Consider the following 72,089-nt stretch of genomic DNA (forward strand, 5'->3'; position numbering starts at 1 on the left):
TCTGTTGTATTTCATATTCTCTGCTATGTTCGTTGTGTTAAAACAGGAGATGAAAACGATTTCACCCTTTAATCTTCACTATGTTTCGTAGTCTCTTTGTAATGTGCTATATTCAAATATGTTTTGGAAAATATACTCATAAAAGCGAACGAGTACATCCCTGCTTTATGTATTATCTGCTATGTGTTATCTGCTCTTCTATGTGTTCGTAATCTTATGTGTTATCTGCAATGTTAAAATAAGGGTTGGAAAATATGCTCATAGAAGGAAACGGGTTCACCCTTGCTATGTTACGTAGTCTTTGCTGTGTGTTATCTGCTCTTATATGTGTTCGTAATCTTATGTGTTATCTGCTATGTCAAAAAAAGGGTTGAAAAATATGCTCATAAAAGGGAACGAGTTCACCCCTAAAAAGTGCTCATAAAAGAGAACGAGTACACCCCTTAAAAAGTGCTCATAAAAGGGAACAAATTCACCCCTAAAATGGAGGCCGTAAAAGACCGTGGGTTCACGGTGTAAGGTGCTCTATTTCCCAGGGGCTCCTGCGTTGGCCAAGTATGGCCTAGGTTGGCCCAGATCGATCCATTTTCTACTACTCCTGATGTCTGAATATCAGTCTATCAGTCTGTCTATATATATATATATATATATATATATATATATATATATATATATATATAGATTGATAGATATAGATATATGTGTGTGTGTGTATATGTGTGTGTGTAACTCAAGGAAAAGGAGCGATGTAAGTGGAATGTAAGATTGAGTGGAGTTGACGCAATGTTCTCGTATGTGTGGTCCATGATTCGATTTTCCGATCATGCTTCCGTTAAGCAGTAGATTCGTTCTCACATAGCATCAAGTGTGAATACTCGTCGGTATAGCACAACGCTTTACATCAGTAACTTTAAAACAAACATTATAAGGAAAATTACATTGGCAAGATTTGTGACTGCCTTTCTTGTTGTCAGATGCATGCGCTTTGGAAAGTTGACTCCTAACATTAAAAGTCATAAAACCTAAATACAGAAAGATATGAACCTGTAATTTGTTTTTAAAATAACTTCAATCCTTTCTCAATATTTTTCTCGCTTTGCACCCCGATCTAAGCTGAAGAATAAAAAAAGTTTCTCGTTAGCCAACTATTTAGGTATTGCATTTCAATATTATATGCATTTTCTCTTATATTTTTTTATTTTAAAATTCAAGAAGGTCTTTTGAATGCCAACTCTTCTAACATTGGCATTAAATATAGTGTTAATAGCTGTGTAAGCTTCAACTTTGTATATCTTATAATTCCCAACTTATGACGTGATCCGCCTTATGCAGAGTCATTTTGAGGAATGATTAGAGTCATACTAAAGGTCTTACTACTACAGGAACCTTAAGTTAGTCGAACTCTTTAGTATGGCTCTAATCACATGTCAAAATGACTCTGCATACGGATATGTTTAACGCGACGTTAGAATTTGCCATTAGCAAGATTTCACTATTTCAATACTTGAAAATACTTCTTGATATCAGAAAAACACATTATTTGATAGAGAATACAATACAAAATCTATCTATATCTAATAAATAAAACTATTTCTAAAAATCAGGCTTAGTTTTAAGGAAAAGCATTGCCATTTACTCCTGTATTGCTATCTAAGGGTGAGACGCTCTATAGTTGCATTACGTTCAGTGGAAGGTTATGGCACAAAAGGTAATGGAAACACTAAACTCACAACAAAAGGACTTAGGAAAATATTTATTCATAAACTGTTTAATAAAAGCAGACGATCGGATTTTTTATATAATTCGGTCATATATTGAAGAAAATGACAGATATATATTAATTTCATTGTTCATGTTAGAAAACATTAAAAAATGTTAATAGTATAGCGTGGAAAATTCAAGAGCAATATGGGAATTTCTGCCTCTCGAAATGGTATTTTATGACGTCTCAGGTTGGCACTATTGAATGGCGCCCTTTTTCTTGGCAACGCATCTGTCGCATTGAAGTTAAGCGTACATTAAGCCCAAAAAGAGTAATTCAGGTACTTATGTACGCCCTGGATGTGAAACGTTACGTAAGGGACTGTCTATTGAAGGAGTCCCTGAAGTTCGAAAAATATCTTTGAAAAAATATTTAGTCCTGATAAGGTTAAGTATGGGATGTATAAGGAAACTATTTATTTTATTAATTCCATACTAATATAGGATTAGTAAAGTTTCTAAGACGTTACAGACCTTCAAGATGTAATCTTGATTTATAGACACTAATTTTAATTTTTGCTTTTTTCGGGTAAACTTCACAATGCACGCTCCAGCTGCATATCGATAAGCAGGACCGCTTTAAAAAGGGTATAGTATAGTAGAGTAGGGTAGGATAGAATAAAGATTCAGTTTTACTATACGGATCCACAGATTGTGAAATATTCGGAAAAAATTGGGGAAGTCTTTTAGTTCTCCCATTTTATGTTAAGAACAGAACCTAACGAACTACTGTGGGGCTTCAAGCCCGTTCGTACTGCTACTGCTACTCCTCCCCCTACTACTACTTACAGTATGAATCCGTATATTAAAACTGCACGCTGCACGGAATAAAAGAGAGAAAATAGGGTAGGGGCAGTGGTGCTATTCAGCCGGTTAGCTAGACCAGGTTGCTAAAATATTTCAAGGGTGCGAATTTTAGTTTACTATCTTTGTTTTTAGAAATTCTTACAGCTACAGGGTTAAACATATGGGGCCTTACGCAGATTCGTTTAGTAACGTGATTAGTGCCATACTAAAGAGTTCGACTAACATGTTTCCTGCAGTAGTCTGACCTATAGTATGACGCTAATAATGCGTCAAAACGGCTCTGCATAAGGCGGATGATCTCTCACAACAAAGTAAAAGCGTTTATTTTTTTAATCTCAAATGCCTAGGTAACAAGAATGGGAGCTAAATCATCATACCTTAAGTACAAGGGCGAAACAAACTTCAAAACACAACGAGAGCGGAATACACAATCTTTTATTTCGAATCTCTCATTAACTAATTAGAACTCACTCTGTTACCTACTTTATAACATGCTAGATACTGAATGAATAATTCCTAAAAGTATGGCGTTTCTCGTCCTTTCCTAAATGGGAAGCTCCTTAAGTATAACCATAGTTATGTATATTTGAAACGCATATATACCATTATCAACGATTGTCAATCCATTGCTGGAGTAATATCCTCCCCAATACTTTTTTATAACCATCTATCCAGGATAATTTGTTTTGGCATTACTAGAGCTGACGGTTCTACCAAATTTTCACACATTTATTGCATTTTCCGGTTTATTTTTGCAGAATATGCACTAAATAAACCTTGAACCAACTTGTGCTAGGTGGGCACTAAAGACCACGAATGTTATCTAACCGAATGAAGCCAGGAGTGCAGCAGGGCCCCCGAGCAAAAGGATGGCGTGCGTCCGTAGGGAGCAGGCGCGTCAGGGACGGGGGTCATGCGCATAAACTAGGGTAGTGCAAAAATACATAAAATGTTTGCAATAATTTTTACATTAAAAACATTTCAATGATAATAATAATTTTTACCTTCAAACTGGCTTCACTGCTTTCCCGGGTACAAATGACTAGCTGGGAGGAGAAATTCGTCTGTTCTGAATTTTTACTTCTTTTCCACATTTCGCACGTTTGATTTTACAGTTCAACATACCATGACGGTGCACAAACTTTATAATATGACGCTCTTTATCACGCAGTTCTTTGCAATAAAACTGCACGTTTGCATTACATCCATCGCAAACGTCCATTCGTAACAGAACACACTAACAGAATATTCCCGCCGTTTATTTCTACCTTCTTCGCATTCTTGTATTCCTCCGCCTTCCGCTTCAATAAATAGTTACACTTAGAATATATTCACTACCATTCAAAATGTACTTCAGTATTATATCCAATGACATTAATTACTTTTATTCACACTCTTCTTCTTTTACGAAAAATATTTCACATGTTATTTTACCTATATATATATATATATAGTCTACTCGAGTGAACCCTTTGCTTTCAAGATATTAGCATTTCGAAGTGCTGCCTAATTTTGACACAACATCTTGTAATAGAAAAATGAAATGAAATTTTTGAGATTTACTTCCCACGTTATGCCGGTTAGGTTAAAGGAGACTGTGATGATGAGAGATGAATGAAAAAAGTGGGAGGAAACGGGAGAACCCCGAGAAAACCCACGCACACGGTGTTTGTCCAGCACAAAGTTCACTTGGTGGGAGCAGGATTTGAACCCGAGACCCCTAGCACCAGAGGTGAACGCTCTACCACTGAGCCACCGCGGCCCCATCTTGTATTAGAATGCGGTGTGGGTCTGTTCTAGTGATGGGCAGTGGTAGAGCGTTCACCTCCATTCTTGGAGTTCCTGTTTCGATACCAGCTCGCGCCGTGTGGACTTTGTGGTGGACAAACACCTTTATCTTGGGTTTCCTTGGTGTTCTCCCGGCTCTTCCCACTTTCTTTACTCCACCATTTCATTCATTTCTGATCATCATCCTCTTTTTTAGCCTAACCTGTATAACCATGGGACGTAAAATTCAAAGATGTCATTTCATTTCATTTCGAATTTTTAAATAATTACCCGGACTTCTCTTACATGTGTGTGTGGCAATGTTAAGTGCAAAATTCTAAAGATAAGTCAGTATCTTGCAAATATTGTTGGGATAAATATGTATGTGCAAATGTCGAGAAAATAGTGAGACATTTGTTTCTTGGCAATAATTCCACCTAATTTCTTTATAACATTTTAAAATTTAATATGTTTATAATATCGGTAGTAGGGCCAAGTTTAGAAAATCCACTTACATATAATTTAAACTGTTTAGCGGTGTAAAAGTATGTTAGTTTTCTATACAAACGTTTTTACAATATATTTACTCACATAAAACATATTTTACATTTATGCGTACTCTCTAAGTATAATAAAATAACATAATAGCGTTCAGAGTATAGATTTTAAAGTATCATCTGGACACAACAGGAATAAATGTAGTGTAATTAGAACACGAATATTCCCAGTTAATATTTTTGAATACTATCTTTCCGGGAATTTACGCATCACTAGGTAGGAGTAGAAACGGGTTAGGTAAGTTTTGATCCATTTTCATAAAATTAATAGAGAGTAAGTTTTTGTTTCTTTGTGAGTATACAAGCTGGAGCGAAATTGCACAATGTACTTGTATTGACATATGAATAGAGAATGAAAAAGAATTATAGTATTTGATATTTTCCCACGCAGTTGACTTCTTAAACATAGGAAGAACTTTTCTGCATTTACAACGTTGGTTTTTAGGAACACAGAAGCATAAAGTATCTTAAGTATTTGGTTAATAAGTTAGTATTTTACTTGTTAAATTCTACGTTGCTTGCTCGAAATCATAGATAACTGGCGCCTTCGTTTTGGAGCCTTTGCTTTTACTTTACTCCCACTTTAAGTTAAATCAGTTGTGTTTAGCAGAAGAGGTCCAGTAGCACACACACGCACATATAAAAAGAAAGAAATAGAGCAGAATTGGATGATACAAGTACTTAGACTTAACATAATACCTAACTAAACCTAACCAAATACTAGTAAAATTAAGCAAAATATTACAGAAATGAACAGAAATTCTGTTACTTTTTGGAAAGTTATGCAAGAGCCCTACACTAACATAATGTAACATAACCTAAACTAGCCGAATGTGAACAGACATTACCGAAATTGTAACGATTTTTAGAAACAATTGTTGAACCCCTTCTTATAAGCCATTTGTAGGTTCATTTCTAATATAGCCTTGGTTTTGGTGTATCTTAAAAAGAAAGATGAAAATACAAAATAGATGCTGCTTACTTTTAGGCACAAAACATTTTGCTGAAGTTACAAATAAAACTCAATATTCTGGATATGAAGACGTTTCTACCGGGAGGAAATTCCTGCGGACGGCAGAATTAAATAGTGAAAAGTACGGCTGTATTTTATAAGGAATACAGTTTCTTTATGTTTCTAACTGTAGGATTTCTTAGGGTAAAATCATCGCTACTGCTTTACGTCGGGTAAAATAAGTGAGTAAGAAAGATTACTATTAGATATTATTTACCGCAACCGGTATATTTCTGCAAAGTGTACTGATCCTGATTTTATACTTACAAATATTGCGTTACCAGCGTCAAAATGTTGAAGGTGATTTGGGATCTTGTCTTGGTGCACAATTCATGTGTTCGGCCCACCTTATTTACACACATACACACCATCACTGACATGCCTGCTTCCTTCGATCCAGCATTTTCTCCCTGCACTTAGTCGGTTAGAAAGCAATTGTGCTTTTAGTGACAACATAGCATAGGTTAGTTACTGTTTTTGGCAGTAGTTTTTATGCTTATGTCCGTGCGCTGCACTTACGCGCAAGTCATGAAAGAATTGAAATCTTTCCACAATTATTTTTAGCAGCCACGTTAAACCTTATCTATGCGAAATGGGTTAATGTCGAGTCATCAGTGCAAATCTTTTGGAAGACCATGAAAAGGAAGTTAGTGTAAGAATTATAATTTTTTACTTAACTGCCGCAATAAACACTCAGATGAAATATTAACATGAAAGTAAGAAAACAAAGGAATAAATGCCATCAGTTTAGCGTGTTTAATTAGGAAGAATAGCGAAATTATTCGAACTATGTTAGTTCACTGTTGATGCGATATAAGGTAAGCCGACAATGGAGGATAAGATGGCAACCTTTCAATCCCAGTGCATTACTAACTAACCTAGGATTTGTATAGTGCAGTACATGAAAAAATTACAGACATGTAAAACTAAAAGTAATAAGAAGAGAGGTGTATCTAAATTGAATGTGGAAAAATTGGACAAAATTTTGGATGCTATTCCATTTTATCGTGATATAAACTTGTAAAATCCACGTCCAGTGATATAAGTATTTCCTAGTGCAGTGGAGATAGATAGTACTTAGATATCGGTTTTGTAATTTTTGATGCTCCAGGTAGATATATTTGTATTTGGCCCAGTCTCCTGCTGAAAATGTGTTTATATAATAGTTTAGTAGTGTGTTTATAATGCTGGTTCTAATATGAGAAGGTGAGGATTTATTATCGTGTTTTTTTTTTTAAATAATGCGTAGTTTGCAATACTTAATAGTTGGAAAGCAAGGTTGGCAAAAAAAAAAAAAAAAAAATGATTTTTTTTGAGTAAACCAAAAACCCGACTATCTGGTTTAAACCCGCCGTTTCTTTTCGTTTAATCCATTTTTTTTTTTGGGCGGGGTTTAAATAATTTGCTTTATAAATTTATATTACATTTGGACAGAAATAAGTTTGTTTGGCCTTGGCTTTATTATGCAGCAGCGAGCTTATGCTGGAAGGGGTCACGTAAGTTTAAAGCGAAATCGAAACCTTTTCTCGCCGTACATCCGAGAGTAATTGTACTCCATTTGAACTCGAAACCGGGACTTATTAGCCACAAATGCGGTGAGTCTTACGACTTACTAAACGAAGGACATCTGATAAAAATACGTTGTACTGATCTTTACATACTAGTTAATGCAATTGTCAAGAGTCATTTCAGAGTTACAAACAAGTAAACAGTTGCGCAAGTGAAACCATTATACAGAATTATATGTAAATCGGGAAACTCCCGCCTTAGCCATCGAGAAAATCCTGTTATCACTTTAAATGCAAAGCAATAACGGAAAATCCCGTTATTGCTTTGCATATAAAATTGTAAGGTCAATGTATTATAATCAGTACGTTAAAATTGAGGTATTAAATTACAAATTTAGTATGTACATATTATTCAATAAAATTAAAACTGAAATTCCAATCCAACCTAATGTTGGCAGCTATGTAAGTAGTCGATAAATTTTGCCATTTTCTATCAATAAATTTAAGCAAGCTTGGCTTTTTTATAGAACAACCACCATTCCGGCAAGTAAAAATAACAATTTGGTTTCCTTTTGTATATATAGGCTTTATGTAATACCGAGGTTATCAACAACACTTTCACTTAAAAGAACATTCGAACCACTACTTGGTTTACACTAGAAAGAATGGTTTTGGTTCGATTGAGAATTGAACATGGAACGTCTTGTTTAAAAGGTGAAAAGGAGATAAAAATAATGCATATGGTTCGATATGTAGAAACGTCACCATGAACTTCATACAATTTAAAGCATTTTTCGTTTTTTTTTTTTGGTTTAATTTTTTTTTGTTTGAAAAGAAAGCTGGTTTAAACCAGCCAACCCTGTTGGAAAGTACTAGTCTTGCTGAGTAATACAATGCAGATGGATACGCCTCTAGCAAAGAGCAAAGAAAGGATGAGAATATGAAATCTCTGTAATTAAAAGTTAAGAGTGCAATTCAGCAATGAGAAAAATAATTCAAGGTAAAATATATTAAAACAAAATATAAATTGTAATAAAACGCGGAGAAGAAGGTCATGTGGGTCCAAACTGGGGCTGATTGGCCTAGTTTTCCAACAATTTTATTTGGAATGACGCGTCTAAACTTGACCTCCACGTAAAAAGTTCTACTTTACTTTAGCTGTGCAGATTAAGAATATGGTCGTAACTTATTTTTTTCTAAAAGCAGAAGTTAATACCGTTAACTTCACAATAGAAGAATGGTATTTAAGAAATCATTAGTGGAGTCGGAAACTTGTAACTCGGTTCCATACGACAGTTGAGAGAAGTGAGTACATGTAGAATAGGGCTATATTGAAAATTCCTCCGGCAGGCTATTTCTACACAATGGACAAAAGCTGTATTTTTATAAATGTAGCCTTACTAGTGTGAAAAGTTACAGGTGCTATCATCATCATCATAGGTATTCTGCCTTTATTGGCAGGTCACTTGCTGCAGCTGAGAAGCTTCCATGCTCCACGGTCCTCCGCTAACCTTTTCGTCTTCACGTATGATCTTTCTGTTTTAATATCATCCATTAATTGTAGTCTCTTTCGCCCCCTCCCTCTCTTTCCCGCCACCATACCCTCTAGGACGTCCCTCGTGATACAATCTCTTCTTAGGCAATGTCCCAAACAGTTTCTCTTCCTCTTCCTAATAATATCTAAAAGTGTTCTTTTATCACCCACCATTTCTAACACTCTCTCATTCGTTTTCCGCTCTACCCAACTAATTCTTTCCATTCTTCTCCACACCCACATTTCGAAGGCTTCCAGTCGATTTTCGTCACCTTTACGTAATGTCCACGTTTCCGCCCCATACAGTACAACACTCCACACGAAGCATTTTGTGAGTCTTTTTCTCAACTCTTTATTCAAGGTCCCACAAAACAGACTTTTCTTCCTCCTAAAGGCTTCTTTCGCCATTCCTATCCTTGCTTTTATTTCACGTTCGCATTTCATGTCATTACTAAGTATACTACCCAGGTATGAAAAACTATTCACTTGTTCTATTTTCTCCGCTCCTACTTTTATATTTGACACAGACCCCTTCGTTCCAATCACCATGCTATTCCAATCACAGGTGCTATAGTGCCTCTTATATGTGGAAGCCATCTAAAATGAAGTGGACGCCTTTATATTCAAGCACATTTATAATAACACTTGTGTACCTCGACGAAAGTGATTACGGTGCTAGGGCGTTGGCATTTCTGTTAAGTAATAGCTTATTATAATCTTATAGCATTTCATTGGAGCCTCCTAATAAGGATTTTTCAATAGTAAATATTTTCTAGATACTGTCGTCTCTATCTGATTAGCAAACAACATTTTGCAATGTTTTTTAGCTCTATGTAATTTCTATTAATGATCGGATCATCTTTGGAGCTTAATTTGTACTTATCCAATGCCAGATACTAGATACTTCAAGTAAAATTTTACAAAATTAAAACCGCTAATATAACAAACTTGTGAGGTACTAGAAGCTGAGAGACATTTTTCTTAAAATGTAAATATATGTATTATCTGTCAGGAAAGTAAATGTACACCTGTTTTTTGAGTCTGGCATTCCTGCGCTCCATCCATGGAGAGTATGAGAATTAAATCAATCAAATGTTTACTGAGGGACAAGAAGAAAAGTCTAATCTGAATAAGACATTGCAGAGGGGCACAAGCTGTGAATACGAATAGTGCATAGTGTAAATAAAAGACGACACACAAGGAGAAAGCCAGAAACAGCTGCTAAACGAAAAAAAAAAGAGTAAAAATTGTCGAAGTGGGAACATAAAATACAAATACAACAAATATGCAACAACTAAGCGTTTAACGAGCAACGATCTTGGTGTAGTGGTTAAGACGCTAGATTACAAACCCAAAGAACGGCGGTTCGAATCTGCTCCAAGTAGTATATATATATATTTTTAAATAATGCATACAGCATATGAAAGGTGGTAAAAGAAAGCGTATTACCCGTTTAATATGTTAAGTAAAAACGAGTTAAAAATTTCGGTGAAATTTATTAGAGAAGTGAGACAATGTAGATGAGGAAGCAAGTATATTTTATCAGGGGTTGTATCAGAGGGTGGTGACCGGAAAAACTGGAGATTTTCCCGAATTTCGCCCATGTGAATCTCTATGATAGACAAATTTCTTCAGAAATGTGCCTATTGCAGAGAGAGAGAGAGAGAGATGCTCCTGGAACTGAGAGTGTACAGCTTCCATTCTAATCAACGAGATGACAAATAGACGCTTACATAATAAGAATGCCGAATACAAACAGCCATAAAACAGAAAACTAATAATAATTGGAAGCGTTATCACCTAAGGTTCCAAGATCCGAACAACATATCACTAATATCACGAATACCAAAATATTGTGACTTACACAACTCCCCCTCTCCCCAAATGTGTCCTGTGAAAACAAACACAAGTTTTGGGATGAGGGACCATATTGAGACTACAATATTAAACTATATAAGTAGACTTTTAGCAGATTCGTATTCAGTTATTTTTTTTTCTACAACCAGTTTTATTGATATTCGAGACAGCAAAAGCACTATATTTGTTAACGACAAAGCGAAGTTATTGCAACACTGCGTTACACAGTGAGTCATGCATATTACACTCGTGAGTTTTGCTATGCACATGCGAGCTACCGAGGCACGCTGAATAACGCCTGAAGGAAGCAGCGAGAATAGCGATACAGTAAACGGAACAAGCAATACATTACAGACATTTCAAGAGAAAAAAAGAAAGATCCCTCTTTCCACACTTCATGCTGTAGTTTTAACTTCCATTTCCCCATCAACGTTACATGCCTAGACTATTATACAGTTCCATTGCACTTAATCCAGAGCCTTTAAACAACTGTGTTCTACGAAGGAAAACGTAGAACACTACGCTGATAGATATACCATACATAGACAGTTAAGTAGTAATAGATGAATGCAATTAACCCCACATAATATCGATTGTCTAAATATACATTAGTTTCAAACAATTAGACACATAACAAACATTCACAACACCATTATAACCTATCATATGTTAATTTTACTTCACAAGTGGTAGAATGAAAACGGTAGACTGACCGTGGAATGAAAACCGTAGAAAACAGAATGATTTTTTTTAAAATTACAATTATGAACACAAGTTAGTGAAGGAAACAATGACAGTCGATAAAAGGAAGATGATCCGAGGTCGGATTTCGAGAAATAACTTTATAATGAGATGAAAACAATTTTATAAAAGGAATGGTTATGATGCGCTAGACACAACATGGTTGCCTGTTTCGTCTCGTCATGTGAAAATGTATCGTTTTAGAGAGGCGAAAAAAAGCCTGTGTTTCGTCTTTGCAGTGGCGGATCTAGCTCGGGGGCGGGGGGCCTAGGACCCCCCACTTTCAGATTGACGAAAATAATTTAAGCTATCATTTATATAGTTTTGAAAATTTATAGTAAGGTCATGATATACTTATCGTAGTCTCAATTCAGTCAGCCCCCCCAGTTTTTACCTTCTAGATACGCCGCTGGTTTCGTGGCTATCCCGGTGTCATTTCGTGTTTCCGAAACGAGATAAATTGTTATCTAGTCTCCTTTCGTCTAATTTTCTTTCGTAAATCTCATAATAATAGAAGTAAAATTGGAAGCCTTGCGGCTTCGAAATGTAACGAAGTTTACAAGTTAGAATTGATAATCGGACAGGAGAGGGCTATGGAATGCTTTCATGACATTTAAAACGCGACGAGTCCAGACAAGGACCTGTCACGTCTCGTCTAGGAAAGCGAGACGAGGCAGACGCTTTGTCTCATCTCGTCTCGGATTTAACAAAACCTATATTGTCTCGCCCATGCTGGATTGGAAACCTCTCATCAGAGATGAAGTAGATCGTGGGCCGTGGGTCAGCAGGACGTGACCCATTGCAACCCACCACCCACCGTGACCCACCATAACCTACATATCCACTACGACCCACCAACACACTCTGCTTAGTGCATTGTATATAGCATCCTCTGAAGAGTGGCGAATTTGTCTAAATTTTACTTTCAGGATCTCCATTTTCTTCTTTTGCATTTGTTTGTGTTTACTTACCTGAGGTGTGTATATCTACCAAGGACAAGGCAGACTTTGTTAAATGAATTTAGGGGCCATCTTTCGCGAGGTAGTAGTGCACATTTAATCTGGGAGAGCGCAATAACCAGAAATAGCTTAGAAAAAGCATCTCAAAGTTTCGACTCGCCGTATATATGGTATGACGCCTAAAATTATCAAGTGGCGGTGTGGCAGTGTGGAACACTTACGATTCTCGTGTAAAGGGTCCAGCGTTCGATTCCCGCGTAAAGGGTCCAGCGTTCGATTCCCGCTCGAGTCAACTTATTTTTGCTTTTTACCAATAAAGTAGTTATTTATAACTACAGGTAAAATATTAATTCACTATATGTTCATATATTCTAAACGATAGGAATTTTCAAATCAGTTGTAAAACTTTTCAATGTTTTATGTGAACTAGATACAAAATATAACCTAATTCATAAATATATTGATATCACTAGCTGCATTACGGTTACCACAGTCGTTGTGTCCGAAGTTTCGTGTCTATATCTGTGGACAGTGTGCGAATTGCAAGGGGGGTGAGGGGGAAATCCGCTAGGGAATACTGGATGTATGCTATAGCCAAAGGGGATTTCCGAATATTCCCCCTTGCAATTCGCACTCTGTCCACAGATATAGACACGAATCGTCAAGAAAATTTTTCATTTAAGGTTGTTGCTACCTCTTCGCTGAGTCGAGTTTTCCCCTATCTAATAACATTGGAACTTTTTTCGTGTTTTTCTCAGCAAGCAATGAACAAATCTTTATAAAAATTTGCATGGAGTCAGGTCGATAATAAAGGATTTGTTATATGAGCTTATAATTTTACTAAAAGCCTCCAATTAAGTTATTCATTCCCCCCTTTTTTCATGTGAAGATTTGCAACAACGCATTGACGACACTGCGTTTTCTCTTCTAGCAGGTTGCGGCGAGGGTTACTTTGAAGTTTCAACATTGTCCACAGCTGTGAGGGGACCCTTTTCAACAATGACATATTTATGGCATTTCAGTTAGGAGGCGTTGGAGTACGTTTTCTTTGCTGAAAGCAGAAAAAAATAAACACAGCGAGAACAGATCTATTCTTATTTACATTAGCTTTTCCTCCCGTCAAGTATAGACAGTTATAAGCAATTAGAAGCGAACTGTCTTTATTGAATAAAGATACTTTTAATGTATACGAAAGCAAATGTCACTATTATTATTATTATTATTATTATTATTATTATTATTATTATTATTATTATTATTATTATTATTATTATTACATTTTTCAAAACATGAAGAGACATACCTTTCTTGACTCCAATGCCGATTTTATCTATATATGAGGTATTTATAATAAACTTCTATACTGGTAAAAGAAAAGCTACTTTTATAGTGACGTATCTTGCTAAGAGAATTATTTTTATTTTATTTATTATATTTCAATTTTAAATAAAGTGTATCGTTTGTAACAACGAATAGTGCTCAAAATAGTACCTATTACCAGTCAACTATAGATTTAGATCAAACATAATAATGGACAACAACACCAATATATATTGTATACATTTAGACCCTATTGGATCAAAAGATCCAATATATTTCAGACAAAAATTTTCTTGTAGGCCTTATATCTCGAGAACTACATATAGCGTACCCAAACTATGACTTAACTTAGTATGATGTGCTTATTGCGTAAAAAATACAAAAACTCGATTTAAGAACCGTTCAAAAATTTTGTGGGCCCTGATCCACAAATTCAATATATTACATTCAATCAAAAATTCTCCTGTACGCCCCATATTTTGACAATTACAAAGTGTGGTCAAACCAAAACTAACAATTTACTCAGTATGATGTGCTTATTCCGTTAAAAAAAAAAACGATTTAGCTGCCATTCAATAAATTTTTGGGCCCTGATCCAAAAATTCAATATACTTCATCCATTCAAACATTTTTTTGTACGTCCAATATTTTGAGAACTACATATACTATAGCCAAACCAAAAAGTAACAATTTAGTCCGCATGATGTGCTTATTCCGTAAAAAATACGAAAACTCGATTTAGGGCCCATTCAAAAATTTTGTGAGCCCTTATCCAAAAAATCCAATATATTTCATACAATCAAACATTTTCTTGTACGCCTTATATCTGGAGAACTACAGGTGGTGTAGCCAAACCCAAACTAACAATTTACTCAGTATGATGTGTTTATTCCGTAAAAATACGAAAACTCGATTTAGGAGCCGTTGCTAATTTTTATGGCCCCTGATCCAAAAACTAATTATTTGGCAAGATCGCAATCTTTTTCTGCACTTTTTGGATCATTTTTAAAATTCTTAGCCAAGATCGCTATCTTTTGATCCATTTTTTTTTTTTGGATTATTCCTAAAATTCTTGTTTTTATATATTTTTTATATTTATATATAAGGTGATACAAAGAAAATTTAGGAAATCAATTGATCTGATTAAAGATTTGTTTAAATCTATTTTATAGAATCTTTTAGATTTGTTTAACTATATTCCTGTTAACTGCAGATTTTTTAAAAAGATCTCTTTTTAATCTACATTTGTATTCTTTCTTTACTCACTCATGAAATATATCTATAACTTTTGTCAATTTTTTAAAGTTGCTTCTTAGATAAGTTTCGAGAGTTGTCGGCAATTAGCATCTTATTTGAACTACTTTTTAAAATGGTATGTGTACGTTTAGAGAACTTGTGGTTTGATCTTACAATGTACATAGTATAATATAAAAAAATAGTTTTTTATGTACTGTAACGCTGTAATCTCACTTTAATTTACCATCGTATATTTCTTTTTTTTTTTTGCGTGAAAGTAACATTTGAAACCGAATTATTTCTTTAAAATTTATACATGAAATGAAAATTGTTTTTTTTTTAAAAAAACTATGACATACTCATTGTATAAATAAATGTGAAATATTAATGTTTTGTTTGATTTATTTGTATTGATTGAAGTCAATACTTCGAGTGTAACTTTGCCTACTTATCAACAAAATTAAAAAGTCATAGACCAGTATAATTTAAGCAAGTTACTTGATTTGAGACACAATTTTGGAGGGGAAGAGTAGAAATTTTACTAATATTTTTTTTTATTTAACTTTTCCTGTATTTATGTTTAGCGTGGGCTTGTGAATTTTGTTTACTTTTTTTTTCAATGTAGAAACTTACCTAGGGATTTTGGAGTATGCTCATAGATATTTAAATTGGGAATAGTGCTTCGCTTGTTTATTATTTTTCTAATAACTTCATTTACATAATGTTGTGGCTTGATGTAACAAAGTATTCCATCACATATTTTTATACTCATACGGTAATGCTTTAGTTTAATATGTATGACATTGACAAATTGGTGTACGTCAACAAAAAAGCCCTATATTTTAAAATGAAGCATGAAAAAATAATGCATAAAATTAAAATTATTCTGTTAATATGTGTTGTACTATATATATATATATATATTGTAGCTATAGATGAAATTTCGCGTTCACCATCTGGAAAATAAATATTTCTTATTTAGAATGCGTAAGTTACAAGGTTATTATTAGCAGGTAACACTTAAGTCCCTATTCCCTGTTACCAAGAAATAAGTCCCTATACATATTTCGAAAAGTAATAACCAAGAAAAGACGTTACCAAGAAAATGACGTTTGTATCTACATTAACACTACATATTTCATTATGTATAGATGTTTTCTTGTGTAGTAAAAGAATCCCTGATATTACACTTCACTTTCTCCTACAAATGTGCTGTGTTAGAAGGGTAATGTGTGGTCAGTTCTTCAGTTTCCCAGTTGCCTCACGATACTGAAACAACACCGAAAAATCTGTCATCATTAGGAATAGAATTCGACAGCATTCACGCTAAGAACACATTAGTGTGACAAAAAAAAAAAAAAGTTTATTTCTAAATTTCCTTCGTATGTGGTAGAAATGAAATTATTATTATTTAGCATAAACATTCTATACTACTATTCACAGTTTCAAATACATATACACAAACCGGTAGCCAGCCCAAAAATGTAGGGGGGCGGCTGAAGTTAGGGGAACCCGATCCAACCATATCATAGTTTATCACCATATTATAGTTCATTTGCAAGCCTACCGTGAAAAGTTTAGGGGGGCCAGCGAAAATTTAGGGGGACAAATCCCTAGATCCTCCAGGATACGGGCTGCATATACATATATATAATTATTCCAAAATGCTATCTCCACTGGTTTACCTGTTTCCGCGAGGTTACAAAAGTCAAAGAGCGCTGGTGTTTTCAATGTGAAAACCCCACTGGTGTCGGCAGCGCGGCCAGTCTCTGGTCAGGGAAACACCGGCAAGGAGGAACCGATGTGGTGACCACAAATTTTAACTAAATTACTAGTGCCAAGCCGCACTGATATTCCTTGCTCGTTACAATCTCTTGTGCCAAGAATTTCCTATTATTATTATTATTATTATTATTATTATTTCACACAGAAAATTTAAAAATGAAATGAAATCTGTAAGTTTTACGTCCCACAGTTATGCCGGTTAGGCAAAGGAGACGGTGATGGTAAGTAATGAATGAAATGGTGGAATGAAGAAAGTGGGAGAAAACAGGAGAATTCCGAGAAAACCCATGCACACGGTGTTTGTCCACCACAAAGTTCACTTAGCGCGAGCTGGGATCAAACCAAGGACCCCATGTAACTGAGACGAACGCTCTACCACTGAGCCACCGCGGCCCCCACACAGGAAATGTATCTGCTATCACAATCGTCTGCTAATTTATATTTGTATAACCAATCACCAGGTGTAAGACTGAAATACATGAAATGCAAGAGGTACCTTTCTATGTTTGAAAGTAACCACAAGAACTCCGAATGAGACTAGACGAATATACTAAAAGCAATAGGTTTAGCAAAGAAAATAAAGAGCGCCCCTCCTCAGTGCCATAAACCTGTCCTCGAAAAGGACGAGACGGCTAGAAAATTTCATTCCACAGATGTGATATGGACAGAGTTTAAAAACCTGTTTTAAATGGCTAGCCCGAATTTCCCTCACGCTGCTAACACAAACAGGGAGAAGCAGAAATCGCACTGTTGCAAATCTTCACATGAAAAAAAGGGGGGAATGAATAACTTAATTGGAGGCTTTTAGTAAAATTATAAGCTCATATAACAAATCCTTTATTATCGGCCTGACTCTATGCAAATTTTTATAAGGATTTGTTCATTGCTTGCTGAGAAAAACACGAAAAAAGTTCCAATGTTGTTAGATAGGGGAAAACTCGACTCAGCGAAGAGGTAGCAACAGCCTTAACGACTTTACAAAATAGGTTATATTTATATTTAGTTCACATGAAACATTGAAAAGTTTTACAAGTGGTTTAAAAATTCCTGTTGTTTCATGCATTATAAACATATGGTGAATTAATATTTAACTTGTAGTTATAAATAACTACTTTATTGGTAAAAGCAAAAACAAGTTGACTCGAGCGGGAATCGAACTCGCGATCCTTTACACGTGAATCATGAATGCTCCATTCTCTGCCACACCGTCACTTGGGAATTTTAGGCTCGTTTTATATATACGGCGAGTCGAAACTGTAAGACGCATTTTCTAGGCAATTTCTGTTTATTGCATTCTCCCAGTTTGTAATATTAACACTTTAAATATGCACTACTACCTCGCGAAAGCTCATTTAACAAAGTCTGCTTTTTTCTTGTAAGATATAGTCATCTCAGGTAAGTAAATAGAAACAAATGGAAAAAAGAAAAAAAAAGAAAATAGAGACCCTAAAAGTAAAATGTAGACATATTCACCACTGTGCAGAGTATGCTATATACAATGCACTAAGCAGTGTGTGTCCGTGGGTCGTAGTGAGTCTATAGGTTATGGTGGATTGCTGGTTTATGGTGGGTCACGGTGGGTGGTGGATTGCAGTGGGTCACATCTTGTTGACCCACGACCCACTAACCGACTTACACATCTTGACCCACATGTCTCACTTGACACAAGACCCACTTCAGTTCTGGTGAGAGGTTTCCAATTCAGCATGGGAGTGACAATATAGGCTTTGTTAAATCCGAGACGAGACGAGACGAGACAAAGCGTCTGTATCGTCTCGTTTCCGACAACACGTGACATGACCTTGTCTGGACTCATCGCGTTTTAAATGTCTCGAAAGCATTCCATAGCCCTCTCTTGTCCGATTATCAATTCTAACTTGTAAACTTCGTTACATTTCGAATTCGCATGGCGTCCAATTTTACTTCTATTGTTATGAGGTTTACGAAAGAAAATTAGACGAGATAACAATCTGTCTTGTTTCGGAAAGACGAAATGACACTGAAATTAGCCACGAGACGAGATACAGGCTTCGTCTCGCATCGCTAAAATGAAACAATTTAACATGAGAAGAAACAGGCAATCATGTTGTGTCCAGTGCATCATAATAATTTCTTTTCTAAAGTTTTGTTTTCATTTCATTATCAAATTATTTCTCGACGTCCGACATCGGATCATGTTTCACTGACCGTCATGGTTCCGGAACTTTAGATGATAATGCTTGTAATTATCACTTTGATGTTTTATAGTTGTTTGTATTCCACATTCTCATTATGTAAGCGTCTATTTGTCAACTCGTTGATTTGAATGGAAGCACCTCACTCTCAGTTCCGGAAACATCTCTCTCTTTCTCTCTCTCTTTCAGTTTCAGAGGTGATGATAGACAAAAGGGCAAAATTGAATAGAAATTTTACGGCATTTTTGGCAAGAAATTGTTAACTCTTTTTCACTTAACGTATTTAACGGATAATACGTTCTCTTTCACCACCGCTCATGTGCTCTATGCATTATTTTTAAAACCTACAAAAAAATATACTCCTTGGAGCAATTCGAACTTCCGTCCTTTGCATTTGTAATCTAGCGCCTTAACCACTACAAGAAGATCGTTGCTTGGTAAACGTTTAGTTGTAGGAACATATGTTGGTATTGGTATTTTATGTTCCCACTTCGACAATTTCTACTTTCTTTTTCTCCGCTTTCTCTGTATTGATTTAATTCTCATATTCTAGATGGTTAGAACGCAGGAATGTAGTGTCTAAGACGCTAGATTGAAAATACAATGGACGTAAGTTCGAATCCACTAAAAATAGAATGATTTTTTAATAATGCATACAGCACGTGAGAGGTGATAAAAGAGAGCGTATTAACCGTTTGAGATGTTAAGTGAAAACTTGGTAAAAATTCCACTGACATTTATTAGAGAAGTGATACAATGAAAATGAGGAAGCAAGTATATCTAATCAGGGTTATGAATTAGAGGGCGTTGATCGATAAAACGAAATTGTTCCGAATTTCACACATATGAGTCTCTACAATAGGCAAACTTCTTCAAAAATGTGCCTATTACAGAGACCATCATATTCCAATGATTGCGCTAGAAAAAGTTAGTTTAACAATCACAAATGGTGTAGTGTATTTTCCTTAGAACGATAAATGGAAAAGTGCATACTGCAGATGAACGAAGTGTTTCGAATGTCCTAATAATTTCCTTGTTCTTTCCCAATTAACATGCGTAAATCATCTCTATCATGATACAAGTGTTTGCGTCCACTTCCTTAAGGATTGATCATTTAGTATGAGAAGTCACTCTTTGATTCTTCACGATCGCTTTGAAAAGAAAATAACTTAAAAGGATTTGAAGCTATATTGATTAGCTGTATTACTCACAAGTCCAGCACTTCACCGCTACATTATCTTCTCATGCAACATCATAAGCTAAATATTGATAAGTTCAGCTCTAATGTTTGGAACGAACCGGTAATGCTCCTGTAATGATATTTCCACCAAAGTGCATGCCGAAGTTTATTTATTTGATGATCTGGAGACAATTTAGTGCCCATTAATAAACTAAATAATATAAAATGGAGTAAAATTACAGAAATGATATCGTATTATACAGTAATTTCGCCGTGCAAGTTCAATAGTATAATAGTAATTTTTCATCGGTCCTGCGCGGAAAGTGAGAATTAAATCAATCACGTGTGTAGTCAAGGTAAGGAGAAAAGCCTAAACTAAATAAGATATTAAAGTGGGTAACAAGCTGGGAATAACAACAGTGGATGGTGTAAATAAAGGACGACGCCGTCAGAGCAATTCAGAAACAGTAGGTACACGGAGAAAAAAAGAGTAGAAATTGTTGAAGTGGAAACAAAATACAAATACGAATACGGATGAGCACGAGTCGAGCCAAAATTCGACTCGACTCGAGATCAATCCGAGTCGAGTCAAAGGTATTTTTCTTGAGTTGAGTTCCGAGCCAAGGCGCTGTTTTCGAGGTCGAGTTTCGAGTTAAGTCGAGTTTGATAATGGCTCGCTCGCTCGTTCAGCTAGTTTTAACTCGTTTTGAAATAATAGCCTGATTAGACTGGAAAGCGAAAGCCATGAGAAATGTAAGCAGTAATGTGGAATACTTTTAGTGTTGCTCACGACAAGGGTGCATCTCGTCTCGTAATTTTAGTACATCTCGTGGGGCAATTTTAGTGTATCTCGTCTCGTCTAGATAACGAGATGACAAGAGTTTTTTACTATTACGAGACAGCCTCAAATGTCGTAATCACCAATATAAGTATATACTGTAGTTCTTAAAATCAAGGCTGAGACCTGCACTGTCGAATTCTTGAGCCCAAGCAGAAGACCAGCCCGGGTAGTGATATAAACCGGCTCGGCTCGTATCAACTGAGCGAACAGTTCGAGTCGGCTCGGTTGGGATGAACCGTCGGCTCGGCCCAATTAAGCCGATGACCTGAGCCGGCTCAGTTGGAACGAGCCATCGACTCGGCTCAATTGAGGCGAACGCTCGAACTTTCTCGGTTGGGATGTTTCACCTACTCGGCTCATGTGAACCGGTTCGAGCCAGCTAAGTTGAAGCTAGTTCATCGGCACGGTTCGACTCAGCTCAACTAAGCCGATGGGTCAAATCGGCTCGGTTGGGTAAGCTCTTGGCTTGGCTCACTTCTCGGTTTGGTTCGGTAGTGAATGAGCTATAAACCGAGCCGTTGAGAAGCCTAAACCCGGTCCCAGCTGTTTTGAACATGTTTGGCTGAAGCCTATAACTTTTAACAATTTTTGGCTCGAGCCCGAATACTTGCCCCTTCGGAACTCAAACCCAGAACGTGACCGATGTCCTTCCCCCCTGAAGACTTCTCGACGACCGAGATCGACAGTCAATTAGCTTTTACTATTGAGATACAAACCGCACATCTTTTAAAGATTATACACGGTGTTGATATAATAATAATAATAATAATAATAATAATAATAATAATAATAATAATGGCATTAAAAGTTTTAAACGCCCTAAAATTTGGCAAAACTTACTTAAATTAGAGATTTCGGGGAAAGGTTTCCGTGCCTTCGAGACTCACCTCTGCAACTACCAAAATTTTAAACTAGAGTGTTCCACTGAAGTTTCATGTACAAAGTATTCTACTGTATGTTTTAAGGAAAATAACTAATAAAAATAACTGAATATCACGCAACAGTAAGGCATATAATATACTAATTTTTAGGATATGCAGAGGTAAATATAAAAGCTTTGCTACAAAAATACCTACACAGACCATAATTCAATGAGCTCTGAAGTACAATGTAACGAAATAGCTTATGAGATTCATTCAACAGAGCAATTGTTACTTAAGGAATGGGCATGCATTATTTCGGGAATCAAGACAAGACGGGAAATGTTTACGATACTTTTCGTCTCGTCTCGATTCTCATCTCCAAAGCGAGACGAAAATTTTGAGTTAGCCTTGTCCCGTCTCGAATGTAAAATGTTAATTCTCATGTTATTTTGTTTGTTTTAGAAACAAGATGAGAAATTCCTCTTCTCGTGGGCAACATTAAACCAAACCGAAATATTCTTTCCAAATGTCACGTTTCTCCTTGTAACGGTATGACCTGAGCGATAATTAACTCCTAGCTTTTAATCTTTTACGAGATAATAATAATTATTATTAGTTTATAATTATTACTATTATTATTCCTGAAGATTTGATAGTTCAAGTATTGAAACATCCGAGTATTCAAATATCTGAATATAATAAAACGTATGTCATCGCCGATCAATCGCCATCAAAAATCCTAAAGTAAAAAAAATGCGACGTGGATTCGCACAAGCACCTTGACAACCGAACCGCGATCGCTACGCGGTAAACGATTCGTCTTTAGTCTGGTTACGTTAGGTTTCTTTTCTCCGCTTGCAAACTTGTATATTTCTTCGATTCAAAATGTCTTTCGTATTTCTTTCATGATGTCGGCAAAGTTTACATTAATAACTTGAACTCTTAAACCTGAATTGAAAAAAACTCCGCATTTCGAAAAAATCCGGATTTTTTCGAATTCCGGAATGTTAACGAAATCACAAATTTCTAAATTTCGGATTTTTCCGAATTCCGGAATTATTCCAGAATCGGAATTTTCGGTAGTCCGGAAAGTAAAAATTCCGGAATTGGCCATCCCTAGTTTATACACAACCTTTCAGAACAATAAGCAAGTAGCTGTCTACAAACAAACAAGTAATGCAAAGCATTTTGTATCCTGCAATACGTCATGTATTAAAATCCGACAGGAGTTTCAGTATCTAACCAGAAATTGCATGTATCTAGCTACTGGAAGCTGAGGTATGAAGAATTGTATTGTGTCTTATCTTTTTGTGTCTTATACAACCCTGCAAACCACTGAATATTTAAACGGCTTTCGTTGAATCCAAGTTGTAGTACTCACACTCATCCATTTGTGTCTATATGATCTTGTTACTAAAGCTTATTATATTATAACGTTAGTAAGTCTTTCTCTGCTCTCCCGTAAAGTTGTGATATGATCTACTACATGATACAGAACGAATTATCAATTTAACCAAGTTGTATTACTACACTTCTGCTTCCGTCTCTGTCAACTCTGGTCGATCTCGTTGATCGCGACATATTTGCTTTTTCATACCCCTTTCTTCGGTTACTGAACTAAACAGTAACTATTCTGAATTATACTACTGCGCATGCCTCGTAGATAAATATTTCTGATGCCAATAGCTTCCGTTTTGTCCAAGCAATGTTCTTTTTCCTATAACCCTTTTATTACATTATATGAAGAGCATGTAGGTCTAAATACCTCATGTATACATAGAATGTAGGTTTAACTCTTCCAGCGAAGAAGGAACATGTGATCATAGTATACAGCTCACAGAAGTGATAGCTGGCAATACAGTGGTCGAAATCTCTAACGACCCAGGGGGTGAACGGTGTCCTACCAGCTGGTCTAGTGGCTAGCGCGTGCGTTTTTGGTGTGTGGTGTTCCGGGTTCGATTCCCAGGGGGAGCATTTATGATTTTTAACTGTCCTCGATGTTTCTGTGTTCGTGTCCCTTCGTTATAAGTTATTAGAAAAAACAGTTAAAGAGGGAAGCAAGTAAAATTAGCAATAAGTAAGTTACTGAAACACGTTCGGTGAGTCACTTAAGAAAAGTGGACAAAGCACTGGCTTTTCGCGCCGTCCATGCAAGTTCGAATCTATCTCGGTTAAGAGAAAGTATTGTTTCTTTTCGCTACAGTTAGTCACTCTTTACGTATTTTTCGCCGTCCTTTACTGTTAAAGTAACTGGCTATTCTTATTCTTTCTGCGAATGATGTATCTTCTCTTTGTTTGCATGTCAAACATGCACACGTAATGAAAAGACATTGTTGATAGTAATAATAATAATAATAAAATAATAATAATAATAATAATAATAATAATAATATGAAATATTACTAGCTAACTCGTGTGTGTATTTCAACAATATAATTTTATATTATGTGGAAATAAGTAAGGCTGTCTAGTGCCCCCCTTCTAATTTTTTCGATGCGCCTTATGAGTCCACGGTGTCCAACGTTGGTCCCATCCCACTATCATCTGTTCTATCGATATAAGTTATCGACATTTTGCCTAAAGAGGGCTCTGCCGTGGCCCCATGACTCCCCATGACATGACTCTTCGTTCATTTTGCATTGAAATCGCTTATCTTTCTGAGTACTATGAGTGCATACTGTCCAACGTTGCTCCCATCACTATACAATTTCCCGTTCTCTCGATATAAATTGCTAATATTTTGTTTGTAAGGAAGATATGGCGTTACAATCATTACGTTTGAAGAATAATTGAGGAATATACTGCCTTGCCACAAACAACACCTATTATTATTATTATTATTATTATTATTATTATTATTATTGTTACCACTAATGTTGCCTACTTTTTTTTGCAACGCAATGTGTTACTAAAAAGCAAATGAAATAACACTCCTCGCCAATCACGCTCCCGAACTCGAAATACATGATTTACAGTTCTCTGTGTTAGGGGAAAGCACATTTATTATATTATTCTTTCAAATAACGTTTCACAAGTTACTTCACTTTTAATGTGTAATTTCATATCGTCACCAACAATCATCTTGTTCCGATAGGAAAATATCCCCCTCCTGCAAAAAAAAGCCTGACCGTGGCGAAAGGGCGTGAATCGGGTCCAATATTTCAATAAAAGAGGATAAGTCCCTGCACACAAATATTTCAGTAAAAGAGGAAAAGTTACTCAAACTTTTTGAATACCTATTCATGGGCGAAATTTGGTTCCCTTGGAACTTTTTAAGAGTTTGAAGGGCCGCCATTTTGAACATTTTCATCTGATGATTCTGGTTAACGAACTCATCAAGATATTTCAACAGTTAATGTTTGTGCCAAGTTTCGTCTCAATCCGCTGAAAATAAGGATGGTTATGGCATTCTCAAATAGCGTTATATAGATAGATAGACACACAGAGGGAGAGAGAAAAATTGTTTTGCTCCCTTCTCCCTTCTTGCACCTGTGCTGCGTCAGAGGTAAACCGGGCCTCTTTGCAAAACGTATTGACCAGCCTAACCTAAACACAAGCCTGTTATTTGTTAACGTAGAAACATGGTCGATAGGTGTAAGGCATGTAGAGATTGTATTTTTAATAACCATGAGTATGGGTTCGAACCCCTCTACTTCCATATTTTTACTTTTTGCAGCTACGTCGGAACGTTCAATTTTTATTCTGTACTAATTGCAAATGGCGTTTACATTCAAAATAAGAGGAATTTTGGTGGCATTTGTTCGGATATTCTTCTCTTTCGAAATGAAGACGAGAATAAAAGGAATACGCAAAGGCAAAAAGTATTATCAGTACTAAACATTATCAATAATAATTGCTACGAAAGACTAAATACGACCTCTTTTACGATCTCTCATGAGCTGTATGTATTATTAACAAAAAAATGTTAAAATGTCCTTGCCGGGGATTCGAACTGGGGTCCTTTGCATTTGTAAGCCAGCGCCTTAAACACTATACCAAGATCATGGCGTGGTAAACGTTTAGTTGTCGGTGTATTTGTTGTATTTGTGTTTTATGTTCCCACTTCGACAATTTTTACTCTTTTTTTTTCGTTTAGCAGCTGTTTCTGGCTTTCTCTTTGGGTGCCGTCCTTTATTTACACTATGCACTATTCGTATTCACAGTTTTTCCTCTCTGCAATGTCTTATTCAGATTAGACTTTTCTTCTTGCCCCTCAGTAAACATTTGATTGATTTAATTCTCATACTCTCCATGGATGGAGCGCAGGAATGCCAGACTCGAAAAATAGGTGTACATTTGCTTTTCTGACAGATAATACATGGATGTTTATCTTGGCTTCTTTGCTTGACTTGCATTAAGTGAATGTTATTTCATGTCAAGCAGCGCGTGGCTGGGATAACTTCCTTCGATAATTTAACCATAACTTGAAAAAGATTATGCGAAAATTCAGCGAAATGAGTTATTTTACTTACAAGGGAAAACCACGGAGATCGGAAAGAGACAAAAATCATAAATTTTACCATTAAAAAAAAAAAAAAGAGAAAACAGGTCAAGGTGTAAGTAAATAATGTAGAGTCCGCAGCAAAAAACATGCAACATCAGCATTTAAGTTTATTGTGAAACGACGAAGTCTTTTGCTCCAAAATAAGTGTACAGGGGAGGACGCCGAGGTTTCTTTTGGCGTGATTCGTGCCATTTAGACATTATGTTGATTCCCTGCGCTGTTAGGTGTAGTTTCACAATATACTTACATGCTCATGTTGCAGGCTTTTTTCTGCGGACTGTACAAGGTTGTAAGATGCACGGTGTCATGACGTAACTTTCATTTCCAGCGAATTCATTAGAAAAACCGACCTGTTTGTACATTAATCTCAATTTCGGGGAAAAATGTATACGTATATTATTGTATATAAATATTTATAGCATTGGTTGTGAAACTTGTCTCATAGACATTAAAATAATTTTTAGTGCTCAATTTGTACAAAAGAGTATCAGTTCCTAGTGAAACTGCTAACTTGTAATGCAATGGATCACATGTTCGTTTCCAAATTATAAATTATGAGTGGTAGACAACATTGAATTCTATTTTCTGGAAACTGTATTAAAAGTAAATTTTATGATACATATTTAATCTCCTGGTTGTTTGTGGATACAATGATTTTTTCTCTAGAATACCCTTATACCAAGTGATTTTTCTTTCAGATGTATATCACATTCAGAGGATAAGTCTAGAAATAACCAAAATGGATTTACCTGTTGTTTCGAAATCAAACAAGAATTCTTCAGTAGCTGTTAAAGAGCTGGATGTACATAGTATGAGTGATCGTCACGGCAAGATAAAAGGAACAGAATCAAGTTATCCATTCTTGAAAAATGAAGAGTATTTACCATTAAGGTCTATGGGTGAGTCAGGTAAAAACAAGGAACAATGTGAAGATTCTTATCTTTCAATTATTAAAGAAGAAACCTCACATCATATCCAACAGAAAGTCAATTTGCGTGGTACTGACAATTTCTCGAAGTTAAAAATAAAAACAGCATTTGTACTTTTGGAACGCTTAACAGTTAACATTGATTCCTTGCATAATAACGAGAAAATATTGTCCCGTTCTCAAGCTGAAAATTGCGAGGACCGATTACAAGAAGTAAATATTCCTTCAATTCATAAGAAACAAAGGTTGAACAGCGCTGCGCCAAGTTTAATAGGACGTGAATGTGAAATGAAGGTGAAGTCAGAATTGGACTTTCGTTATCATATCGATACCAACGTAATGCATCGGAACAAAGTCAACCCATATGTAACGGACAGTAATGAGGGTATGTACGATTTGGGAAAGTGTGACACAGAAGATTTGCCTGAAAGGTATGTAAACATTACAAATATATATTTTTATTATAATTTAAATTTGATGCATTGATTTTAGGAAACTTTTCCGGATATGAAAACTAAATCAGGGTTGGCTAGTTTCAAAAGGATGTATTTATAAATGTAGTTAGACACATTTTCGTTGTTTGCTCTTTTACCTGGTATAGGAGCTTGAACGCACATCTTTGTTGCATGAGATGCCGAGTTTAATTCTAGTGAGAGAGACTTGAAACTTTAACATATCACGGTACTGTCGTGTGTAATATTAAATTTTCAAACGTAACGTACACACTTTACATTATTTGTCGTAATCACTGTTTAAATATCACGAAGCGATATTTTTTACGCATGGTTTGCTGCTTCGGTGAAGTTGAGCTTACCCTAGTTTTCTCCGTTGTAAGAAAGATAGTCATGTTAGTGGAGTTGAGTGGATACACGAGTAGCAGGAGGTTAAAGTGGCTGAACAATACAGAATCTCGCCACATCTAAAGTGAGTTCTGTCATTCAATTTTTGAACTCAAGGGACAGAATGCAGTTGGACATCCATCGGGAATATTGTGCCATTTATGGACAAACGGTAATGAGTGTAGAGAATGTAAGGCAATATAGCAAAGACTCGGAATAGGTGTTCAAATGTACATGACGACGTGCATAGCAGAAAGTCGCATGTTCAGACGGACGATCCTGTAGAATGCGTGGAAAAGAAAATGCGATCCAGTCACAAGTTCAATATAACGCACCAAAAAGGTTCCATAAGTGTCTGCAAAAGAATTAATCGAATTTGGACTGAAACACTGGATTAACGCGGATTATGTGCGAGATTTGTTTCATAAAGGCTGACACAAACTTATAAACAGCAAAAACGTGACAGCTACACGTGACTTTTTGTCCCGTTGTGCGGAGGATGGAAACGGCCCCTTTCATCACATAGTGACCTGGAGTAAAACCTGGATATCATATGCCACTGAAGAGTTGAAGCAGCATTTATTGCCATGGAAACCCCTTGGTTCTCCTAAACCAAAGAAATACAAATAAACACCATGTATTCGTAAAAATATAGCAATAGGTTGTGATTCTGGCGGAATTCATAAAACAGAATGAACAGTTGCAGCTGATAAGTATTGCCAATCACTCTGCGACATGCTATACAGAATCGCCGAAGAATAATCCTACTCTTTAGAATTATTCTGATCTATGAAAACACACGCCACATGCAGCTTCTCGTACTGTAAGGAGAATTCAAAGATTTCGATTAGAACTATTCAGTCATCCCTCTTACAGTCCCGACCTAGCCGAAAGCGATTTCATCTTCTTCACCTAAAAAGGTAGCTTGAATCGAAGTGTTTTAATGACTGATTTGCTCAAGACATCAGTTTTGGAATGGTGGACTCTCAAACTAGATTTTTACATCAAGTTTATGCGGAAGCTTGTGCCACTCTAGCGGAAATGTCTGGAGGTGTAGTGCCCCACTAAGTGGGTTTCAACAGATAATTCTATAGCTTGACGTACAATCTGCAGTTCATTTTAATGTCAAGTTTGCTGTAAACAGTTGAGAAACTTCTATTGAGTTTTATTAATTTTGTCAGTAGTACCCAGATTATGTATGTGTACATAAGTTCATCTTAAAGTATTATTATAAAAAGGTCATAAACACTCTTTAAGAAACTTAATTCTCGTAAGTAAAAAAATGAAAAACATTAATATGTTATTGAATTAAATGCATATAATCTGGAATTATCGAATTCAGTGAAGTTAATAATTATAGCAGATAAAGGATCGCAACAAAGCAAATTATTGAGGAAATTCTATCTTCACCGTGGAGTGAACCAGATAACATTATGTGGGTAAGGATTGAGTGTTTTTGAAATAGAAAAACATGCCAAACACAATGATAGCTAAATTTTTTAGGCTTGAGGGTCCCATTCCTTCAACACCACCGAAGCCTTCAAACATGACTTAATCTTCATACGCATAATTTTATTAACATTATCAGTATTAAATATGGAATATGAGTTTATAAACTTCCATATTTCAGTAAGTATTGTAGTATGCATTTTAAATTGATGTTACGTTTTTGATTATCACTCAATACGTCTATCCTTGACATAGATCTCTTACACTGTAGGTCAGGTCAGAAAATAATGGATGTGCTGTGGTGAGGTTTACGTTAAAACGGAAACCACGAAGAGTCATGGGTATCGAAGCCAGTACATGTATATATAGAACAAAGCGAGTATATGTATATGTACGTACAGGTAGCTATTCTCTAGATTTTGTCTACGTTCTTTAAGGCTGTCTAAAGAAATACAGATGTGTTTTCTTCGAATCTGAAATATATATATATATATATATATATATATATATATTGAAATGAATATAGTTAGTAAAGCTTAATAATATATAGTAAATATGAAGTAAGAAGAATTACTTGAATATGACCGCACAAGCATATCGCATCATATGTGAATAATGGATACTTATTTGTGTTTTCGTGGAGATAGCCATGCTAATCAACTGGGGGAGAATAGGAGCTGCTTAACTTAAAATCTATATGTTATTTTTTTCTAGCATCGTACTTTCGTTCGCTATTGACTTCAACAGCCCACTTGGATCACTAATGATAAACTTAGCATCACCCATAATCGCACTTCAGTTACTAATAATATCTACCATCCTACTTCAACTACTGCTACTGCTGTTGTTACGTATCATTTTAGGAAAACTTACCTCACATAATCTACTTTTTACTTCTTTACTACTAGTATTCAGAAATTAAATAACAATTATGGAAATTTTATACATAAATGAGACTTGCCATAGAAGTTACCTACCGAAGATGTTTATAGCCAAGAATTATATCAGAAATCCTTGATTATTTTCATTTGTTTTTCCTTTATATCTGTTACTTTTATTAATATTAGTTTGGTCATAGAATATCAATCCTATTTTGAAATGTTGGTTATTGTCTATTAAGATTTTTGTTAATAATTTGTCAATAACGTGTCATTCTGTCCTCCGGATAATGGCTCCAGTATGTCGTCTTAAGTCCCAATCCGACGTATCACACTCGATATCAACGAATCAGGAGTGAAATAATTTACTGATGTGTGTTCTTACTATTCCTATCAAACAGAAGTATTTCCGTTGCGTGATACGAAATAATTGGAAAAATAGGAGCTACATACAGTGAAGAACAGTACTATTACGGAGGTTAATGGAGACTACGTCGAAAAATAGCGAAAGTAGGTACTTGTGAATCAGTCAGAATAAATTTCTTCTATTACTCACTTGTTTTCTAAAAAAGAATTGCTCTTTTTTTCTACGCACTTCGTATAATAAAACCGAATGCAGTGTACTACATGACTTTAAGCGAAGGGGAAATAACCTTAAAGCCTCCAGATAAATTATAAATACCAATCAAGACTTACCAGTATAATTAATCGTGATAGGATGTATCATTACTAAATAATAAGCTTTTTCTGTGTTTTCATTCAAATGCTCACCAACATTTGCAAAAATTTGCTTGAAGGCGTCCAATAATGTCAATTTGCCCGATGATCAATACTTCAGGTAAGCTTCAGGTTAGCTTCTGGTTTCGTCTAAGAAAACGAAAGTCTTCAGAGATTTTGTAATAAGACTCCCGTACCATTAACGTCTGGGGAGAGGGTTTTATTTATGCTCTCCAAATAGCTTTTCCTGGGAACTGTCGCCTAAGAACAGTTATATGCCACAGCTTGTACTTCCTGAAAACATTCACGTTTTAATTCCTGATTTTCTGAATAGAAAATTATTGATCACGGCATTTTAAGCGTTCTTCTTTTGCTCCTAATGTTCTCTTGTTATTTTCAAGGGAGTGCGGCCTAATAATGCATTAAAGGGAGGCTAAAAAACATAACATTTGCGCCACTTTTTTTCGTTGCTGGATTTCACAAATAGACTTCCACTAAGAATTCTCATCTATTTTACAACTTACTTGATTACTGTCATGGGTTCATTGTGGTCATTAATCAGATCCACTACTTTCCTGTAAGAAACTAAGATATTCAAAAGGAGCATCGTAACTGTTGTGAAGTTCTTTTGTAACATGCTTCCTCTTTTTCCCCTTGTGTAACGATATTTATCAAAAGTTTTGGAACATCCATATAACGCAAAAAGTAATGTATTTCGACTTGGTAACACTGAACTTTCGTGGAGTTTAACCATTTTTTTTAGTGATGGGTTGCATGATAGTGATATATATATATATATATATATATATATATATATATATATATATATATATCGGTTGTTGCAAAATAAGTGTTACTACTCTTGGGACATAACTCCTGCCACTGAGACAAGAAGAAATGTTCTCTTGAACTTTCGGCTATCGGACATAGTTTCGGATTACAAGGTGCCGAAAGCGTGGGAAAATGACTTTCGGACGTCAATAGTTCGGAAACTATCCAACGTAAAGAGGGCGGGTAAAAAAATCACTGAAGAAGTCATACCTGCTGTATTGAATTTTGCATGTTTCACAATCCTACCATGCACGCACAAGGGATTCCCCAAAGGAACGTAAGGAGTACCGGATAATCTGCCAAATGAAAAGTGGTCTAAATGAATATGAATTGATAGGGTTTCTACCAGATAACAACAACTCTTTTGTATTAAGTCGATATCTGAAACAAATACAAAATGGCGGACACCATGTCTGTTGTGTGTGGTTGCATAATCGCCAGGTACGGATGCTGGGCAACAGTGACATTCTGAGTATTAAGTGTGGCGAATTTGTACTCAAATGCTCTAAAAAAACATCTGGAGTGTCGGTGGAGCACAACAGATGAGGCAGGGTGATTCACATGTGTGGAAACAGTTAACGAAAAATGCCCAGAGATGCACTCATACTAAGTAAACATGAGTTCAAAGCGTCCGAAATGTAAGGAATAGCATCAAGAACATGAAAGCCATTGCCAATTCACCAATAATATTCCATCGATCCGATGCAATATGATGTGCACGGTTGCATACAAATAAAGATGCAACAACTGAGGCCAAGTTGAAATTGTGCAGGGGGATTCACTAAGAAACTGGATAAACTAAATGAATGTCACTAGTGGGATCGCATGATCGATATTGAAATGTGGCCAATGTGTGTTGATATCAATATGTAGCTAATGGGCAAATGTCAACATGTCCCACTAATGCTGGGACACCGTCCCAAGTGTGAAAACCATTAAAATAACGTTGTACATTCTGCTATTACATCTGGTTCACTTTTTCTTAGAACGTAACTAGAACACGATTGTATCAATGTCCCTCTTTGTTTGGGACATTGTCCCACAGTCGACACATATGAAGAGAAATATCTTAATCCATAGTTCAAATTCTGATGGAGCGTGAAAATAACACACTTGTTTCATGTCCCACGTCTTCTGGGACATATGACGTACTCGAAATATAGGAAAAGAGCTCCTGAAATTTGTATCTTACACACGTGCACATGCCAAGACAAAGACGAAAATGAACCGATTTGGCACATTTAACACCACAGCTGGAACACCATACATATGGAAAATAAAAGGACATGAAAAATAGGAAGAAACGTCTTAAAGCTCTGATTGTTTACAACTGTGCAGTAGGAGTAACAAAATGAAACACACGAGCATGTCGGGAGCCTGTACAAGAACGCTTGCCAAACAAAGTGGGTACTCCTAAAAGAAATTAATACAGATAAAGTGAGGCTCCCTCGAAGCTTCACGGCTAGAGCGCTAGCTTTCGCTCGCGTAGTAGCAGTTTCCAATCCTACTGGGAGCCCACGGCCTCAGATTCAAGACCCGAGTAATTTTCCTACTTTTCGCACGTGGAACGGTGTGCCAGCAGTAGTGGGATATATTGATATTTGTCAATTCGCTGCATGTCGATATCAGCACACACATTGGTCACATTTTAATATCGATCATGCAATACCACTAGTGGCACTTATTTAGTTTACCCAGTTTCGTAGTGGGTCCCCTTGCACAATTTCAACTTGGCCTTAGTTGTTGCATCCTTACTGGTATGCAACCGTGCACATCATATTGCATCGGTTTGAGGGAATATTATTGGTGAATTGGCAATGGCTTTCATGTTCTTGACGCTAATCCTTACATTTCCGACGCTTTGAACTCATGTTACATTTCGGGGCATTTTTCGTTAACTGTTTCCACACATGTGAATCACCCTGCTTCATCTGTTGTTCTCTACCGACACTCCAGATGTCTTTTTAGAGCATTTGAGTTCAAATTCGCCACACTTAATACTCAGAACGTCACAGTTGGTCAGCATCCGTACCTGGCGATTATGCAACCACACACAACAGACATGGTGTCCGCCATTTTGTATTTGTTCCAGATATGGACTTAATAAAAACGAATTATTGTTACCTGGTAGAAACTCTATCAATTCATATCCATTTAGACCACTTTTCATTTGGCAGATTATCCGGTACTCCCTACGTTCCTTTGGGGAATCCCTTGCGCGTGCATGTAGGATTGTGAAACATGCAAAATTCAATACAGCAGGTATGACTTCTTCAGTGATTTTTTTACCCGCCCTCTTTACGTTGAATAGTTTCCGAACTATTGACGTCCGAAAGTCATTTTCCCACGCTTTCGGCACCTTGTAGATCCGAAACTACATCCGATAGCCGAAAGTTGAAGAGAACTTTTTCTTGTCTCAGTGGCAGGAGTCACGTCCCAGGAGATGTTATTTTGCAATACTCGAAATATATATATATATAGGGTGTCCAATATACAATGTAACCCGCATAAGCCTTGTTCATGGATATATTTTTAAACTTGGAAGCAATGACTGAAGTACACTAGGAACCACACAATGTTGCCAGATGTAACCGAAGGTGTAAATCTTTTTTGCAAAACGTAAATTGACTCTCAACTCATACGTATGGATGTTCTGTCGTTAAGTTTTAATTTGTTTAGTTGGAGTAGCTTGGAATGGAGCAGAAAGCAGAATTTTTCATTTCCACCGGTAACTAATCAGATGATGCCTCTGTAAGGTGGAACAGGGAAATCGTAGTTTTCATAAATTAACACTCTGAATTGGCAACTGCTGATGTTTCAGTGGATCGAAAGGTGTGTTAAGGATCTGTCTACATTGTGCAATTCCTGAAAACAATGAAAAACAAACAATGAAATTATCATGATAAAACGTTTACTTACATGCACCTAGCAACACTGTTACTATCAGAAATGAGTTACCAGCTCTACAGCGCATGCTGGTAGTGTCCCCTGTTTTGATTCAAACACTGGTTCACACGTTTCACCAGGTTCGCAGCAACTTTGTGAAGATTAGAAGTGTTTATTTTCTCAGTGGCACTGCGAATGTTCGTTTCCAGGTCTTGAATAGTTCGAGAATTTTTTTTGTATACTTCTTGCTTTAAATTGCTTCGTAGAAATGAATAGCAGTGTTGCCGGGTGCATGTAAGAAAAATTTTTATCATGATAGTTTCAATGTTTGTTTTTCATTGTTTTCAGGAATTGCGCAATGTAGACAGATTCTTAACACACTTTTTGATGCACTGAAACATAATCAGGGTTGCCAATTCAGAGTGTTAATTTATGAAAACTGCGATTTCCCTAGTTCACCCTTACATAGGCCTCATCCGATTAGTTATCGATGGAAATGAAAATTTGTTTTTTCTGCTCCATAGTCTCCAAGTTACTCCAACTAAACAAACTGAAAATAAACGACAGAGGCAACACTGTGTGGTTCCTAGTGTACTTCAATCGTTGCTTCCTAGTTTAAAAATATGTGCATGAACAAGGCTTCATTTTGGTATAACCATTATTTATGTATCACTATGAATATCTCCTATTTTGAAGAGGAGGACTTGTGAGTATACGGTTAGTTGAATCCAGTGTATCATTACCTTCCTCTCTGTTGTATATAACGAGATGAGCAAGTCAAATGTCAGAATCATCAGAGTAGAGAAATAGTGAACCGGTGTTACGCCTAGGTAAGAGCGAAAACTCAAATTGGAGAAAATTATAAAAAACAATCATGAAGATAATGCGGCATAAGTAATGCAAAATTTAATCGGGATCACTATCTTTTTTTGTTTTTGTTTAGAAGTGTAGTAAATTAGTTGTAGAGTATCATCAGTAGTTAGATGAATAACTGATCATCTTCACCAACGCGGTAAGGCTAAACGTATGGTATGGTAGTGGTCCTATAAAACTTGAACCATCAATGACTGGAAGAGATTAATATTACCTGAAGTCATCTTTTTTGCTGTTATTAACAACAGGCCTCCATTATGTATGATGGACGCATTGAAAGGCGTGTGCTTACTCCTTATCGTTAAACATAGCAGTAGGTTTATGCTGGCGTACTTCACAATTCCGTAATATTCTTTGGTCTATATTATTACTCCCAAGGGCAAATTACTTCTGATGTTTGTAGGGATATTTTATTTGGCCAGGTATCGTTTATTTGATACATTGCCTTACAGCAATGAAGTTTTTCAAGAATTCAGAGGTGCAGGCAATCAGATTTTTTTCTTTTAGTTTAGCGTGTCTTTCTGCCTCGCGGCTATATCAAACAACGATCAAAAATACTGAAGCTGATTTGAGGAATATCAGGATGGATTTTGTCAACGCTGGTCAACTTAATCCGCGGGTAGAATATTATAAAACATTTGTGTTTAGGTTTAGAGAAAGCAGCGTAGAGGTTTTTTTTCCATCATCACTGGCACAACTGAGTGTTGCACTGCGTGAAGATCAATTCGCTTTTCTTTTAGAGACTGCTGACAAGTTATTTACTTCAATATTATAAATATAGCATTTATGCTCAAGGTAAAAATAGTCGAACGCCGTACTAATAACAAAGTTAAGATGTTTCATTTTTAATAATAAGCATATTCAGAGTTAAGTGCCAAAAGTCATGAAATACTATCCTAATAATGTGTTGGACCTCCTCAAGTAGGAGAAAGTGTAGCAACTCTATCAGGAATCCAACTAGTCACTGGAGGAATATGCAATCGTGCAGCGTCAATTGCCGTCAATAATTTGGCAGTTGTTTCAAAAGAAGAGAGCTCGGCACAAATGGTCCGTTTGATGATATCCAACACTTTGTTGATAGGTTTTATGTCTGGATATTGATGGAATATTGATGGGGCTAGAATGTTCCCCAAACCAGTCGCACCATCGCTGACTGGTGCAATGTCTCATTTTCACACTGGAAAATCCCAATTTTGATACTTTACACGAAGTGCAGAGAAACGGAGGTGGTTACCAACCAACTAAAGAAAGCGATAACAGTTCACTGACGGTTCAAATTGATATGAGGGTCCAATCATGTCGGGTAAACAGGCTCTAGGGATAGAGACCAATATACTTTTCTCGAAGTCGCTTGGTATTTTTCCCGAAATGTACATTTCTTTAATAAGATTAAATAGTTCCTTCTTTGTTGCTATTGCAAGATTCTTAATAACTTCCCTTGGTATTTGGCCTTTCCCTGAGGCTTCAACATGTTGCATTTTCTCCGCAGCATTGTCAAATTCGCACTGTAAAATTGATGGCCCCAATTCATTTTCATCGACGTCCTCGTGTTTTCTATCTCTTCTTCCTTCACTCTATCTCCTGAGCCGAGTTCTTCAGTGTATTCCTTCCATCTTCTTGTTATCTGCTACCCTTCTATTAGCACCCTCAGGTCCTTGTCTATTATGTCCCGTCTTATTAGCGCGGTGTATTTCTTTTTCTCACCAAACTGTTTTCTAACCTTTCTATATGCCGTTTCTGTATTACCTTTGACTATATTTTCCTCAGTTTGCTTGCACAAGTTATCCAATTTTCTCTGGTCCTCTTACATCTCTGTTGATGTGATTTCTGCACTTTCTGTACTCCCCTTTGTTATCTTTAACTGTCTTCTTCTCTCCATCATTCTCGATATTTCTGCTTTTATCCAGAGTTTATGTTGGGTTCTCGTTTCTCTTCCTATGTGCTCGCCGGTTGCTTTTGTAATCCCTGCTTTCATGGATTCTCATTTCGAGTTGATATCGTCATCTGCTAAAGCTACGTTAGAAGTCTCTTGTGTGTCGCAGTTGAGAACTCTCTTTTCGTGTTTTCATATCTTCTTAGCTTGGGGGGGTTCCACTTTTGTTTGGTGCTACCACTCGTTTCTTCTTCAGTCGGAGTTCGCTCTTCATCAAAACTCAATTATGGTCTGAGTCAACGTTTGCACGTGGGTGACTTTCCTTTCTTCGCTTGATTTCTAATTGCTTGTCGGACCAGTATGTAATGTGTTTGATATCTTTCTTTGTTTTGTAAAGAGTGTGTCTGTTACAATCAGATTATGGGTTTCGCAGGACTACTAGTCGTGGGCCTCTCGCGTTCCTTTCTCCTAGGCTGAAATTCCCAGTTACATTCTCTTATTTGCTTTCGCCGATTACTGCGTTGCAGTCACCCATGACGATTAAATTGTCCTTGTTTTAACTTTCATCAATACCTCTATTTGCTCATAGGTTTCTTCTACTTTCTCATCTGTGTAGCTTGATGTAAGCATATATACTTGGATTATCATCATATTTCGCGGTTCGGTTGCTATCTTGAACAGTACTACCCTTTAATTGTATCTCCAGCTGCCTGTAACTTTCTGTCCTATCTTCTTATTCAAGACGAAACCGATTCTTACTGTACCGTTTACAGCTCCTGAGTAAATCATTCTGAAGTCCCCACTCCGCATGTCTCTTCCATCAGGTTACTTAACTTCGCTGATTCCCAAGATATCTGTCCTCATGCGTTCTATTTCTTTCTTCAAGTTTTCCAATTTTCCACAGTGTAAAGCGATCGCACGTTCCATGTTCTTATCCTTTAGATGTTTAGTTTGATGATGACCGAGGAAGCCCTGCTTTGTTTTCCTCCACTGTCCGAGACAAAGCTTTGTGAAACAGTAGTGTTGTGTTTCCTAACATTACGTTTTCCTAATTTTCTTTCCATGTTGTTTTCTAGGGACTGAGAAAAGTGGTAGTGTCCCAGTTTGTTCCACCTCGCAGTGAAACAGCCATAGAGAACATCCTGTCCCTGCCTCCTTTTGTCCACATCTGAGCCTTGCTGATGTCAATTATCTTCAGCTTGAGTGTGGTTAATGGTAGAGCTGCTGCCCAGTACCATAGTATCTCTCTTCGTGTGGCTCCTACCCCTAAAAACCTGTCTGGTATGGGAAGCCCTCTAATAGCGAAGCTAACTCCGGCGTAGCTCTTGGGATGATTAGAGCGCACAAGCCACTCCATCGCGACAAAGTGGAGATATTGAGGGAATGGACAGCTAGATATTTATGAAAATTGAGGCCCTGACTAATTATGTGCCATTTATCATGGTGGTGATGATCACTCGGTACAGAAATACATTGTTTGCCCACTACGTGTAACACATATACCAGGCAGTAAGCGGGTGACGCTGTGGCCAGTTATACCCCAAAAATGCCCGGAAGAAGCAGAAAATGAAAAATGTGTGCATGTAACCTGATACCTATTGAAGGTGACACGTGACTAAGAAGATGGCAGACGGCAGTAGTAGCACACAAGCAATGTTGCCTCCCCAACACAAACTTATATGTTTTCAAATATAATGTATACCAATTTATAGCATTAAAACGATTGACTAAAAAGTGAAAGAAAATAAGCAGAAGATGGGTATCGGTGTTGCCAAATAAGGGAAATATGAGGTCCAAAGCTTAGAAGTTATGGGGTCCGTAAATAAACGTAATTGTACACTTCTCCAAGACATAATTGCACGCCCGATTTTTTCTAAGTCCCTTAAGATTGTAAGTTTGGCAGCGACGCATTCTGAGCTACAGGAGGAGAAGGAATGAAAAAAGAAACAAGACTTCTGAACACAGACCATAGTTTGCTGTTTCAAATTCTCAGTTCCTCTCTTGTTACTTCTAATAACGATACTTCCAGTACAAAACAGTACCTTAGCATTAATGCAGCAAACTTTTTCCCTTTTTAAAAAAAGAAAACACACACACTTTTCGACGAAAAACAAAGATCGTCATAAAAACAAGGGTAGTTAAGGAGTTCGTTCTCTATCAATGCAACTGAAGGAGCGTTCACTAGTTGTTCCGATAGCCATGCGTGTTAAGTAGTCTATTTTTTGTGTTGATGCAAAATCTGTGAACCTGGTTTGAATCGCACTCGATGCTTTTATTATTATTATTTTTTTAAATTTTTCAGTTATTCTTCCCGTACACTTTTATAGTATACATATTACAGGGAGGTAATTGACTACTTTCTAATTTATCCAAAAATAAGAAGGTGTACAGCCGTAAAACCTTTTCTGTATATGTCAAATGTGATTTCTCCTTAGTGCAAATCACTTCTTGCATCGATCCATTAGATTTTCGTAAACCTGTAAATAATACGGAGTTCTAGTGTCCAGAAAATCACTATCGAACCTAATACCTCCTTCATCACTACCAGAACGCAGATATTATTATTATTATTACTATTATTATTATTATTATTATTATTATATACGCTTCTTAGGCGTGAGAGACCCGTGTTCGATTCGCGACGGGAGCTCATGTGGATCGGGGTCTATGTTAAGCTGTAGATTCACTCCTCCTATAGCCTCGCTGCTGAAAGGGGCACTAAACTCAACATCAAATATATATATATTATTATACGCGCCTTTGGTATGAGAAACCCGGGTTGAATTCCCGGCGGGAGATCATGTGGTTCGGGGCCTACGTTAAGTGGTAGGTTTACTTCTCATATAGCCTCACTGCTGAAAGGGCGCTAAACTCAAAATCTATTGAAGAAAGGTTTTAGGGTACTAAATTTGGTGAGATATTTTATTTCTTCCCAGTATAAATTTTATTGTTGTCTTGGTGTATCAGAATCATTTTACATAGGCTTTCACGACGATCTCACATTTTTTTTTTTTTCACTTAAAAGTCTTAATAGCTCTCAATAGTATCACCGCTTGCTTGAGTCAATTGCATCGCACAAGAATGCACTTAGTTACATAATACCTAGGTCATCACCTTACTCCGAAAATTCACACTTAGTATTTTACGAGAGGAGATGAGGTGTGTTCTCTATTGTTTTCAAATCAGTTTTGTCTCAGGTTCAAAATAATGGATGTAAGCCATACATTGAATTATATTTTTTTAAAACCTGGTTGTATCCTCTTTTTAAATGTAAATGATGTGCTCAAAAGTGAGATCTCTTTTACATTTTCCTATAGAAAAGCTTGTCTGAAGAGAAATGGAAGTGAGTTGAGGCCATAGTTGAACACTATATAGTATATCTTAGATCCTGCGCAGTGCGAGGTTTCAACTTCGAGGGGAAACGTACACGTAGAAAAAAAAAAAAACTGAACTCGCTGCCAATTGTGTTCAGCATTCAGATTTGGGAACCTGCCTTGTCAATATTTTCCTCATGCTCTTCCACATTTTTATCTTCAAGACTTCATCAGAGGATGTTGTAACTTCTGATACAAAATGCTTATAATTTCTATAGTACACCAAAAGTTTTGATATTTTGCAATACTGTCATGGGCAACATCAATGTTTTCTTTCTCAGTATTATTGAAGGTGCAGTGCAGCGAAGTTAATTAAAAAAAAAAATCTTTCACCTTTCTGCACGGTTCCTCAACAATTGACACAAATCTAGTGGGATTTTTGGGGTGATATCCTTCTAGTAGAGTTACCCAATAAAAGCTCGGTAATGCGCACCACAGAGCCGGTTAGGTTGCGATGAGCTATCCGCTCTGTTCGACTCGGCTCAGATAAACCATCCTCTCGATTCGGCTCGGTTGAAGTTCGCCACATCTCGGTAGACGTGATATATGAGCGGTCTTTCTGAGCTCGGCTTTGTAGTGAACAAACCGCGAGCCGATCAATTTAAACCAATTGCACAATTAGAGTCGGCACGTTTCATTCAGCGCATTCAAATGGACCGAGTTTCGTCGCTAGAGGTTACATCGGTTGTCGCTTTTATGGAAATGACTGTATGTCCGGCTTAGTGAGTCTTCCTGTATCTGATCTCTCCTTAAAGACATCCTTGGTTCGGCTGTGAAGAGGATTGTTACAAAACAATGTTGTGTAAAGTCAGGTGTAAATTTCCTACTCGATAAATTTCTTGTATAGCTATCTTAAAGAATTAATGGATTTACGCAGTGTACAGTAGCTGTTATCAATTCAGGTGGGTAGGGCCATGGTTTTTATTGGACATTTGAAAAACAAACACTAAAAAGAACGATGATTTTTATTATTGAAAATAAAACTTCACATGTTTTGCATCCATACAGCACCGCAGGATTTTAATTGGAGAAAAAATATTCAAGTAGCAATTAGCCCACATTTTCTTTACTGTTTATGCACTTTGCTGTTCTGTTGGAAATATCAGTAAAAGTATTTAATGAGTATCAATTTGGGCAACAACGACATGCTGATGTTCTCTCATGCTTCACAGCGTAAGCGTGAAGATTCATGAATTATCGGAAATGAATTTTCTAAAAGGTAGTCCAAACTTTTGAATATATATAGGGTAATTTTGAATAGGCCTAATATAGGCACATTAAAAGAAAATGGTGATATAGAAATATAATTTGACAGAAACGTAACATATCTTGTCTAAAGTTCAATCTGTTGGTTGTTTCTTTTAAAATGTATCGAGTTAACTTTTTCTTATATACTTTGTCAACTTTTTTCTTATATACAGTATATGGCACAAGTTATACTAGATGATAGTTGTTACTTATATAACCCATAGTCGGGTCGGAACTAGTGCCTTATTTGTAGCGAAGCTACAATAGTTAGCTACAACAAATTTTGTAGCTCTAGATGTAGCGGCGCTACAAGTCAAAACCTGTAGCTTGTATCTGTAACTGAGCTACATATTTTTATATTGTGTAGCTAATTTTGCATTAAAGCTACAAATAAACCTTTTCCAGGACGCAAAAATATTTTCTAACTCCAACATTTCCTCACAATTTTTAGTAAATTTTTATATGATGATAGGGAGAAAATATGATTGTTTTCTGATTTCTATCTCCAATTATTTTGCAACAATATTACAAGAAAATTTTCTGAAAAAAAAAAAAAAAATGGCGTACTGATAATCGGTCAAAAGGATAGTAATGACTCCTAAAATAGACCTACATGCCATTCTAGCAACGAAAACATATACATTTTTGGAGGGAGGGGTAATATATATACACATACTTTAAAAAAAGAAGACAAAATGCATACTTTACTGTGAAATGCAAATTGACAGACAAAGCTTTTATGTAATATTTTAATCAAACTTTTAAGTTCAGTTACGCATGTAGATGCCATGACATATATTATAAAGCATGATGCCAAGTAAACTGTATTTGTGACAAGAGCTTAAGTAGCGAATACGTTTCTGAAAAACTAGCTAATAGTTGTAGTGAGCTACATTTTGAAAAGTAACTTTCCGATCGCTGTTCATACTAAAATAATGTTGGCAAATGGTGAATATACTATATACTTGCCTTCTACGTATGCTTCTCGGGTCTACTTTAGGCGATCTTGCGTTCCTTGATTTCAACAAACGATAAAAGGAAATTTATCACCTTTGTCAGTTAGTTTTCTGTATGCTCAGAAAACTGTTAAAGTTAAGGATATGATTTAGAATACTCGCGTCATAACCAAAGAAGGGGCATGAAAACCATGGCCCTACTCACCTGAACCGATGAAAACTACTAAACGCTGCTTAAATCGATTAATTCTTTATGATAGCTATGCAAAAATTTATCAAGTTGGAAATAGTGGTGTCAACCGGCGCAGCTTGAACTCCGGCTCAGTTCAACTGAGCCAACAGCTCGAGTTGGGATGTTTGGAATGAGCCATTGGCTCGGTTCCCATCGGCTCAGGTTAGCCATTGACTAGAACCGAGTAGGTTGAGATGAGCTACATGCTCAGTTCGTCTCGGCTCAGCTAGAATCACGTGATTCATCGGCTCAAGCCTGCTCGGTTGGGGTGAGCCATCAGCTCTGTTCGGCTCAACTCAGGTAAGCCATTGGCTCGAGCCGGCTCAGTTGGAATGAACCATCTGCTCGAGCCGGCACGGTTGGATTAGCTGTTGGCTCGGCTCAGTTCGGTTCGGTGGTGACTGAACCGGGAGCCGAGCTGCTCTAGCAGTTGACAAAACTACTACTTGGAACCTGAAACATACCGATTTCAAAGCCGTAGAGAAAACACCTCATCTCCACTCGCAAAATTCTCATGAGATTGTTCAGGGTAAGATGATGACCAATGCTTCATGAAGCTGAAAGCATTCTTGTGAGATAGAATCTAGCAAATGTGAGAGTATTGAGTTATTAAGACGTTTAAGTAAAAAATGTGAGATCGTCGGGAAAACCTATCTAAAATGGTTCTGATACACCAAGATAACAACATACAGTCCATAGGTGTAACTAGCAATGTAAATTAGATTTTTTCGGGGGAGGGGCAAGCATTAAGACGTGTATTAGGGTCCCATAGAGAAGTTGTTTTTCTAATTCTTGGACCCCTCTTTCCATCTTACTCTTTATGGACCCCGGAGAGTGTGGGCCGTCCCGCATGACAAGGTCTGCGGTTCCATTAGTTGAGCCCCTGAGCCCGTTTCGTACATGACAAATTAATTAAGGGGACAATATTAACAAATCTCAAAGCCATACTAATACATATTATTTCTAGGGCATCTAATAGTAAACATTCTTACTGAATGGACCCCAGACTCATTTTTGTTTTATTTACCTTTTGTGTGCTGTTTTGTTTATATAATGTAGTGAATCTGTTTGATGCTTCATTTATAATTTCATCTTCGAATCGCATATGGAGTAAAAAAAATTGTCTTAACATGGGCCTCCATCGAACGGCGGGGAGCTTCTCTGGAAGTGGCAGTTACCCGATGCCCCCCACGAGTTACGACCCCAGGGTGTAACAACAAACTGGGAGGAAATACAATGTCTCACCAAATTTAGTACCCTTCAACTTTTTTCTATTTCCTACTTATAATAATAATAATAATAATAATAATAATATATTTTGAGTTTAGGGTCCCTTTCAGCAGCGAGACTATATGAGAACGTACGAGAACGAGAACCTACTGTTTAACTTAGGCTCCGAACCACATGAACTCCCGCCGGGAATCGAACCCGGGTCTCCCACACCAAAGACGCGTATAATAATATATTTGTTTTTGAGTTTAGCGCCCCTTTCAGCAGTGAGGCTATATGAGATATGAACCTACAGCTTAACGTAAGTCCCGAACCACATGAGGTCCCGCCGGGTCTCCCACGCTAAAGAAGCGTAAAATAATAATAATAATAATAGTAATAATAATAATATGAACTGCGTTCTGGTAGTGATGAAGGAGGTATTAGGGCTGATAGTGATCTTCTGGACACTAGAACTCCGGATTTATTTTGAGGGTTACGAAAATCGTACGGATCGATGCAAGAAGTAATTTGCACTCAGAAGGAATCACAATGGGATATATAGAAAAGGTTTTACACCTGTACACCTTATTTTTGGATAAATTATAAAAGTGTAATTTTGTAATTATAATTTTGGATACTATAAAAGTGTACAGCAAAAATAAATGAAAAATTAGAAAATGAAAAAAATAAGAGCATCGAATGGGACTCGAACCAGGTTCAAAAGTACTAAATCCCACAGAAAGTAAGAACTTAGCTCGCATGGCTATCGAAACAACTATGAAATGCCATTCCTGTTGTATGAATAGAGAACGAATTTCTTAACCCCCCTTTTTTAACGAATATTGTGGTGGAAAAGCGTTTGTGCTTTACTTACAACCAAATGTTCTGCATTTACCAAGTACCATGATGTTCTAAATGTATCATTATATTAAGTTATAAAAAGAGAACTGAGTATTTCAAACAGCAAAATGTGAGCTGTGTTGGGAAGTCTCGTTATTTTTTCTTTTCACTTCCCCTACCATCACGTCGACTGCGACGTTGCCAAACTTACAATCTTAAGGGACTTAGAAAAATTTGGGCGTGCAATTATATCTTGGAGAAGTGTACAAGACTGAGGAAGGTACAAACTGCATTAGGGAGTAAACCATAGTATTCATATCCTAGGAGAAACGGGCTTGATATAGAGGTCACCCGGAAAAGGGCACGCGTTAGAGTCACCGTAGAAAGTAGTCCCATGTTACATAATGTGGAAATTTGATCACGTTTTCCTGCACCGCAGCAGTTCTAATGGTGTTTGTGTGTAATTGCAGTTGTCTAGAGAATAACAAGAACTGTCTTCGAGTTGCACCACTGCATAAAATCCTGCGTGTCTTCAAAACCACAGAAACGACGGCACCAGAACCTAAAAACAGTATAGAAAAAGCTGTGGCACAAAAGGTAACAGATCTGTTACAAGAAAGTACGTTAGAATTGATTCGCAAAAATTAATAACCAGTGATAGGTGTCACTCGAGATCGAGAATAACTGTGGTAGCGTTACGCTTATCCACGCCGTATTACCGATTTATACAGCAGGGTCAACTACGTAATTAGTTACGAAATCTTTAATTGTCCCCACGACCCTGCAACAACGGCTACATTGCGGATTCGGAACACAGATAGATTAATAGATACACTTATGTAGCGGGATATATATGTGTAAGTGCAAACAGTTGCATTAATATCTCATACCTTGTTCGGTATCATCATTGCGCGTTATTATTATGAATATGTGAATTATTATTATTATTATTATTATTATTATTATTTATATTATTATTATTATTATTACTATTACTTTTAGTAGTAGTAGTAGTAGTAGTAGTAGTAGTAGTAGTAGTAGTAGTAGTAGTAGTAGTATAAAGGTAACTAGGAAAGTTCTGTCGCATTTTGTGGAGGTCTGTGTTCAATTGGCCCACAAACCGTGAGTTGAATACGAAGACTTCTCCACTTACGAGAAAGCCCACACTAATAACACACGCCGTTATCACAAAATACGAAAACAGTCAGACTTATTGTACGTTTGTTGCAAGGGAAAGGCACGTATAAAAACTATATTAAGGCAACCATTAAAAAGTTCAAATACCCTCGCACTTTTATGTATAAGGCTTTAAAGTTCTGTAAACTGCCTAAGCCTCGTCCCTAAGCCATGAAACAAATCAGCAAAGAAGTACTGAAAACGTTCAAAACCTATCGGAGGGTAAGGTCTTACTGTGCATGATTATAATTTGTGAGCGTGGGTGGTAACAGTAGCGAAGAAATTCAACCGCTCATTCCATGGTTCACATGCCTTTATCTTCAAATTTAAGCAAAACTATCGGATCCATTCGAGAAGGATAACAATTCGTGACAAGGCAAACTTGCAACATGAAGCTGACTTGCTTCATAAGGCCCACATGTTTTTAAATTATGTTAATGCCATTATCACGCAAAACCGTGCAATCCCGACTACACATTTAACACTGATCAATCTCGGTTTCAACAAGAAACAACAAGTAGAACTCTTTCCGAACAAGGGGAAAACATAGTACGGCATTCAGTCCGTGGCTTAGGTTGCACATTTATACACCATCCAAATCCACTTCTTCCTAGTGAACCTAGAGACTCACTTGTTTATATGTTTCCAAGTGCCTAATGGAATCTTTGGTCCCAAAAGTAAAAGAACAGCACGACACACTCCCTTCAATGTCGTCGTCGATGCAATGGTTAAAAGAAGTGTCCATTCCTGATGTAAAAGATGATTTGCTCCCATATTCGAATTCTAAAATGGTCAGATGAAACTATTTTCATCGCAAGTGATGTGCTTGACATGCTACATGACAAGAACATTTGTATTAAGGTCATACGACCCAAAACCACAAGATTTGTCCAGCCACTTGATGTCTACTTTTTAGGCAATGTAAACTGGTGATTCGCAGGCTTGAGGTGATTCGCCAGTTCCTCACATGTGTGGCCACTGTTCGCCTTAATTGCTGACTAATGAACTTCAATTCGTAGATGTGTTGGTCTTCCGGCATGTGGTGCATCTTCGAGTGTTTGGTCACCGTCCTTATATTTTTTAAACCACCGCTGTACTGTCCGCGTAGTCACGACATCTTCACCAAAGGTCTCGCATATCTTCCGCCCGCAGCAGTGGCGTTTGACCACAGTTTGAACTTGTACAACATACACGCCCTTATGTTGCTCTGTGAAGGTCCTATGTTCACTCTGTCCTTGCGCAAGTTCGCGGTGTAACTAAACTGCCACTACCAGGCAGTGTTTTGGATATACCCACACCAACAACTGACTTTCGCCATATCTCCATTTACATTCAACTCACGGTGTGAGAGCCAACACAAAAACACATACCTCCACAAAAAGCGACAGAACTTTCTTGGTTACCTTATAGATAAGAATTCCCCGTTCATTAAACGGAAAGTATTGCAACCTTCTTCCGATGGATAAGTAAAGAAATTCTAAATTTAATGGCTAAACACGATTCCTCTGGTAAACAGTACATGAAATATCTTAAAGATAACCAGTACTGGATAATGACAGTTTTAAAATATACAAAATCTTACGAAATAAATGGACTCAAATATTACAACAGCCACTGCAGAATCTCTCTAATGGCGTCCCTCAATCAAGCGTCCATGGCTCGCTCCTATTTGGTCTCTACTTTAAAGAGATTCCTTCTGTCTTACAATATTATAAGTATCATCTATATACAGATGATTTCTCAGGTCTACCCGAAAATACAGACAGCAGTGTAGCTCTATCAGACTTATATGAAGAATTAGCGTACCGTTTTTACAACGTATTTAAAATTCCTGTATATGGATCTTAAACGATCATAATCTTAAACTATCAAATTATGTGATTCCATACTACAGAAGGCTGTCCCTTTCGGAAAGTTGCCAATAGACGTTATTTGCATCGATTCACACTTCTCTTAAGTTTTACGCTTTCAACAACCTTCCTACTTATTCTATGATTGCAACCATGAAATGTTCATCATGACAATACAAGTTCTTTTCGTCGAAATATTACTGTAGTAAATTCATCTCATCCACTATCCTTGCATAAAATGACCTCTCACCCAACACACGACCATCTCAGTTAAACTAATTAAGAAGTTGGTTCAGCAAGCCCTTCATTTGTCTACCAAGACGAACTGATATCCGGCAAAAGCGATGATATTATTATTGCTGTTATTATTATTATTGTTCTTTTATTCTGTAAATGCATCTGAATAAACGCTAGTTGTAGCAATCAGTGTTATTGTAATATTTATCTTATTATTTACTACAGTGAGTAAAATTTCGTATATATATATATATATATAATATTAAATTATATATATTGAATTATGTACGATCATTTTTGTATCTGTATCTATAGATGTGTTATTTCAATTATTATTGTTAGAATTGGAAACCTGACATCTTGAGGTTCAGTCCCCGATTACTGTCTCATGTGCCAAGTAGTTGTGCTGTTTTGCAACAGAGTAAAACTCGAGAACACTCTACCTTGCAAATTTCTTGTTATTACTAGTCCCACGTAACGAAGATTCAGATTATGCTTCACTATTCGTGTTTGGACAGTGGTCCACTTCAACATGTGAATTAGTCACTTATTATACTACCAGTCATGTCAGTTAAGAACTATCATGCACGCAAATATCCAGGATAAATTGGAATGCATTTATATTTTTTTTAAAAAAAAAAGAAGAAAGAACAATATCAAACGATCAGTACGAAATATATAACATTTATTGTCTTTATTCTGAAAATTTCGAAAGAAAACTTTTTATGTAGAAAACACCAAACTTGAAGACAGTAAACCTGAAAACGAATTCAGATTATTATATATTCATACGAGTAAAACAATGAATTCTTGTTTGTACGATTAAAGTAGTTTTGTACCTCTGTATTTTTTAAACGTAGACTTACGGAAGACAACAATGTTAAGTCATTTCGTACACACGAATGATGTTAAAATCCCGGCACTATTATAAGTGAGTTAAGAAAGCTAGTTAGATTAATTAAGATGTGTTGAAATGAATCCCAAAGTGAAATCCGAATAAAAAATCCTTGTCCCCGAACTTTTATATGAAGAATGGCCTGAAACAAGAATTTGTTCTGGAATATGGCAAAAGGAAAATCAAAGATAACAACCCAGGACCTACAGCTAAATGTTCATCAGGTTATGACATATGCTGATATAAATCTGATAATGGGTGATAGGAGAATAATAGAAAGAAATGCAGAGGCCTTATTAAACTGTTGTAGGGACACAGGTTTAGAACTAAATGCAGAGAAAAGTAAATACATGGTACTTTGCCGGGTTCGTAATACAGCAAACTATGGTTACGTCAAAATATTTAATAATACTATCGACAAAGTGGATATTTTGAAATATCTAGGATCAATAATAAGAGATCAAAATCATATCACCGAAGAGATTTAATGTAGACTGAAAGGAGGTAATTCAAGTTGTTATTAAGTATTCTGTCGTCGAGTAATTTGGAGGAATTGGGCAACCCAGTCCGACGTTTAACCCAAAAAGATCGTTTCCTGCAAAAAAAAAAAAAAAAAAAAAACAAATTTCAACCAAAGTCGCATCAGCTGGCTAACTCCCCGAAACCCCACTTTTTTTTTGTGTGTGTGTGTTTTTCTTTGGCGAACTCCAACCCTTCGCCACTTCTTATATGACCTGCCTAAAACTTAGCCAGTATGTACACCAACTCATTGATACATCCTTTCCCTGAAAAGGACAGTTTCCATTTCCTCACAAGCCACTTTACCTTTCTTCGAAATTTGTTATGGTAGAAAACAACCTGAGGAATACTGAGTGGACGTGGCACACGTGGAGAGGTTCGCCTCAAACGTTGATTTCTGATGTTCTATTGTTTTCACTATTTTTATTGTTACAGTCATTACTGTTTAGTGTTATTATTATATATTTGTTATTTTCTTGTATTATCTCAAAGACTTTTACTTCTCTTTTGCATCATTCTTCTATTTTGATACATTGGTTTTTAAATTTCATTTAAGGGGATCTGATACCTCTTCGCTTAGGTTTCTAACTCTCCATTTCATAACAAGTAAAATTTAATACGGTAATTTCTAACAAAGTATTGCAGGTAATGACTTGAAATTTTTAATACAAATACGCAAGACCCATATAAATCCAACCACGGTCTCCAATTTACGTTACATGCGTTAGATTAATTGTAATATATTCTTCGGTAAGTTTGGCAACTATGTTGTATATAGTATATGGATAGATCTTTTTGAAGGAATTGAGAGCCCTCGGAACCTCTAGCCCTACTAGTCTTCGCGACACGTGGTAGTGATTTATGAACGCTTCAGGCTAAAAACCAATGTCGCCTCTGATCCTTTCTTTCTAATTTTCTTTCTTTTTTTCCTTTTTTTCAAAAACTTATTTTGGCCAGCTTTGCCCTTTTGTCGGCTGTCTATAGAAATAGCAGTCATACTCCCTGGAATTGTTGATTCTCGGTTGGAACAGTCACTTCCTCTCCGTCGTGAACCTCAGTGTTAGATTCGACAAACAAAAATAAACTCGAAGACAGTAAATGTAACAGACAACAGCAGCAGTAGCTTGTATTAAAAATTTGGAACGAACAAAAATATTGTATCTAAATAACGTATTTGTGTTAAATGTACTTTATCATAATAGGAAGTTCTATATTGTTCTCGTATAAAATGCTATAAATGCTCTACTTTGTAATAAAACTAAAAGTAATGTCTTTGAAAGATGGTATTCGACTTGGCAAAAATTGGTTTTGTGGGGTCAATGTAATAATTTCATACATACAATATTTTTATTCAATTTTCAGACATTAGTGTATTGATAATATACAAAGTGTACAGTACATGTAATCAGTGTACAATATTAAGATATTTTATTGATAATTGCTTTTTGGATGAGTTAACTTCAAGCATATAATCATTCTATTCTTTTCTATAATGTAATTAATATAAATATGTACACAGAGTATAAATGTTGTTTGACAATAGTAAGGTATTTTGTTGGAAAAAAATGCTTTTTGTAGGATCGTTTTAATTTCATATATATAGTTTCGTTTTCATAAAGTAATTAATATAAATGTATCAACAGTATAAATGTCGTTAGTGTTAGAAATGTAGTGAAATATTTCGTTGATAATTGTTGTAGAATCATTTGAATTTTAACCTTATAGTCATTCAATGGGGTTTCATAGTCTAATGGTTGGAGCGTTCGACTCCTGATCGTCTGGTTCTAGGTTCGATTCCCTGCTAGAATACTCAAATTATATTGGCGTCTTCCCATCGTCGTGAGGCAAGCTGGGTAGCCATGTGATTAAAAGACATGAGAGTCTATATAATTAATATAAATATATACACAGTACAAATGTTGTTTGACAGTAGTGAGGTATTTCGTTGATAATTTATTTTTGTAAGATGTATACTATTTTTATAATGGTAGAATGTGTGTATACTATTTATAAGATGTAGACGTATACATTTCTTTGTATAGACTTTTATAATGTATAATGAATTTTTATAATCAAGAGCGAAAGTTTAAAACCTTAGAATGGGCGAATCTTGCCACAAAAGCGAGATGTACCCGTAGAAAGATTAATAATGATAATAATAATAATAAGGGAAGGAATGAAGACGTACTAAAGGAAGCTAGTAAAGGACGACAGATCATGAAGATAATAGGAAAGAGAAGAAAGAAATGCTTACCTATATTATTCGACACTCAGATCGGACACCGTATAGATAGAGGAAAAGACACAAGAAAAACCAGGAAGTGGAAGACCAAGAATAGAAAAATCTATAAGCTTTACGTCCCACAGTTATGCCTGGTAGGTTAAAGGAGCTAGTGATGTTGAGAAATGAAGGAAATGGTGGAATGCAGAAAGTGGAAGGAAACGGAAGAACCCCGAGAAAACCCCCACACATGGTGTTTGTCCTCCACAAAGTTTACTTGGTGCAAGCTGAGATCGAAATAAGAACGCCATGCACTAGAGGTGAACGGTCTACCACTGAGCCACCGCGGCCCGACCAAGGATAGATGCAGTAACGAAGAAGAGACCTTATCAAATTATAAAACAACTCTCCCAGGGGAGAGAAAAGTTTTAAAATTTCCTTCTTCCCCATCAACCTATGATTGAAGTGAGGAAGATTATTATTATTATTATTATTATTATTATTATTATTATTATTATTATTATTATTATTATTATTATCAGTGGCTTATTTACGATTTTGTTTCGGGGGGCTTTGCTAAATTTTGGTGGGCTTTGCCTGAAAATGTGAAAATTCTGCAAGATATCATATACTTTACTATAGTAAGTAAGATTCCAGGGGGGCTTAAGCTCGGAAGCCCCCTAAATACGCCACTGATTATTATTATTATTATTTTATCGAGAATGTACTTCTGGGTTTCCTCTTAAAAAAATACACACACTATTTCCAACTATGGTTATCTTACTTTTTACAAATTTGTCTAATTCAATATTGGTTTAAAAAGTAGTTTTCAAGCTACGAGTTCTTTGACTAACTGAATAGTGCACGCCCCTTCTGGCTCACTCGCCACTATTTAACATTAAATTTCAGATGTCTCGATATATTTGCATAAGTTTATTATTTCTACAATAAACATTACGTACAAGGTATATTCAAATTGGTATCAAGTTTTTCTGACATGTGTATATTACGCATATCTTTCTTAATTTGCATTACTCACATTAGCCCAGAGAACGAACAAATTTTAGAGTTCTGGTTTGAACCTCTCTTACAATAATAAGCAAATATACAAGGAACAAATTTACCATTATTGACGATGCGGAGGGGAGGAGATTTTCTGGACTAGGAAGGAATGTGTGCGGGTGCAGAGCAGAGGTCTGCACGGGCCGGAATTTTCAGCCCGGGCCCGGCCCGTGAATTTACAATGTGAGGCCCGACCCAGTCCGAAATATGTCTTAGTATTTAGGCCCAAGCCCGGGCTGAGCTCTATGATAATCAAACGAGCCCGAAATAAGTCCGAATTACAGAAACTTAATTATTAATTCAAAATTGTATTTTTATTTATGGCAATTCGAGGTTTGATTTTGCAGAAGTACTCCAGAAAGAAAGGTGCATTTGTATCGTTTACACAATATTTACGAAGTTATGCCAGAAAAAGTCCGAGAAATATGGTTGTATATTTAAAAATTCACAGCCCGAACCCAGGGGCGTCATTTAGGTGGCAGGGAGGGGCATTTGCCCCTCTGAGTTTGAGATTTATATATATTTTATCAATAGAAAAGTAGTAAGTTAGTGAAAAACGCGAAATTTTATATATATCAAGGGGTCTTGCCCCCCAAGCCAAATCTGAAATGACGCTACTGCCCGAACCCCTCCCGGGCCTGAAGTGATGCATGCTTTGTAGACCCGAGCACGTGCAGACCTCTAGTGTAGAGGCGTTTCAAGTGGTGGGCGACTGCCCACGGCCTTGCATCTTTAGGGACCTCGCAAAGACCAACGAGACCAAAACGATGCACTCACTTTTGTCGATGCAACAATAGAAACAAATATGAATTCGGACTTATTTACAGAAAAACAATACATAAGGCTTCAAACTAACTTTTCATCTATTCGTATATATTAGATCGCTAGCATACGCGACAGGCGGCGAGTTTATTTTAAGATTGCATATAAGTCTTTATCGTTAAGATAAATTTTCGATATTTTTTTTATATAATTAGCAATTTTTAAAAAAGGGGGCAGGAAGGACTCGTAAAGCATACTCGCCTTGCAGTGCAGATGGTATGGTCAAAATCAATACTGGATAGTGAAAGTGTAAGTGTAAAGGCTAATATGGAACAGAGAAACAAAAGAAAACTTCTTCAGAAGGGAATTGGGAGGGAAGAGGAGGAGAGTACAATACTGTAACACTTGAAATGTGTCTTGATCTGTATACTTCAACAAACTTTTCTTATTAGATTACGCAATTTCTAGTTTCTTACTCCGATTATTCAAAGTATTCAAATGTTCTCGGAGGGAGTGACCGCCCCTCCCTTTAATCCTTCCGTGGTGTCATTCAGTTTTGCTTTTTGCTACTAATTCAAAATGCTTTCCCAAACAAGTTGTCTTCTTGTGACTGCAGGGGGTGGAAGAAACAAACAAACCGTGAAAGGAAGAAAGAAGTGGTTTTGGGCTCTTACAGTCCAGACCATTCTAACCACTGAGAAGTGGGAATCACAACGTGATTTTTCTGGTAAGAGCGTTCTTTTAAAAGCAGCTAACAAGCAAACAGATGGTCAGCCCTCTCCCCTCTGCAGCATACATTTTATTCTCTGTTGCCAAACTTACTGAAGAATATATTGCAATTAATCTAACGCATGTAACGTAAATTGAATACCGTTGTTGGATTTATGTGGGTCTTGTGTACTTCTATTAAAAATTTCATGTCATTACCTGCAATACTTTGTTAGAAATTACCATATTAAATTTTACATGTTATCAAATGGAGAGTTAGAAACCTAAGCGAAGAGGTATCAGATCCCCTTAAGGCAACCGTGTTGATTCTGCCGGAGACAAATAGTCTGGCAACTGACGTACCCATTAAACCTCGATCGATCAATCAATCGGACTTTCCAGCACTGTGTAGCTATGTGAGACGTGGACCTACATGTTTTTGAAATTTTAACAACTTTAATGAGCTTAATGATCTTCGACCGAATTAAACCCGCGTTTCCGTACATCAAAAACGCACCTGATAGGTGACTAGCGCGGAACACGTTTATTTGGTCTTTTAGCACAAATTTTTGTCTAGTGTTTCGTAATAAACAATCTACTATTGTGGTTTCAAATTACGGTTTTAGCTAATTGTGACGTATATAAAATTATAATTAACGTGTCATCTTTCGTTGTTTCAGTTATGGTACAAAGTCTACTTCAGTGCCAAATGTGCCCTTTCCGCAGAAGGCGATGGAAGAAAAATATAAATCCATTCATTGCTCAGGTATGGAAGAAAGAAACTGTATTTATTTTGGTAACTTGACATCCTTAGAGAACTGCAATAAAAGCATTTCTGAGAAAATAGGAGGTCATAAACAGTTCTGTACAGGACAGTCTTCACTAGGAACATTGGCGGCAGTCACAATATCGAATGAAAATTTCTTTAGTTTTCAAGAATCGTACCATTGCAGTTCTTATGGTGCCACGTTCCCTGCTATATATAGTTTACGTTCACATATGTGGTATAGTCCTCAGAACAAGTCGTTCTTTTGTTCTTATTGTTATAAAACATTCTTCAAGGCAGATTTGTTCAAAGCACATATAGCAAACCACTTACCAAAAAAGTGCTTTCAATGTTCTGTTTGTGAAAAAGCATTTTCTGATTCAAAAGATTTAGAAAAGCATAAAAATATTCATTTGAATCTTAAACCTTATGTATGTAATGAATGTGGCAAGCAGTTTTGTAATCGAGTAGGTATTTACACTCATATACGAATACATTTAGGAGTAAAACCATTCAAATGTCAAGAGTGTGGAATGAGATTCCCTTCAAAACCTGGTCTTAAAAGACATAAAATGACTCACACAGGAGAAAAGCCATATCAGTGTACGAAGTGTGGATTATCTTTTGCCATGGGGGCAGAACTCAAATGGCATGAAAAGCTGAGACATTTTGAAAAGATAGACACGGATAACTATGCTTTCTCTTCGAAATCGTTCACTGGTACTTCCAGTCTTCAGAGTTATCAAACATGCATACAGTACCGTTCGGGAAAGACGCAGTTTTATTGTTTTTACTGTGACAAGACCTTCCGACAACTGAGTTACTTGAGAACTCATATTCGAATTCACACGGGAGAAAAACCTTTCAAGTGCCAAGTGTGTGGAAAAGCATTTTCTGATTCAGGAGCGTTTTGGAGACACAAAAACATTCATTTGCATGTGAAACCTTACATTTGTAATGAATGTGGAAAAGGGTTCTCTGATCGAGCTCATATTGTCACTCATTTACGATTTCATTTCGGAGAGAAACGCTTTAAATGTGAGGAATGTGGAAAAAGATTTAGTCAAACAGGTCATTTAAAAAGGCATAAAATGACCCACACGGGAGAGAAGCATCATCATTGTACGAAGTGTGAATCATCTTTTGCTATGCGCAGCGAACTTACGCAGCACGAAAAGCGGAAACATTCTGAGAAGATAATGATTTATAAGTGTACCTCATGTCCGAGGTCTTTTGCACACGTTTCTAATCTTAGAACACATGAAAAAATACATTCAACTGATAAGTTCATTTGTGATGACTGTGGGAAGTCTTTCCCTGTTAAACAATACTTAATAAATCATATGTCCGTACATACGAAATATAAAAACCACCAGTGTGAAACATGTGGGAAGGGATTTAAAAATAAATCGCTACTAAGAGTTCACAAGACAATACACACGCAAGTGAAGTCAAAGAAGTGTAACGAATGTGGAAAAGCATTTCCAAATAGCGAATATTTGTGGAAACATAAGCAGCTGTATCACGGTGGAAAGTTCAGGAAACAATATATTTGTGACTTCTGCTCAAAATATTTTTTTGTAAGAAATGACTTGAGAAAGCATATGGTATTGCATAATGGTGAAAAGTCATGTTTTTGTGTGGTCTGTGGAAAGAAATTCTCACACCATCAGTATCTTAAAAGACATATGATTATCCATACTGGATCAAGGCGTTTTTCATGTGTTTACTGCAATAAGTTGTTCTTTAATAAAAACAATCGTGATGTTCATGTGCGAATTCATACAAATGAAAAGCCATATAAATGTGACATATGTGACCGAACATTTAATAACAAGGGTACTTTGAATATTCATATTTTTCGACACAGCGGAGAAACACCATTTCATTGCAATTATTGTGATAGACGGTTTAAGAACAAATGTTCTCTGGTAACTCATTTACCAAAACACAGGTAGTTCGCATAAGGTGCATTTAGAAAACATAAATCTTGGCAATTTGAATGTGCCTTCAGAGGCAATGTGAACACCCTTGCAACTTAATCTTTTCCACTGCCGTGCATCAAAATCATGAATTATATTTAGAGAAAAGCTAATAACCTTGCTTTTGCGCCTAACCTGTAGAAACTTGTTTACATCGAAAGTGAGAACGCAGTGTTATGAGAAGCGCAGATACAATAGCAGAATTTAAAAATGACATTTGAAAAGTGTAATTATGTAATAACTTACTGGAAACGTTTCCAGTTAGCTGTTCTAATTTTATATACGAGACGTGTTTTTTAAGTAAGGTCCGTTTTGTTGTAGACACTAGTAGTTCGCGCGCATACCGCAACGAGTGTGTGCGTCGTGTACTGGCATGTCTCGGGAACAACTGCTCAGTTTCAGCTCTAGCTGACCTGTATGGTTGTGATCTGTGCTTTCACAATGTTTAAGACGATAGGTGCATTAAGTCGCCCGCCGCGTGTGAGGTTCGCTCAGTGATACGTTTTTTGTCAGCAAGAAACCTGTCTGCTGCAGAAATTCATCGACAGATTTGCGAAGTGTACGGTGATACTGTTATGAGGCAAGCAAAAGTGCCTAAGTGGGTACGAGAATTCAAAAATGTCCGTTACATCGTCCATGATGAGGACCCTTCCGGTCGTCCTTCTTCGATTACAGACGATTTGGTGTCTTTAGTTGAAGCGAGTGTTCGTGAGAACAGGCGCTTCAAAATAGCAGGTCTCTCAAACGAATTTTCTGAAGTGCCGAGATCAGTGTTTTACAAAATTGTTTCTAAACACCTAAAGTTTAGGAAACTGTGCTCCCGTTGGGTCCCGAAACTCCTAACAGAGGACCACAAAAGCCAAAGATTTGAGTGTGCGATGAATTTCTTGACTCGTTATCACGAAGAAGGTGACGGCTTCTTGAGTCAGATCGTAACTGGAGACGAAACATGGTTTTCGCATATCATGCTCGAATCAAAGCAACAGAGCATGGAATGGAGACACACACACACACTCACCTGTAAAGGTGAAGGCCAAACAGACTGTCCCAGCGCGAAATCATGGCGTCGGTGTTTTGGGATAGGCATGGTGTTTTGTTGGTCGACTATATGCAACGAGGAACCAGTATCAATGTAGAAGCATATTGCCAAACCCTGAGAAAGCTACGCAGAGCGATTCAAAACAAACAAACGCGGCATGCTGACAAAGAGCATTGTCCTTCTCCATGACAATGCAAGACTTAACACTGCAGGTCAGATCCGCGATTTGTTGGACAGTTTTGGCTGGGAAGTTTTAGACCACCCACCCTACAGTCCTGATCTTGCGCCGAGTGATTACCATCTATTTCTCCACCTCAAATAACACCTCAGTGGCAACCGTTACAATGATGATGATGTGAAAACGGCAGTGAACTCTTGGTTATCGGAGCAGGCGGCAAGTTTTTATGAAAAGGGTATTTTGAAATTGGTTAAGAGGTATGATAAGTGTTTGAACAAACTTGGCAACTATGTCGAAAAATAGAATAAAGTATGTACATTCTGAAAATACATTTCTTTTTTTGAAATAACCGTTCGTTGTGAACTTATGTTCAAACGGACCTTACTTAGAAAACACGCCTCGTATTTATCCATCTATATAGATACGTACATTAGAAACACTTCACCTGTTTCCTAATTATTGGGACAAACTTCAGAAAATTATTCTTTAAGCGAATACATGAAGGGAAGTAGTTATGAACATATGCCCGGCAATGAGTGGTTCAGGAGTTAAAGACTTCACAATTTCCCAAATATTATCTTTTTAGCTGAATTTTGTCTGAATGAGTGCCTATTGTAACTTGCAGCAAGGTGTATTTGGAAGCAAATTTTCAGAATCCTGCAAGAGTAGCGCATAAGAATTCATCGTAAGACGATGTTCCTAGTTTCTCCGTTAAATAAACACGTGCGTAGATAAGAGATATGGTATGATTTTTTGGTAATAAGTGATGTTCTTTTGTGGATGGTTGAAGCATAATGACTGATTTAATACAGGCTCCTTAATTTTCAACCTTTTTTCCCGAGGAATCCATTTATCAAACTTCGCTATTAACTATCCTAACCATCACCTTCGTGTGTTCTCCAATAATTGCAGTTATTCAAAAGACTTGAGTATCACGTCGACTATTCGCCCAAAATACGTTAACTTATACTTGTTAGATCCCAACATTTTGTGGTAACCAATTGGACATGGAGTACGAGACAGACACCTAGGAAACAATTTTATCGTTAGTGGTCGTATATGTACTAACAGAAAATGCTTTATGACGATACTTTTCCATATACCTAGGTTACGGTAACTTGACTTATCACAGAATTTGCACTACTTATCACTACATATTACGGAATATACTGATACACAGAACTTGTCAATAATACTTTATTCGATACACTATTTAGCATCTTAACATCCACATACAGCAAAATGCATTCTAGTAAGTATTTTCAAGTGCTCATTTAATATCTATCTTTATATAGATACATAGATAGATAGATATAAAGCTATCATCTGCCATAAGTAAACTAATCTAATATCGATCTTAGACCATGTACTTAACCTGGAATTAACATACAAATTTATTGAATATATTCTTGCTTTTTCACTCAACGTGGCGCTATCCAGTCATTCTCTGCGTACTTCTTTTACATTCACTATCTTTTTGTCTTGACACGTCTAGCGCTATCCAAGTTTCCAACTTTGAAGTTGTCGTTTGTGATTCTGCTTGACCTGTATCTATATAATTCCACCCTCAAGGTATTCTCAATTCACTGGTGAATTTTACCTTCCTTGGACTTACTGTTTCCTCAGTCTCATAATTATTGTACTTTTCACCAACTTCTGTTGCTTCTAGGGAGCCGCGGTGGCTCAGTGGTAGACCATTCACCTCTGGTGCTTTCGGTCCCGGGTTCGATCCCAGCTCCCGCCAAGTGAAGTTTGTGGTGGGCAAGCACCGTGTGCGTGGGTTTCCTCGGGGTTCTCCCGTTTCCTCCCACTTTCTTCATTCTACCATATCATTCATTGCTCATCATCACCGTCTCCTTTAGTCTAACCGGCATAACCGTGGGACGTAAAACTTAGATTTCATTTTGTTGCTTTTAGCACTAATTAACGTTCTTCTTCTCAAGAACATTAATGTTTTTCACAAATTTTCTTTAACTGTCTACTATTTGAGTTCGCGAATTTTCTTTTCTGCTTACCAATGCATTGTTGGCTCGATTATATGAATTTCATTTGGATATTGGGTAAACTAATTCAGACTCTCAACTTTCCCTCTGTTTTGCCATCTGATTAGTTGGTTAGTAGCGATTTGTGCCTCTTTTCTTATGTCCTAAAAAGAAATTTTAGAGCTTTGAAATAATTCGTTTAGTTGGTGTCGTTTACCCAGGCATGGAAATCGCTTATTATAAGGAAATCGCCCTTTTGGCAGGTCCTGAAACTGAGTCTTTTCTTTTTTGGGGGGGGAGGTGAGGATAGCTGGAAATGTTTCTTCCACGTATCTCGAGTTTCATCTTTCTCTTTCAACTCTCAGCATTTTCTTCTATTTTTGAAATCTTCGATCAGTTGTGTCCTTCTCCCTATTCTTCCATTCCATCTTCCCTCCTATGGCGGTATGCAGAAGACAATTTCTTCGCAAGATATGTAGAATCGAATTCGCCTTCCTACGAAGGATCCTGGATAAAAAGATCATTTTTGTCCTATCTCTTTTAAAACATCTTCGTTTGTTACTCTTCGTCCATTTTATCTTCTACATCTTTCTCGAGCATTACATTTCGAACCTTTCTAAATATTTCATCTCTAACTTCTCTGAACCATAGAATTCAATACTCCATACATAGCACTTGACGAACTTCCGACTTGCTGTTCTTAATTATTGGAGTAATATAATTGGTGATAGAATAAATTGGTGGTTCATTCTTCTTGGAACCATAGTATTTGTGGAAATCATAATCTTCAATTGAGCTGATCACAAAGTGGCTCATTGAATCGCAACCAGTATTCCCAGCTTCTGTTGCGTCATCAGTTAAGTAATCCACGGCGTTTTTACACTTTGTCATAGTATGACTCTTCTGTTTCAGGTAATTGTTCTAATCGTCTGGTACCTCATTAATCTCTTTTAACCATGTAGGGTTATTTGTTTTCAGTGGACGGAACTGGGTTGAGTAGTTGTATCTTTGGAAAACCAGCAGTGTATATCTAGAACCTGACGTTAATACATTTGGTGCATTTTTCCAAAGGAAGAGAAACACCCGATCCTTGTTGAGAATTAAATTCCTGCGATTTATTGGAAAACACAGTTCGAATAATTGGAATCTTCATTGGCTCATTTTAGGCTGTGGCTGGTACAAATTGTAACTTTTTTTTTTTTTCAAAAATTTGATTTGTATTACTGTATCAATATCCTTACTGTCCGATAAACACCAAAACTAACTGCTTGCATGCACTTCTGTTACCATGCCACAATATGATCACAAATTGTCATCCCAAAATCCATCGAATTGACATTTATTGGCTTCAGAAATGTAATCGTGACTTGGTTTGCCCACTGCTTGCTTTAAATAATGCTGGGAATGTTCAAGAAATGATTTCTTGATTTGGCATTCCGACTCAGGAACTTTCCTAGGAGCTGCAAGTTTTTTTCAGTATTTCGTATACACTATTGTCCAGAATTCAAATTAAGGAGCAAAGTTATTTTTTCGATGAGAAGTTGTTAGCTAAACAAAACTGTCTATATCTTTTCATACATTCAACCTCAATCTCATCAGTGTTTGGAAGTTCAAGATAAGGATCATTTTTGATTTCTGTCATGTTATATTTCTTCGTGGGTTTAGTTAATATTTGTAGCCACTTTTGTTACGAATTACAAATACAAAGTAAGCCAGACTGTCTCTGATAAAGTAGACCTATTGCCGCTAAGAGGAAAAGCTTTGTATTAAGACTTTTCCCAAAGTATACGTTACGGTAACTGAAACGTATCACTGAAGTCATACTATTTCACGATTGTTCTCGATTACCATATTCTGGTCGACATATTAAATCCAAATACAGCACTAACACATTCTTTTAATTATTTTCGGTACTTCAGTAATTATATATATATATATATAGGGTGTTCATATACTATTTAGCCAAAATCCACTGATGAAGTCCTCATACTTAAACAATAACAGAAGTCCGTATGAACATAGGGTGAAAAACGCGTTGTTTCAAATTTAGATGCCGAAATCGAGAAAATTGCAACTGCGAGGCTGCCTAGCTCGGAAACTATGAGAGATATCAAAGGCGGTTAAACAAATATTAGAAAAACTAGTACATTCTCTATCTAAATACATGTGCTTCAGAGTAGGTTGTACCGGCGCACATGATTTTAGAGACAGAGGTGGAAAAGTGAAGCCTATACCGCAGCTGTAAATCTGTTGCGCCGGAACCTTGCGTAACATAGTACGCAAGCCGATAGTCTATTTCCTGGCAACCCTTTTGCAGCATTTTCTGGTCTATATCAGAAATAGCTGCCGGGGTGCTGGTATGAAGGTCAACCAAAGTTCTTGGAAGTGGTGGTACCTAAACATAGTCCTTCAAAAATCCCAATGAAGAAAACACATAGATATAAGTTGGAACGTGTGGCTAACGAACGAGAGTTCGATCCTCCGGAGATGTACGGCCTATCCAATGTTCTTCCAATGCCCCATTGAGATGATACCGAACGCTGTCATGTTAATGCACAGAGATACCATCCGTTTCGAGAACGAGATCTGCTCTATCCTTCTCAAGCTGTAGAAGGAGCCCTACTTGCAGGATAACAAGAAAAACATCATGTGACAGTGCGCTTATGGAAGAAAAAGGACCCGTAAATCGTTTAATGGAAAATGGCACAAGAGATTCAGTTTGGGAGAATTGTCTTAATGTTTCACATCTTCATGGAAGTTAGGAGTTCTAAATCCTTACGTTGTGTATGTTTACTTTCTCAGAAAAGTGAAACGTTGCTTCATCATTGTAAATTAATCTCACAGAGAACCTGTCCTCTTCCATTAATGCGAGGAAATCAGCACAGAAGGACTGTCGGAAAGTGTAATCAGTGTCTTTTAAGGCTTACGCCAGTTGCAAGCGATAAGGTTGCAAACCCACTACATTGTTTTCTGTGTAAGTTCAACTTCTCTTGCTGCCCGGTAGCTGGATTTCTGTCGACTCCGCACGAAACATGTGCAAAGTTGTTTCACTATCTGTTTCCTAGTCGATTGACAAGCAGTCGATTTTCGTTTACAGATGCAGTCCGACTCACAAATGTTCATACCACTTACGAATGGCCTTCCCTGTAGGTGGGTCTTTCCGATATTTGGTACTGAAATATCTTTGGACACTAATCACAGACTTTACATAATCATCAGGCACACAGGAAGATCTCTGTTATCCAGTCAACAACATTGTCCTTTACTGCTTGCTGCTGGCTTTTAGTAGTAGAAAGCGGAAACAATGCGTTGAAACTAAACTTTGAAGTGCATGTCTCAGCATAACACAAGTTTTTCAAATTTCACAGAATAAATCTCTGTAATCGGGCCCACCATTTTGACTTACCCTGTATATATAAAATCAGCTATCAGGTGCCACAATTAAAATTCCAGATCTAATATCCAATTTTTGTTATTTACATAACCCCTCCTAACATAAATTCATTAACTGTATTCTTTTTTTCTCTTTGAGACACAAAGTGGTGCTAGCGATCCAGTCATTCTTTGCCAACTTCATTACAATTGACATATTTTGTCAATATTCATTTTGTGAAAATTTTGACATGTAACTCTTCAACTATTCATTGTTGGGAATCAGTTGGTGGGACTTTTAGTCTTGTATTCACTTGCAGAGCTGTATCGCATAATTTGGGAACAATCTATTATATATATATATATATATATATATATATATATATATATATATATAATATTGGAAACAAATGCTGCCTTAGCATCGTGATGTCTTAAGCATTATAGTTGACGATGGATTAGAATGTGCACTTACAAATGACAATAAATAAGAACACGTAAGTAGCTTTCTCGCATTAGTGTAAAGAACAAAAGTATAACGATACGTAAATAAATGTACAAGATTGATTTCTTCAACAAGGTTACTGGTATAATCAAAATCATGAATGTAAATTTTATTTTAAGAAAAAGAAGAATAGGAAAATACTATTAACACTTCTTCTTATATCCAAAATTGTTAATACAAATGTAAGCACTGAACATATATTTTATGCAGAATTTAGTTTGGAAATAAATATAAACGTAGTAAGTTGTGTATGTAAATCAAACCAATAAGATAATTGGAGTATCAAAGTATATTTTGTTTGGGAAGAGTCCTGGCTCATTTCACACACACGATAGAAATGTGTAATGGGATTGCTCTTCAGAAGAAAATTCATCTCTTGTGACTTTTGTGCTCATTAGACAATTGTTTGCTAACAAATTGAAATATTTTTTAGTGAATATATTCTATTGATTAGTTGCTTTTGTCACATGACATGAGACTCGGAAGTAAACACATCAATATAAAGTAAGTGCGAATCAAATCTTCGCTCTTTGGTATATTCTGTCTCCAGTTTTGAATGTTTTGGCGGAACAATAATTAGATCAGGCGAGAACACAGACACGTCTTGTGTATGTGCTTCCTGGGACATTAGGATATTCAGGGCAAGCCCATGCACACCCAAATATTCACTTACATCCCGAAAACGACTTCCACGGGGATTTCTGGGGTCTACGAATCACATGATGACTCCCAACAATCGTCTTATCGCGATTGCTATATTCTATTGAAATACAAGGTGGCCCAAAAGTAGGTATACAGTCCCGTACCGATTGCCTCATGGCATTTTATATTGTGCCGGTGCTGTGTCATCAGTTACAGCTCAGAATATGAAATAAATAAATGTAACCAAATGAGGATGGAACTGATGCACAACACGGTACTTAACTGTAAAATTGTGGTTGAATTTAAATAAAATTCAAATGCTTCTAATTTAGAAAATGACTAGTTGGGGGAAAGGGTGAGAGAAAGAGAAAGGTTGTAATTAAAGAATAGGAATGAGCACTAGCCTGATTGATCCATCAAGACTGGCGTCGTCCTGGTCATCTGGCACGATGAAAGGTTTGCCGCGAAGGAACTTGGATCTTCTGGTAACAGCCAACAACTGGAATTCAATCCTGCTGGACTGCTAGGGGCGTCGAACTCTCTCTGTGATGCGTCTCTATGATGTCCTTTTACATTCCCATTCTACTAATCGTAACTAACAAATGTATCTGCTGCGATAAACCGGCAGAATGGTATTCTTTGAACTTGGAGTCGGTGGTCCTCCAATGGTGGGATCCGCTTCTCTCCGTTGATCCTACACCTGTCCCAATCGTGTGTTGAATACCCCCTGTTGTTCTGTTCCTCGTGGTTTTGATCAATTCAAGAATGATGACCTAATCGGGAAGTATCAGGCTGTGCTTGAAGGTATGCGGAAGGGAAAGAAGGAAGCTAGTAGAGTTTATTTAACAAATATGCATTTACAACAGGTGTCTGAGAATGTACACTTCTAGTCGAAGTTTTCAAATGTTCATGTTTCTTTATATCAAATACACAGTCACTTCATTTCCAATAGACAGATACTTCACACCCCCTCCTCGAAATCAAAATACACGAAAATTTTAATTTTCCGTAGTAGAAAAAAAAGGAAAGAAAAAAATATTGAAGAAAGTCCAAAATAAAAAAAAAAGTTTGTTAAAGGTAAGAGAGTTCTTTGTATAACATATGTATGTTTTGAATTAATCCTTGATCACAAACTGCAAAATGCTGAGTGTGCGTTTCTGAAACAATTCATATAGTTCACTGGGTAACCTGAAGATATGACGACAGCGTCTCTGGGAAGATGGAAAGTAAGAAAAAGAAAAATAAACATTAGTGCTTGCATAATATCATTGTGAGTGACATGTGCTTTAAAACGTTAATGTTGAGTTCTGTTAGTGCTCAGGGAAGGGAAATGAAAGGTAGGAATAATACTAAATTTAATTATCACTAACACAGATTATCAAAACTTAGATACGGATAATAAAATAAATCATAATCAAATAAATAAATATTTCATAAATATAGTATAATTTAATGTAGACCTCTATATATATGTGTATGTGTTCCTCTAATGCAGAAAAAAAATAACTTCAATATTTAACGTTACTAATACGCGAGGAGAAAAAAAAACAGTGTAATACTATCTAGCTAGCCAAAGATAGTAAAGTTAGACTGCACAAGAAGGGTACTGATTACAGTTTGAGGAAAATGAGCTTTAAGTTATTTAGGCTTAAAGCGTCCGTAGACTGGAAAAAAAATTCCAAAATATGGTTATAGCCCCATATACTGGCTGTAATCAAACTATATGAAATCAGCACGAGAGAACTATTCACCACATATAACCTACAACCCTAACTAACATATAAATTCTTCTTATCTTCATCTTCTTTCTTCTTAAATATTGTCCTCTTCGGGCATCGAATGCTGAACATCAATCATGACATCGAATCCTAGACATCTGAAAGGATGGAGCATGGTTCTTGCAATCTTGACTTCAATCTTCTTACATCTTCTTAATATATCCATCGAAATATCTATCCATATACGTGTCGTTGATTTTCTTCATTCTTCACATACTCACATTTGAAAATAAATAAATAAATAAATAAATAAATAAAAGAAAGTTCTGTAGTGATACGCTGTCCAATCAAATGAAATGGTACAATTCTTGAAGATACCAACGTGTTCCAAAATTCGAAGTTTTCCAAATTTTCGAAGTGTTCCACCGGTGGATTTGGATGCACAATTCAACACAAGATAAACTAACTTCTAAGCGTGGCCAGTGCTAAAAGAAAGTTCATCATCCATCTACAAGGTGTTCCTATCCAGAATCTAATCTTCAAGAAAAGTAATTCACATACAAGTTACGTGCGGACAGACGGACTAACAGATTCTTCATCAATGGGAAAATATATGGGGAGTAATCGCTGATAAATGTCCCAATTCTCTCTATCATAAACACAAAATACGACACGGTTTACGTCATCAAGATGTTCTTCTAAAAATATTCTTGTTGTAGCCAAGGCAATTTTGGCAGCTTCTAACTTCGGAAACTTAAATGCTCCAGTCGAAATGTTAGGTAATACAATTGTAGAAAGATCATTCTCCAACATCACTTTAAAACAATTTTTATATGTCTCTCGTAAAATCTTCTTGTCTGAATTCCGTGGTCCACATGTCATAATTACATAATTGGCTGGTAGACGATAACCATTGGCAATTTTCGCTTCTCCTGGCTTCAATGATGATATGGTCAAACATTCTTCTAAAAATTCAGATCCAGCTGCGTCTTGAATGGCTTTATCTGCACCACCTAAAGGAGTTAAGGTTTCATTCGTTGGATTTACTAAGGTATCTGCTTTTATGTCCACTATGTTACCTTTATAAATATTAATCTTCTGATTGATGGCAGTATTACAAGCAAATTTCGGTTTTTCTTTTGTGGAGTTCTTCCCTATAGTTGCCCAAGTTGGTAGATTTTCGGCAATCACAACATCCTTAATATGAAGAGAAGGGATGAAAATTTCTTCTTCCAGACATTGTTTCCTGGGGTTGTAAATCTCTTCAGTTGGTGGTTCTTGATGGTCTTGGCGTCTCGTCTTCTTCTTTTTCATCGTATGGTCTTCCGTGCAGACGTTGATAGGCAACTCTTCGTCAGAGTCTTCAAGGTGGTCTTCCTCTTCCGGGTTTTCCTTCTCATAAAACTTCTTCAATCTTTGGACTGCTATGCTGTCTATCTTGTAAGATCCTCGGGCGGTCTTATACTTAACAAAATATGAATTTGGATTTTCTACACGTTCAATTATGCCTGGACCAATAAACTTTCCGCTGAATGCTTTGGCGTGACCTTTTTTTCTTGTGGTGTCTAATATCCAAACTTTTTCTCCTTCTTTAAAAGCAGGTTTCGTATGTCTCTTGTCAAAAAATTTTGTCGCCGTTTTATGACGTTTGTAAAGATTTTCTTGCGCTTTGTCTCTAATCTCTTGTAGTTGCTGTAAACGAACGGCATTTTCTTCGTATTGACACGGGGTATTTAAAATTGCCTGATGAAGTAACCTAGGTTTGAAGCCAAAAAGACATTCAAATGGTGAAATTTGAGACGATAAGTTCTTGGTGACGTTAAGCGAAAAAACTATGGGTTGTAATAAATCAATCCATTCTCCTAAATCTTTGTCACATAAAGCTGATTTCAATCGTTGTTCTATGTTTCTAATACTAATTTCACAAACACCATTACTGTAATGCCCATGTACATGTACAAAACGCATGTTAGCACCAATCATAGCACATAATTCTTTAAATAGTCCACTAGTGAATGCACTGCCTTTGTCTAAGACAATTTCATAAAAAATTCCAAACTTTAAAATTACTTTATGATAAAGAAATGAAGCCAAAGTACTTGCTGTAACATCAGGAAGGGAATCTGCAATTATGTATCTAGTACAACTGTCTACTACAACTATCATATATTTGTGATTTAACATATTGGGGGAATAATTCCCAGCTACATCTATGTGGATGCGATAGAAGGGGGGAACGGAGGGATAAGTAAGCAATGTACCATACGGAGAACCAATTTTCGATTTCGATACTTGACATATCGTACATTCTTTACACTTCTGATATATATATATTTCTTCATGTTGGGAAAATACACTGTTTTTACTAACATGTCATAGGTTTTAGAATAACCAGAATGAGATGATCCCAATGCAGACGTATGACAAGCATTAAAAACTTTATAACGCAAAGAAGTAGGAACTGCAACTAAAAATTTTATACCTTGAGAAGTTTTCTGCTTTCTATACAAAATTCCATCCTTAATAGTAAAATATAATGCTTGGCGTTCTATCTTAGGATTTCTATTTTCTTTCTGTTCCAACCAAGAAAAAATATCTTTAAAAAACGGATCTTTACGCTGTTCTGTTGCCAGATTTGGCTCATTTAAAATTGAAAATGAATTTGTGGTCTGAGTAAACAAAATTTTCGGATCTTCTTGATTCTTTTTCTCGTCTTCCAAATCTCTAGGGGGGTTAGAAAAACGTGAAATGGCGTCTGCCTCTACGTTACTGGAGCCACTTATATGTGAAATAGTGAAACTATACGATTCGATTTCATTCAACCATCTAGAAATTTTACTTATTTTCTTTGTTTGCTTCAAATAAATTAAACTATGACAATCTGTCTTCAAATAAAAATGACGACCCAAAAGAAAATACCTGAATGAACGTAATGAGTACAATAATGCTAGTAATTCAAGCTGATATGGGTGTAATTTTCTCTCGCTAGGAGACGTTGCACGACTACAATAACTAATGGGAACTAGATTTGTGTCGTCAGGTGAATTTTGAGGTTGTTTGATTAGTCCAGAAAGAGCAAGTTTGCTGGCATCGAAATAGAGATACAGAGGATAATCAGGCTTGTACCTCATGAGACAAGGTGCTGAAATGATGGCTTGTTTGATATTATTGAATGCTGTCTCCTGTGCGTCCTTCCAACGAAAAGGAGCGTCTTTTTTCAACAAAGAAAGTAACGCTTCTGCTAATTGACTAAAATTAGGTAAATACGAACGAACGAAAGAAGCCAATCCTAAAAAACTTTTAACTTGTTTCTTTGTTTTGGGACGTTGATAGTTGGAAATTGAGTTAATTATCCGTTTCGAAATAGACAAACCATCTTTACTAACAGTGTGACCTAAAACATCTAATGAAAAATATCCCAATTTTGTTTTCTCTGGGGAAAGCTTTAAACCAATTTCTTTTATTCTTTGAAGCAACATACGAGTTAACTGCAGAATTTCATCAAAGCTATCACTAGACCAAAAATAATCGTCAACATAGGCAAATATTTTATCTTGTGGAAGACCTTCTAAGGTGAGTTTCACTAATCTGTTCATACCGCTAGTAGATGTCTTGACACCCTGAGGCAAAAAATTAAAATGGTACGATCCAAGATTCGGAATCGAAAAAGCTGTAATAGGTTTTGATTCTTCAGTGAGAGGAATATTAAAGAACGCTCCAAAAACGTCGCTAGAACATAAATTTTGCGTCCTGCCAAATTAGTCAAAATATCCTGGATGGGAGGGATCGGAAAACTGTCAGGAACCATTTTTTTGTTCAAAAATCTCGCATCCTGTACAAATCTATACTGTCCATTCTTCTTTTAAACAAGCATTACCGGAGAATTATACGGACTAATACTAGGTTCAATGATCTTACTTTTCAATAAAATATCTACTTGTTTTTGATCTCATCCCGTAGATGAAATGGTATCGAAAATTGGGGTCGATTTACTGGGATATTGTCTACTAATTCAATTTTATGCTTATATCCTTTAGCACAACCATAATCAAATTCATTCCAAGAAAAACTAGAATAAAATTCTTCTACTAAGTCATATAATTGCTGTTGTTGATGTGGCAACAATTCAGGGTTAACATTTACACGATATTTATCATAACCTTCAGGAAAAGATTTCGTATCTACTGCATTAACTTGATGAACCTTATTGTTAGTGCTATTTTGTTTCTTAAAGTTGGTATCACTGATAACATTTTCGGCAGAACCCAAAACAACATCTTTTTTCAAGTAAAGTTTACTTTTGGTAGGATTAATCACAGATATTACCGGATGAATTTCGTCTACGACTGATTTACGCACAAAAATTTCTGCCTGCGTATCTATTGGGAACTAATAAATTGCGATTTCCTGCAAGATCATTTACTTTTTTTAATGTAACTTGAACACTTGAATTAGGAGGCAAAACAACAGAGCGAGCCGCTAAAAATTGAGGTTTATATAATTTCGCTATATGGTTAGAAATTTCTTCAAAAGATACGTATGGCGGCAATTCAATTCTTGGAGGAATACCAAATTTAACAAAACTAAAAGAATTCTAATTGTGATCAACCATTGCAAGATGATTTTTCAAAAAATCTTGGCCAATTATGCTATTATACGAAAAATTATTATAATTTTACTCAATTTCTCTCGACAAACTATAAATTACACAGTACAAATTACTCAAAATTTGGGATCTTAAAGCATCTACCGAATATTTAGAATCGTAATTTATCGAAATTTTAGGATCGTAACAAAGGCGTAAGCCTCACAGCATCTCCATCATGTGTCGGTGCTGTGTCATCAGTTACAGCTCAGAATATGAAATAAATAAATGTAACCAAATGGGGATGGAACTGATGCACAACACGGTACTTAACTGTAAAATTGTGGT

General features: G+C 36.5%; 1 protein-coding gene across 2 annotated transcripts; it reads left to right on the forward strand.

The window, feature by feature from the left end:
* The first annotated feature begins 1,947 nt into the window (after window positions 1-1,947).
* On the forward strand, window positions 1,948-58,040 carry LOC145690434 (uncharacterized). 2 transcript variants are annotated; one of them, XM_081765309.1, is made up of 3 exons: window positions 1,948-2,042; window positions 27,105-27,765; window positions 55,653-58,040. In XM_081765309.1, the coding sequence occupies exons 2-3, from the start codon at window positions 27,146-27,148 to the stop codon at window positions 57,694-57,696; spliced, it is 2,664 nt and encodes an 887-aa protein (XP_081621435.1). In that variant the 5' UTR covers window positions 1,948-2,042; window positions 27,105-27,145; the 3' UTR covers window positions 57,697-58,040. The 2 variants fall into 2 exon arrangements, with proteins under 2 accessions (XP_081621435.1, XP_081621434.1); XM_081765308.1 differs by having other exon boundaries at window positions 1,963-2,148.
* Window positions 58,041-72,089: the final 14,049 nt, after the last annotated feature.

This window comes from Thermobia domestica, chromosome 7 (genome assembly GCF_964235325.1).
Source record: "Thermobia domestica chromosome 7, izTheDome1.hap1.1, whole genome shotgun sequence".
NCBI lineage: Eukaryota > Metazoa > Arthropoda > Insecta > Zygentoma > Lepismatidae > Thermobia > Thermobia domestica.

Excerpts from the sequence above, each read along its gene's own strand:
- LOC145690434 (XM_081765309.1), top strand. The coding sequence starts at position 27,146 with ATGGATTTACCTGTTGTTTCGAAATCAAACAAGAATTCTTCAGTAGCT. Across the intron at positions 27,766-55,652 it reads ACAGAAGATTTGCCTGAAAG|TTATGGTACAAAGTCTACTT; the intron begins GTATGTAAACAT and ends TCGTTGTTTCAG.